This window comes from Crocodylus siamensis, chromosome 8 (assembly GCF_052110815.1).
Source record: "Crocodylus siamensis isolate JL-2025a chromosome 8, ASM5211081v1, whole genome shotgun sequence".
Taxonomy (NCBI): domain Eukaryota; kingdom Metazoa; phylum Chordata; order Crocodylia; family Crocodylidae; genus Crocodylus; species Crocodylus siamensis.
The window spans coordinates 68,071,545-68,130,029 of record NC_143402.1 but is presented as its reverse complement, the minus strand read 5'-3'; the positions used below and the strand labels follow the sequence as shown (position 1 = coordinate 68,130,029).

The 58,485-nt window shown below is 50.3% G+C and overlaps 1 protein-coding gene across 1 annotated transcript; it reads right to left on the bottom strand.

Moving 5' to 3' along the window:
* Nucleotides 1-7,038: 7,038 nt before the first annotated feature.
* On the bottom strand, nt 7,039-55,747 carry GRIN2C (glutamate ionotropic receptor NMDA type subunit 2C). Its single transcript, XM_090060654.1, has 13 exons — nt 55,668-55,747; nt 42,380-42,803; nt 36,859-37,451; nt 35,079-35,193; nt 31,690-31,901; nt 29,916-30,084; nt 27,712-27,865; nt 18,977-19,102; nt 15,982-16,211; nt 14,008-14,168; nt 12,897-13,084; nt 11,339-11,571; nt 7,039-9,374 (listed from the first exon to the last, which is right to left on the bottom strand). Exons 2-13 carry the CDS (start codon nt 42,785-42,787, stop codon nt 7,794-7,796), a joined length of 4,170 nt encoding a protein of 1,389 aa, XP_089916780.1. The 5' UTR covers nt 42,788-42,803; nt 55,668-55,747; the 3' UTR covers nt 7,039-7,793.
* Between the last annotated feature and the right edge of the window lie 2,738 nt (nt 55,748-58,485).

Genomic DNA, 58,485 nt, shown 5'->3' with positions numbered 1-58,485 from the left:
CCATCTTATAAAGAGAGTGGAAAAGGCTTTCAGGAGCTGAATATTGTAAGACAAAAGCCAAGAACGTGAAACAAAGTCAAGCAGTTTAAGATTTCAGAAACAGACTGTTGCATTTCTAGTGCTGCACTGAATATTTTTAGTCATGGGTGTTCATACAACCAACATGGCGCTGCTCCTTCTTCTGAAAACCAAGAAGGGGTTGTTTCTGTGCACAATGCTGATGAGTTCAAACAAGAAGAAAGTATTGTCCAGAGGGCAGCAGCTGCATCTGTGGATAAGTCTGTGCAATTGCATTCTGTTGCTATTGCTCAAAGTCGTTAAAGGCATATGGAGGAATCTACAGTGGAGCCGAGAAAACGCCAAAAGACCCTGCCAAATAGCCAGTAAGCCATGACAGTGTTCACTGTTTAGTTGTCAGTGCTGGGCCCATGGAAGCAAATAGTAAGGATTTTTCCTTTGGTTGGCAATGGAAGAACATTTTCAGCTTCTCATTTTTCACATCAGCTTTCAAACGGAGAATTCAAAAAGCCAGACTGGCTGCCTGACTGCCGTTCATAGGAAGGGGTACCGTATATGGAGAGACTTACAAATTAGATTGAAGCAAGAGCATACAAGTAATACACCCAGTGCCAAATGAATTCGCTGAGAGAACATTGGCACACTCTTTTTGGAAAGACTCGATTCAATTAGGCTACGTGCAATAGAAAACATCACTTTCTCAGGTTCATCGCACAATGGGAAGCTTGCTTTTTTCTTTTTCTTTTTAATCTATGAAGTTTCTGGGGAAATGTGACCTTGAGATGAAAAAACATCTCTGCTAAATTACCTCAATGGAAATTCATGATGATTAGCTAGGCAACCCCTATTCAAAACAAAAATTATTCCAATTCTTGGAAACATGATCAGGAAGGAAATTATTTCTGCTTCAAAAACTGCCAATTTTTACTCTATTGCAATTGATTGCACCCAAGACATTAACAAACAAGAGCAAGTGGCAAGGATTATTAGATTTGTTCCTGCAGAAGAAGCAGCGGAGGTGGGAGAAGGCAGTGCTTAAGAGCCAAGGAAATGGTGCTGGATGGTTGAAGATGGTGGGGGTGTCTACTGGTGCTGGAGTAGACAGATGCGCACCATTAGCTGGTAAAGGAAATGGGAATCTCACTAAATAAGCTGAAACGCCCAGGCTGTAACAAGAAGGCAACTACAAGAGGCAAACAGCAGCATTCAGAAGTGAATTTGGAGCCTTTGTGGCCCATGCCACACCCATATTTGAATCCCCTACTCAGTGATACTGTGAGTTGTTACACAGACGTTGCAGCATTAGTTGGTGTCTACTGGATGCTGCTTTTGCAGCCTTGCTGGGATGCAGCGTGCCGACACGTGCCTACCCCTCCCCATTTCCAACACCCTTACCTGTACGAATATGGGCATTGGCACCACCCGCACATACTAGTACCAAGCTTAAGAAGAGCCAGGCATAGGGCTTCTCTTCCTGACCAGACATGTCTTCCTTCTGGGCTGCATGGGTCCAGAGCTTCAAGAGCCAGCCAACAAGCTAGCCCTCACCTCGTGTTTAGGGCTGTCTTGTGGCCGACTTCCAGGAGCCTGTGCCCGGACAGAAGGAACCCTGGCTTCAGCCAGGGCCATGGCTCATGCTGGCCCCAACCTCTCTCTCAGCAAATTGTACTCTTGGCAACACCAGTGGCTGGATGATAGAGAGGTTTTCTATGCAACCCTGGGCCAACAGGAGAGGAGGGGGCAGTCCTCTTTTGTGCACTCACCTGCTTGTTAGATCACTTACCCATGCCATGGGGGGATACAGGCTCTGACGTGGCTAATTACAGGTTAAGGGCACCAGAGAGAGGCAAGAAGTCTTTTTTTTTTTTTAATCCAGATGATGAGACAGTTCTTCTTTGATCTGGGTGACCATTTCCTTTCTTTCCACTGCTGCAGAGAGTTAAAGCCCACGCCTCATTGCTCAGAATATGCCTTAACCAGCAGCCTTGCAGGAAATTCAGGACAAACCCTGCTGAGTTCTTCCCCTTGAAACTGTTGCCTGTGGCACTCACTAAAGAGACCCAACTTCCATCCAGTAACTGAGTGGTCAGAGCACCCACCACAGATGCTGGAGAGTCTGGCTGTACTCCCTCATCTGGCTGAGAGGCTTCAAATCCCTGCCTCCCAGGAGACTACCTAACGCAGGAGACTTCAGGCAAACTCCCACTATTTGCAAGGGCTGCCTTTTATAAAGCTACCTGGCCCTTACCTCCATCAGCTAGATGAGCCCCACCAAAAGAACTGCAAGCACAAACCCAGCCAGGCAGCCACTGTAAAACAGGCACTAGTGAAACACCGACACTAGTGAAATCAGGCACCCAGAAATTCAGGTCTTCAAACCACCAGCCCACAGCAAAGCCTCTTCATTTTCCTAGTTGCTCCTCTCTTTCTGTTTCCAACTAGACAAGCTCCCTCTGTTATTTTCTCTATCTGCTGATGGTGCCCTTGTCCCCCTGCTTTACCTGTAGCAAGATAAAGGCAGTTTTGATGGTTTGGGCATTTTGCCTGGCAGTTACGCATGAGACTTGTTTCCCATTTTCAAGAACAGGTTAGCCCAACACTTGTCTAGGATGGTTTAGAAAGGGAAAATCCTGTCGTGAACAGGGTGTCGGACTAGACGTGACCTTCTGAGGCCCCTTCTAGCCCTACTTTTCTATAAGTCTGTAATATACTTGGGTGTGGATGCAAGATGCACTTCTCCTGAAGCTGTTACACTGTGAAGAAAAGGTGATGGCCCAATGAATCCTAAATTATTTTCTCCACACAAGGACGTTGCCAGGAGGGGCAGACAGAGTCCACATGCTCTGTGTAAACCGGCAATTCTCAACCAGGATGGCACAGCACCATGGGGTGCCTTGACATCCTCTGTGGGGTACCATGCACTGTTAGCACTATTAGGTTTTCAAGCATGATTCACACGATAAACCCAGATATTTCAAATAGGAACCCACAGTGTTGAAAACAGTCTGTCCTGTCATGGTCTTTCTGAGCTCTTTGCAACAGAAAAATGGCTCTGTTATTTTTTTGTAGCCAAAAATAAGTGAAAGCTAAGAGCTGGCATTTTCCAAGGGGTGTCTTGAATCTACCCTGGGGTGCCTCACGTCTAAAAAGGTTGAAAACCACTGGCACAGACTTGTTAGGGATATCAGTCATGAGTTTGGATCCTCTTCAGACAAAGGATGGATCTGAATCTCACTCTGCTTCCCCTTGGACAGCCACTCCAATCAATAGGCTGGCAGAAATGCACTGTTTCTTCACAACAAACTTTAGGATCTTGGCAGGCAACTGGGAGCTGGAGCATGCCCAAAAAGCACATTGGAGTCTGTGAAAACATAAGCTCCTGCCCTTATTTCCAAATGTCTCCAAGTGCACTCAGGGTTGTGTTAACATTGCCTGTACCCATTGCAAGCAGCAAATGAGGTTTTCCAAAAGCTAAGGATATAAAGAGATATCTGGATCGTGCAACATCTGTCTCAGCTGGTGATTCTCGCTTTAATTGCGTTTGAATGCCAAGTTGCCAAGAGTATTGATTCAAAAAAGGAGTTTGCCTGTAGTAATTCAAGAAAAGTACATCTCATGGAAGAACTTGGCCCTTCACCCAAGTCTTTGAGGACAAAGCTTTAAACAGATTTGGGACCTGTGTTTGATTCGCAAGTTCTTCACTATATTTTATTTATGCATCAAGTAAACTCAAATGATTAATTTAATTTTCTTAGTATTCTCTTGGTGAGTTAGGAACTTGAAGTCCTCTTGCCTACCCTAAAGGGTAGGCTAAAGCTGGCACAGAGCTCTAGACTTGTTTCAAAGGAGATAGCGGCAACAATAAAATGAGTTAAGGTGGAAGCTGGGACTTAGACCTTCGGGTTCTATTCCCAGCCGGCCAGGGATTTGGGGGGAAGTTACACCGCACACTTGGACCATACTAAGGACATTTAAAATGCGAGCATCCACATGTTAAAGTTCGTTAACTTGTGCCCTCTTGAGCATGTCAAAGTTATACCACTTCAGGCGAGGGTTAACTCTAGGCCTTGCTACCCGGGTTGTATTAGGGTCATTTCAGTCTGCACCACGGAGACAAAACCAGTAGTTTGCAGTCCTCCAGCATCCCAGGATACATCACTCCCAGTCCCCCCGATGGCAACCTGCTGACCGAGCTGCTGTTTTTCAACCCGCTGCTGGCGGTCTCGGTGCCGGGTTCGCTCGAGGTCTCCTTGAGGATGGACTGGGTGGGCATCACCCGGATCGGAGACCTCCTGGACTACACTGAGCAAGGATGGCTGAGCCCGGTGGCGCTGGCCTGGCACACAGGCTCGGCCATAGAGCGTGCAACTTGCTCGCGCCTAGTATGGGAGGTGAAAGCTGCGCTGCCCGCAGACACCCTTGCCTACGTTGACCAGGTCCTGTGAGAGAGTGGTCCCTGACCTCCTGAGTCCCCCAGGCCAGTGGAGTTGCTTATTGGGTCCACCTCGTGGCAGGCCCTGGGGTGCTCCCTGGCACACCACACATCTAAACTGAGGGACACTAGCCCGGTCCGGTTTTCCACGGCCCATCGACGCCAGCTATACACGCTCGTCCACCATATGATCCACCACACCACCCTCGTGGCCCACCAGGACACCGCCTGGCGAGACTATTTTGGCGAGGGCAAGGCCAACGGGCCCCAGTGGCAGAGCCTGTATTCCGATCTGATCCCCAGAGCCACCGGGAACCTAGGCTGGGGGCTCCTTCACAGGGCCGTCACGACGGGCGTGTGGCTGGCCCATTTCGAACCAGTCTCCGACCAGCGCCCATTCTGTTTTGAGAGGGAGACTCTGGCGCACCTTACCATCAAGTGCGCCAGACTGCAGCCCCTGCACCTCCTCCTCCAGAACTTGCTCCTCAAGTCCTGGCTGCACTACTCCCCTCACCTTTTTGTTTATGCACACCCCATCCGTCGCCCCACTACTGGTCAACCTCCTCCTGGCTCTGGCCAAGCTTGTCATCTGGCTATCCAGGAAGAAGGCTCTGGCCAGGAAGGCTCCCGATGACCTCGTGGCTGTTTCCTCGGTGTCCTTTGCACGCATCTCCGGGCGGAGTACCACTGGGCAGTAGCCGCCGGCGAGCTCTCTCAGTTTGCGAGCCGGTGGGCACTGTCTGGGGTGCTCTGCTCCGTGTCCCCCGGAGGAACACTAGTTTTGAACCTATGACCTGCATGAACACACCCTGTTTTCTCTTTTGTTGCCCCCCATAATTTATTGGTGTTTTTAAGGTGCTGGTCGCCTTACCCAGTGGCGGCCCCCTTGCAGTTTTAGGCTTTTAACTTTTTTAAAGCTTTTAGCCTTTTTTAAACCGCCCACAGAACATCAAGTGCCGGACGCCAGTGCGACACCCCACTCCTGAACTTTTAGTTGATGTCATCATAGCGCTGGTTGCGTACTGCCAGAAAAGCATTGCGCAATGGCGATGATGGCCAGGCTGGACCTGCCCCCACTGGGGCGTAACATTGGGCCATCTCTGGTCTCCCACAAGGGATCCGGAGGACATAGAGAACTCGGCCGCCGACCACTGGCGACCCCCAGATCCAGCGGCACATCCGCGTTGACAGAGGACATCAAATAGTCCCCACGCCTCCCCATCTTCAACCAGAGCAGGGATAGACTCCAGGTATCCTGCCTTCTAGCCATGCCCCTACTCACCACACTTCTAACGACAAGAAGCAGTACTAACTCTTAACATGCAACTAATGTTCTAACTTCTACACCGCTTAACACGCCGCAGGTTTAGTAATGGTCTAAGTGCAACGTGTATCTTCACTTACTGTGTCATCTCAGGCTAGCTGACTCCCATCTCCATGCAGATGGGACGCAACCTAGCTACAATTGCTGCCCCTTTTGCAGGTGCTCCAAGCTCTAGTGTGGAAGACGGCTTCCTGTTTGCTGTACTGAATAGGTCCAGGAGCATGATTAGGTCCTTTGGTTGTGGCCGTGTTGGTCTAAGGACATAGGCAGGCAAGGTTCTTTGAGTAGACTAGGTGCTTTGCACTTACGCTTTGCTGAAAAGCCCTTGGCCACCCACTGACATGGATAAAATGTGGCGGCAGTAGAAGTACCATGAGGAAAGACAGGGGACAAGTGCATCTTCATCCAACAGGAGCGCTAAACACTCTTGCCTTTTGTCAGGTAATGAGCAGCATTCCTACCACATATGGTTTCTATTTGGAGAAGGCAAATGAAGACACACATTAGTCATTCAAGCCCCAAGGTATCCTGTGACACTAAATGAAAAATTAGTAGTTAGGTGATGTCTCCTCAGGAGGCCTTTGATCCTGCTGCGACTATAATGAGACCAAGCAAAGGAACACAAAGCGAGTCTTAGAGAAATGAGATACAGAATATCAAAAGGTCTTTTCCTAAACAGTCTGGAGTTAAATTAAATACACTTCCCCTGACTGCTGTTGAACAGCTCAACTTTCATCCCAGTGAGCTTTGTTTGGGTGTGAAAAATGCCAGGCAAACGGCGGCTGGATTGATTCATCATGTTTTCTAAATAGGGGCAAACAAAGCATAGCCAGGAGGATTGGCACAAAGCTAAAAACCTATATATTTGTATTGTGTCCAGAGAGAGTTCAGGCCAGTACATCTCTATTGAGAGCACCTGGCCTAGACAAGCAGAGCTCAGCTGTGCCACAGCTTCCTATCGTACAACTACCCAGAGGAAATCACAGATTTACTCTGCACTCCTACAACACAGTTGTAGGAAGGGACAAGGGTCTAACTGGGGAGAATCAGCTGTGGGATTTGAGGACAGTGTAAACCGGGGTCATCCAAAAACTACAGTAGGGCAAAGCTGAGTAACACCAGCTGAGAGTCTAGCTCTGGTTTATGAAGTTTTTAGCTGTTCTTCAGAATCAAAGAACTACAGTCAGTGCAAAAGATAGGAAACCTTGGATCCGCTAGCCCAAACATGCTACAGAGTGATGGAAAAAAGGGCTAAATACAATGTAAAATGTGTCTCTTTAATAGCCTGGGAACTGTATTTTCAGTTCTTACTTTAAAAGAAATCAGAATGTGAAGGGAAGGGGAGAGGAAGGGAAAAAAAAAATACTGAAAATGCCATAGTGCATTTGTTTTGCTAAATCCCATGTATGACCCCTGTTGGTTAGCAAACCATCCAAAGCAGCGCATCAGTAGAAGCAACAAAGTCCAGGATTGGGAAGCTGTTAGATGTCGCCCACCTTTTCATGGAGAGCAGAGCTGTGGGCACATCCTGCAAGTTAACTGGCACAAACACTAAAATGACTGACGTTGTATTTGATACTTTAGAGCTATCCACTGAGCATACAGACTGTGAGCGTTTCACTGGATGAGACAGAACCCATGCCGAGGAGCCCCAAACAATGGAAGACTTAGGAATTTGCACATTAAAATGCCTTTTACAGCTGGTTTTGCTGTCCTCCCCAGCGTCAAAGAGCTGTTGCTTTATCGGGGGTTTTTTGGTCCATCAGCCACTGAGGAAAGAGAAAAAGGTCACTTGTTCATCTTTTGATCCAGACCAGGGGAAAAGTTAGAACGATTTTCCTGCTGCAGCCAACGGGCCAGAGAATCTCACAGGGTGAGATTTCAAAGGCTCCCGCGTGGGCCTTTTCCCCAAGGGTTGAACCAGAATCTGTCATCTCAAAGATGTGCGTGTGAGCAGTACAGATATGAGCCAAGCATAGATAGTCCTAACCCTGCCCACCCCCGTCCCCCTCCCCACTCTCACACCTCCGACTCCAGGCTTGAGATTCGTCTCCAAGACCTGGCAGGGTAGGGGCTGTTCATTTGCTGGGCTCCCAGTAGGTCCCTCTTCTCCATATTGACCATCTGGAGAAAGGCTGGTTCCACTCTGCTTCGACCTCTGCAGTCTCTGTATACACTGTCAAAGTACATGGTCCTCCGGCTGTCCTCGTGGACCAAGTAGTCCCTGCTTCCAGGCGACCAGGGAGCCCGAGTGACGCACCCGGCACCGGAGTGTTCGCAGAGCAGGGGAGTCCCCTGGCAGAGCTGCCCCAAGCACACAGGCAGGTTGGTATAGGAGTTCATGTAGGCGTATTGTTTGTGCACCACCGTGGAAGAGGCCCGGTGCAGGCCTGCGGCATGTTGTAGGCACGCTTCCCTGTAGGAGGGCAGCCTGGCCGGCTGAGAATGGACGAGTCGCTGGCCCTCCCAGGAGAGCCTGGGGTTTGCCTCTGTGCATTTCCTATTGCACACGTAGCTGGGCTGAAGGGCTTCAGCAGGATAGTGCTGAACACTGGGCATCGGCATCTGCTTCAGAGTGGCTCTGGGAAAGAGGTCCGGTATGTCGCCTCGCATGGATGATTTGCCATCGTGCCTCTGCAGGCCCAGGGAATGGCGTTTCTCGTTCTGCTCCCAGGCAGAACGCAACAGGTTAGCTCTCCGGCCCAGCTTCTCCTTCCTCAGCAGAGGGAGATCTGCTGCTTCCGACTCTTTGCATGCTGTTGCTAAAGGTCTGCAAGTCCTATCTGCTTTTGGGAAGGAGTCATGGGTGCAAGAGGAAGGCAAGAAAGGGCTTTCCATGCCTTTCCTCTTCTCGGAAAGCAGCCTTGCAAAAGGGGTTGCTTCCCTGTGTCCGTCTTCCCTGTACCCCAGGAGAATGTTCTGGGGGAGGGTCTCCCTTCCGGCCCCCCTGACCCCTGAGCGCTTGTGCTCTTTGTAGATGTCTGGTGGAGGAAGCTCCCTGGGAGGCTTCCCTGGCGAGAGAGTTGTGCTCACGTGGTTCCCCAGCCGCACGTGGTTTCTACACTCGGCTGGAGGGGTGGTCTTCACCAGGAGGTGGGGGAAGCTGCTCACGGTGGAACCTGGAAGAGCTTTATCCCCAGAGCAGCTTCCTCGAAACTTCAGGGGTTGCAGAAACTGAGGCTGCTTGGTTATCCCCCTCCATTTCTCACTGGCTGACAGCCGGGAGTCCACAAAGGACTGCTGAGGGGCAGGGAAGGGTTGAGGAATGGCCCTCTGAGCATAGGCTTGCCCCAGCTTCTCTGCAGCTGCCACGTTGGAGGAGTTGGTGGGCCTGTTCAACCCACTGCTGTTCTGCACAACGAGCTGAGGGGTCCTGAGGGAGAACGTGGTCTGGAGGTTTTCGCTCCGGTTAGTCCAGTTCTCAATGGTGCGCGTGGCGTTCTCCAGGGAGCTCCCAACGCTGGCCGTCGATACCATGTCCTTGGCAGCCTGCAGCATCTTCAGCACATTGGCCTGAGCCGAGTTAGCAGTGACGTCTGGTGTGTGAACGCGGACGGGGCTCTCCAAATTCTGGACTCCACTGAAACAGCTATAAATGCCCTGAGAGAGAGAAAGAGCAACAGAATGACCAGATCACCCCTGGGACCATGCTTGGAGTGAAGCGGAGGGCAATGAAGGGGATAAGCCAAAGCAATCCATTGCGTACAACGTTCACATTCACAGGGGATAAAGCTGCTAAATGTGAATATCAGCTGGGAACCATCCCACGAATGGAGGCAAGCCTCACATCAGTGCTCTGGGCCTTGACCACCCAATATAAGGCTCTGTATTTCAAGCATTTCCTCTTTTTCCATTAGATTCATCCTTGAATGAGGACACCAGTCACCATATGGACTTGAGGGCAGAGAACTTCCCACCCCACCTTCCTAGCCCTCCTTCAAGTTCCACCTGCATGGCCAGAGCCAGGATTTCATCTTTTCTTCTCATACCCCACCATCCTAGCTTGGCATCATTCACTCACTCGCTCTTGTTCATCACATGCAGCAAGGGGCTTATGGGAGAAATAAAATATATACACTGAAGTTAATGCCAATCAAGTTTTAGATAAATGCTTGGCTGGGCTGGTTGAGTCAGGGACAGTCCTGCCTTGAGCATGAGGCTGGACTAGATGTGAACTCCTGCGATGCCTCCCAGGCCTGTGATTCCACTTATGATCAACTCACACAGCTTATGGAGGGCCTACCGGGGAGTTCCAGCACCCTCTTCCCTGACTCTGTTTAACTGGTGCAGGATGGTTTCCTTATTGACAAGGTTCCTGTGAATCCACTGTTGTGTTCACCCCAAGTATCGAGAGAAACAAGATGACTTGCGTCACCTGTATGGTGAAGTGAACCACCATGCTGGCGAGCGCACGCTACTTTAGGAACTGATGGCACCAGCTAGGTAGCTGAGCTTGCTCCTTGATCTTCTCCCTTCTAGATGTCTGCAGACTTGACTTTGGGTTTCTCCAGTAAGTGGCAGAATCTGCTCTTACCGTATTTCTTGTATATAACTCACACCCCAATTTCCAGGAGCTGGCAGGGAGGTGGGGTGTTAAAAAAAAGATGCGTGTTTTATGTGAGATATTCCAGTATGCTGTGGATAAAGTAAAACTAAAGAAAGTTCAAACTTAGATTCTCCAAATCACAATAGCACATGCAAATCTCTCACAAATTGTTAGAGATCAGGTTCAGGCTGGACATCGGGAGACATTACTTTGCAGTTGGGGCTGCCAGGCTCTGAAACGGGCTCCCAAGGGAGCTGGTGCTCTCCCCTACCTTGGGGGTCTTCAAGAGGAGGCTGGACAGATATTTGGCTGGGATGATATGACCGCAGCACCCATTCCTGCCCGGGGCAGGAGGTCAGACCTGATGATCTGTTTAGGTCCCTTCTGACCCTAAGTACTATGATGCTATGACACTATCCCCAATAACCACTCTCAATTGTTTCCAGTATGCTTGAGAGCAATGACAGGGAGTTCCCCTGAAGCAGCTTCATACACCTTTCTGGATTTGGAATGTGTGAGCAAGAGTGGGGCGTATTTAAGAGTGCCCAGGAGTGCTGGGGACATGTTATAGATGCATCCTATAGAGACAGCTGCAGCATAACCTCCCTCTGCCAGTTTCTGCCTCAAAAATGCCTGATCTGGAAGGACTTCTCTAGGGGCAAAAAGGAAATCATCATGGCCTGCCCAGTCCATGCCTTCTTGCCAAGATGGTCCACAAGCAGAATGACCACAGAAATAGCTTTCATGTTCTGAATGAAGCAATGGGAGTGCACCTCTCCCCCAGACACCAAACAGCCATCGGGCACTAATTCCTTTCTGTTGCTACTGACCAGGACCACATTCTGGTCTGCATCCTAGGGGCAAAAGACTCAGCACCATGGTAAGAGAGGAAACCACTCTGCTCTTATTGCTGGGGGCACACTAGATCTTCCTGAATACCTCAGCTCCAAGGGGGATGCAAGTGGGACGTGATCATGGAACAGCAGTGTATAAGGTGGGCAGGGGCTTAGGCACTTACCCTGCTGATGGCCAGGAGGAAGTCAAGTTTGTGCGACTTGGGGACAGAGTGTCGCAGTTTCCAGTACACGAGGTGTTCCCAAGCAAAGACCAGCAGGCTCAGACCCATGGCCACCAAGAGCATGTAGAAGACACCAGCCATGTTATCAATATCCAGCTTGCTGCTCATCACCTCATTCTTCTCATTCTGGCAGATGCCCGACAGCCACACCGTCTCCAGCTTCTGGGTTTCCCCTGGGAAACAGTTATGCACAGAGGGACAGAGTGAAATCCTGGCAAGGCGCTTCCTGTGTCCAAGCAGCCAGCATCACCCTCCCGCCCCTCCCTTCACAGCCTAATGTCTCTCTTGTTTCAGGACCGGGACAAAAATCAGTGTGCCCTGAAAGTGGTTATGAATGGGAGGAACACCCAGCTCTGGTGGCAGCGAGTACTGTACCAAGACACGTCATGTTTGCTCTGTGCATGTGATACCCCCCCGAACCAAGAGTAGTGTAGGCGTCTCAGCCCAGCACAAACAACCCCTGCTTCTCAGTGCTCCCAACAGAGCTGTGGCACATGCAGCATGTTGGGGAACAGACATACATGCTGATCCCCATCCATATAAGGGACATGCTTATGCCGCCATTTTCCCTTCTAAATACCATCCACTTTCCTTCCCTCCTTTCTTCTATCCATCTTGCTCTTTCTCCATCCTGACAAGCCTCTTTTCTCCCCTCTCATCCTACCACTCTCTCCCTTCCCCCTCTAACACATTACACTTGACATTTTCTCAGCTCTCACTCAGTTATATTTTACTCCCAAGCCCTACGTTGCCTTGCTTGCTCCCCCGCCCACCTTACATTTTGCACACAGATCACTTGAAGTCTCAAACCTACCAGAAGTGTTTTATTTCCTTTGAGAAGGAAGAGAGATTTCAGAAAGAATAACTTCCAGACACCAAACAGGAGAGACTGGGCCTGATTTAATGTTAACCACAAACAACCCGACAGAAAAGAACAGCTTTCTGAATCCTTCTTGGTACTTTCTCTAACATGCAGCTCACCCGACAGAGCCTCTGCTTGACTGCACAGAGTCCGGCACCAGGTTTCTCGAAGGTACTCAGAGAAAAGATACTCATCCTAAGTGATTTCTATGGAGCAGAGAGCCTGAAAACTTTGGGGGTCAAGATTCTCAGCAGATGCAATTTCTGCTAGCCGAAGAGGGGCCCGCTATCTGGATGACTCTGTAATGCAAGTATTGGCTTGAAGGGGCTGCAGGATCCTCTCCTGGTTCTTAAGGATTTCATTTTTAAATAAAACAGCAGCAGCTTTGTATCACAGAGAAGAAGGAGAGAGAGACAGAGAGAAAGAGAAGATGAAATAAGCAGGAGAAGATGAGAGATAGGCAACCCTCCTTTGTAATGGCTGATTCTTGTGATAACATTGTTGGCTCAGCTCTGCAGGGAAAGAAGTGTGATAACATTGTTCTGTGACCTCTGGGAGGGATGAGCTGTAAGACCTTCACCAGGTAAGGGGTGGACTATTCCTGCTGCCCAGCTCCCGGCAGGGAAAGATACCCACCGTCTCCCAGGAACTGCAGAAGAGCCAAGTCGATCGCCCTCTTCCACCGGGAATCCTTCTGGAGGGCAATGCCATAGCCAGTGGTTGCAAAGACTTTCCCACTGCCAATAGTCACCAGCTTGCAGCCCTCATCCTTCCCAGCCATGTAATTCAGCACCGCAGCATCGTAGATAAAGGCATCCAGCTTCCTGGAAGCAAGGAGAGAGATCAGCGCAAGGGCAGCACTCAGAGAGGCAGGAAAGAATTAGATACAATCGGGGTAAAACTAGTGAAGGAGGAAAACGAATATTACTATTTCCAGGGCATTGGATACCCCAAATCTCAGACCTCCATGTTCCTTTCTACCCAAGGCGGGGCTGCTGAAATTTCAGGCAGCTTACCAGCTCCGCAGTCAAGAAACCCAGGCTCAGGAGGAATTTGGGCTTCATATGCTCCCAAATTGGTGAAGGCTGCCTTAAGCAAATCCCATTGCTCCAAGTGAGATCTTCTAAAAGGCAATGACACAACTGTACAGATCCCTTTGCACACCACTGAAATGTGGCCACCACGGTAGTGAAATGCATCAGCTGCTTAACAACTCACAGCAATGCTATACAAATAGTTTAGGGACTAAAGTGAAGGGACAGAAAAAACCAACCTGTCTCCTTTGGAAATTACACTGTCAGAATGCAATTACCAGAGCTGAAGTGCAGCAGGCTGCTAGGGTTGATGGCCCTGTGTGCATACAAGGATTGCCATGGGTTCACCAAGGGCTGCCAGGCATCAGGATGTCAAATTTGTCACCTCTAAAAGATGGTGATGCCATGGGCGGGGGGGGAGGAAATGATCTGCACAGGAGACACCCAAGGAGCTTGGGGTTTCCTGCTATCTGCAGTGGGAGTGCAGCTGTCTCTCTCAAAGTTGCCACCCTTTGGAAAGGGCCATTGTGAAAGCCACAATCACTCAATGAGCTGGAGATTGTGCAACAAACTTCACCTTCACCCTCCCAGGTCCCCAACATAAATGTGAATGTGGCATAAAGCATCCCTCCTCCTTCAGGCAAAAGCTTGCCTGAGGTAGCAGAGAGCCAGGACGGAAGCATCTTGCCTGAGGAGCTGGAGGGGAGACGTACCCCATTTTGAGGCTGGTCAGTGCATCCTCCACTGAGCGCTGGTTGTATTTCACCATGTGCGTGTGCATGTCGGGGTAGTTGCTCCGAATATTCCTCTCTGTGCTGCCGTTGGGAACGGTGCCAAACCGGAAAGGCGGGTACTGCTCCTGGGGCCGCTGGAACTGGAAAGGGAAGCGCCACAAACCACAACCAGTTGCCTTGTCCACAGCAACCAGCACTGCAGTCAAGCATCCTCTTGGACTTTCCTTTCAGCCCAATGTTAGAACAAGCCTGCGCCTGTATCCGGCCTCTTTTCCTTTCCTCCCCTTCCTATCTATTCCCACCCTGTCACTGTCCATCTAGCTGGCTGAATACTGGGCTGACGTGTCCACAATGCAGTTCTCACTTTGTTAACATCTATATGACAGTGTCCAAACCCGCAGGTCCTGACAAGCCCGAGTCAGGGCCCACACTTGTATCCCCTCTTCTCAATTCTCACTCCCAGCCTCCTGTAACAGGGCTCTCATACACGCGCCCCTGCCCGCCCGCTCCAGTCACTTTCCATCTCTTTTTCTATCTTCCCCCACTTGCACTATTCCTCCACTTCAGACATTTTAAAGCCCTGTGGTAAACAGCCCTTTACTCCTCCTGAAGATGCAATGGTTGAGATAAGGTCTTCTCCATCTCACGCTGATAGTGGTAACAGAACTCCATTATTTATGTAGGGCCAGATTCTGCTTTACACTGCAGGTGCCCAAGTGGACTTAAGTGACTAGACGTGATCCTATTCCACCCTACTCAGATCCCAGGAAAACCGCCAGTGAAAAACTAGATGGGTCATTCCTCTGCTCGCTGCTTTTTGTGACTTAGTTGTGAGACTCAGATGAAGGCGAGTTACAAAAGTAGGCACGCTCATGCTTTTCAAGGACTCGAGCAGAGTAGGACAGGATCACATGTAGGCAGCCAAGTCTACTTTGGTTTCCAAAACGTGAAACAGGATCTGGCCCACAACATGTTTCACCCACAGATCTCAAACTGCTTTCCAAAGGTACATTTCACTGTTCCCATTTTGCAGATCAAGGAAACCAAGGCACAGAGCTGGAGCTGGGGCTCAAACCCACATCTCCTGACCACTAGTCATGTAAGCATTGTCTGTTGAGCCCTACGGCCTCTCATGGAGGGGCAGGACAGCACTGCCAGAGTTCAAGGTGGTGCCAGCTTCTCAAACTCTGCTTCCTATAGAAGGCGATTCTGTTCGGAAAGGTGCTCCTAGCTGATGGCCAGCCCATGCTGTGTACTCAAGAGGGGGCACATCAAGAGGATACACCACATCAGTGTCTCCCACCACAGCATGGGAATGACTCCTCTGGACTATCCATGGACGACAGTGGGAGGAAAGAGCCCAGCAATCCCCTGTTCTGCATGAGAGCCTGCTCCTTGGTTCCCTCCACTAGCTTTTCACTTTTTGCTCTCCACCTTGGCTACTTCTGTGGATTTCTCTTCTGCTCCTTCTTTTCAGCAATGAGATCTGTTCCCCATTAGGTCAAAAGACTTCAACGTCCTCCAATCTGTGTTCCCCTTCAATCCCTCGCCTTTACCCCGACTCCTCTTGGATGAGTGGCTAGGTCTACCCACAGTCCCTTCTCCTATCAATGCACCTTATGCCTCATACAGAGCAGGGTAAGTATGCTGCATGGGTTGTATACCACCACCATCTCCAGCTGCTAGCCTCACTGTACCAGAGATGTAATGACTGGAGTAAGAGTCAGGATGAGCAGTAACAGAGCTTTGATGGATTCAGCACGTGGTTCTTTGTAGCTGGTTTCATAGAGAGTCCCATGCTACACAAGCCTGACTTGATCAGGTTAGTTCAGAAGGTGAAGCAGGTTTAGTCAAGACTAACACAATCCCTTGACCCTAACCTCCATGTGGCCTACTCTGCCCAGCCATGCATGCACTCCCAGACTGCATTTGTTTGCCCGGAGCCCGCCTCACCTTCTTATCGCTCAGCCCAGAGACAGTGTCAATGTATTGCTCCTGGATCATAAATGCCGCCAGGTTAGCTGTGTAGCTGGCTAGGAATATCACAGCAAAGAAAGCCCAGATGAGCACCATAATCTTACTGGTGGTGCCTTTTGGATTCTCAATGGGCACCGAGTTATTGAAGACCAGTGCCCAGAGCAGCCAGATAGATTTGCCAATGGTGAAGGAGGGGCCACCGGACTCTGGAAGGAGAAAAGTGGCTGTGAGTGACTCAAAGCAGCTCAGATAAACTCAGTGCAGTTCTTCGACCTCAGGTATCCCTGTTTGTGTCTCGTGGAAAATGAACAGGGGCAACACCTCCTCTCGGGGCTGTTAGCCTGGAGCTTTTGATAAAAGAAGGATTTCCACTCCTACTACTGTTTCTTTTTCAATGTCTAATTTTCCTGCCAAATGGGGGCCCTCCCATCCCCCCTGAAAAAGATACAGGCAAGGAGCAGCTTTGGGGGAAAGTTATTGTCAATTCATTCTCTTTTTTTCCTTCTGGCATTTGTTGATATGAGAGAGAGAGAGAGAGGGATGGAGAGGTCTGAAACCCAGACCACACCAGTGCTGCAAAACTCTTGCAGTCACCTGCTTCGTGCTTCAGAGATCCTCAGATGAGTGTGTCAGAGGCTCTAGGTACTGAAGATACGTTGGCTTTACAGAATGCAGCCAGTAAAAGCCACCTGTTTCCCTAGGACTGAAATACCTTGGGGTCATATCCCATGGGTCTCTCTCAGCAGCATGACCTCCAAGCTGGTCCAGGCATGCCATCTCTTAAAACATCATCTTACCCTAACAGCTAATCTGTCATAGGCATTTCTATATCACCAGTTACTGCAGCTGCCAGGCACTGAGCTGTATGAAACACTAGGTAGAGATTGTTCAGCCATCGCTTGGTTCCAACATACTGGTGGGAAATCTGGAACAAAATCCTGCCAGAACAATGCAGGTGGCCCTGTTTCATTGGCCGGGGCATTTCTGGGCTGTGAAAGGAATAGATCTGGACCCTGCCAGACCTGTTTCAGGGTAGGATCCAAGACTGAATTTCAGCACAGAGAGACATGGAGACCTACTAACCAGCTGCTTTTTTGACCTCACTTCCTGAAACAGCTCAATACTTTGCTTGTAGTTAGGGCAAGTAGAATGGAAATGCATTTCCCTGTCCCACCACAACAGGGACATGTACCAGAAAAATTAAATAAGAGGGAAAGAAAGGCGGACAAAATCGAGACTACTCGAACCCAGAGCGAACAAATAGGTGGTAGCATGAGAAGTGGCGTGGCTGGTTCTGCCTGGCCGAGTTCGGCTGGAGTCTTTGTTCACTTGGAAGATGAAAGCTAAAAATAGGTTGCATAGTCTGCTGTGGGCTTTAAGTTGTCGTCTCCTGGAAGATAACAGCTTCCATTTCACTCCCCTTTCCTCCCCATGCCTGATCTCTGGCTGACTGGCAAAATACCTAGGGGAAATGCTGAGAAACCCCCCAGGTTCCCTGAACCTGGAGCGAGGCGGGGGTGCAGGGCAGTGATGCCCAGGTGGGGAGCAGAGAGGTCATTGCCAGTGTGTGAAAAGTAGAATAAGGGCACAGCAGGATAGATAAGCCTTAATGAATTTAATCAGAGACAGGCCTGTTGCTCTGCAAAGCAACAGAGAGAAACCTTCTCCCCCAGCTGGCAAGGATGCAGAACCAAACCAGAGGAACAGGCAGGACACAAATCCACCGGCAAGATGATCTGGCCTGATGGTGACAGCAGTGGATACAAATGGTTTGGAAGGAACTGGGTTCACCCGCTGCCATAATACCAGTCGACCCTGAACCAGCTTAAGGAATCTCTTCTAGCTTCATAGATTTCATAGACATTACGGCTGGAAGGGACCTCAGAAGATCATCGAGTCCAGCCCCCTGCCCCAGGGGCAGGAAGTCAGCTGGGGTCGAAGGATCCCAGCAAGATAAGCTGGGACAGTCTAAGGGTGCTCTTACAGGTTACCTGGAAAACATTTTACATCTGTTCTGACTTTACGATGGCACAACATTCCTGGCTTCAGAGCAGTTGCAGGTCAAATCTTAATGCCGTCTCCGACCTGCACAACTGTGATTCCCGCTAAAAGGTCTGGTGAGCAGGCGCATGGACAAGACCCAGGACTGTACCCCTCCTCTGGGGGGTTCGGGGGTGGGGAAGGTGGCATATAACTGCATGCTGTAGCTTTCCTTTGGGGCAGAGCCGTGGCTTCCCTCACCCGGCAGCCAGGAAAAGCCAGCCAGAGCTGCAGGTGGGAGGGAAAAAATCTTGAACAGGCAGGGGGAAAAAAGTAGAGAAAACAGAGCAGGGGGAAAAAAAAAAATAATAAAAAATAATAAGAAATTAAAATCTTGCATGTTTCACTGAACAGGGATTGAGTCGGGGGGCGGGGGGGAGTTGGGTCAGCACTCACACCAGGGTAGAGCCGAGACTCAGCATGCTCGCTGCATGCATAGTCTACTCCCCGGGACAGGAGAGGAGTGATTGCTTGCAGTCAGCACCATCCCCCTTCAGAGCAGTATTCAGGATCGTTGAACGCTTGTCCACAGGGAAAGGACTGGGAAGCCCTGGGAATGATGCATCCTGGGATGTTGGAGTTATGAAAATAGAGCTTTTTTTTTTTCCCCCTCCCTGGAACAGACTAGCAATGCCCTGGAACGACCTGGGTAAAACAGATCAAAAATAACAAGATGGGCATAAAACTTTAAAATGTTTAGAGGGTACCAAGCACAGGTTAACACCCTTTCATGGGTGAATGTTGCCATTTTAAGTGCCCTTAGGACAGTTTAAAGGTAACCTGTACACCACCCTAACAGAGCCATGGCACGAGACTGTGGTTTGGGAATGGCCCTGCGTGGAGTGGGGAGGGGGACACCTGTTACGCAGTCCACCCCTTTTCCAACCCCCTGCACAACAACATGTGCACACAGCCCCTTTGAGCGACTTACTTTTGCCACTAGTTAGGTTCTGGTTGTAGCCGACGGGGCTGAAATATTCAAACACGAAGACGGTGACAGCAACCACAGTGAGACACATCACAAACATCATCACCCACACTGCTGGACTGTAGGGCTCTGGAAGGCAAGGAAGAGTCAATCAGTGCTGCGTTGTGCTGCCTCGGTCCCATTGATTTGTGCGCACATGGCTGTAAGGCTTAAGCAAGTATAGACACCAGCCCCTTCACACTGACTAACATGGCAGGACCCAAACTTGAGCCTCAGAGAAACATCTCCCTTAAACCACATGCCCTATTACAGTGGTTTATCAGCCTTTTTTAGACTCAAGGCAACCCTTGTTAGACTTGAGGCCTCCTCAGAAAGTGCCACCTCTTTGTTTTTTACTTGGTTTTTCACTACGGAAAAATAATAGAGCAACTCTTCTCTTGCAAAGAACTCAATGACCGCAACAAGTCAGAACGCTATAGCGATTCCTATTTGAAACCTCTGGGTTTATCCTGTGAAACACGTTTGCACCCTTAACAGCGCTAACACTGCGTGACACCTCATGGCACCCTTGAAAGGATCTCAGTGCACTCCAGAGTGCCGCGGCACCCTGGTCGGGAATCACTGCTCTGTAAAGACAGACTTACCATTCCCAGCACAAGATGCACCCTATGGATCCCCTAGCCTTTGCTTTAGGCTGAAAGATGCCCTATACCTATGGTGTGGCATTGCCTATACACAGAGTACACTCTTCCTAAATACATTTCTCTCTTGCCCCATGTCAGTGAAATCAGAGCTGGAGATGGAAAGAAGCAGAGACACCCCATTCACAAGAGTTGAAGTCAGACCTGATGAAAGCAGCTAGAAGTTAGCAAGCAGGGGTCAGTGAGGAGAGAAGAAAGAGTTGTGGAAAGTGGTCTTGCAAAAATTTACCAACCCAAACATTGCATCTACTTGCCTGATCAAATCCTAACGGTGATGGCAGGAAACCTGAGGCATTATTCACATATCAAAAAATGTTACAAGTAATACAGACGCTAAGTGAACAGATTACTACAGCACCTAGGAGCCACCATCAAGGACCAGGCATTCATTGTACCAAGCACTGTAAAGACAAAGCAAAAAGGTGGTCCCGGCCCCTGACGGAGGAAGAACAGAATTGTAAGGCTAAGGTTACAAGTGGGTGCTCATTGGAATATATCCTGAATCGTGAACAAATGCTTATTTGAATACATCTGTTACAGAAGTGACTGCCTTCACACTGTTTGGGGTCATTTTCTAAGAGCGAGTGAGCTTCCCGATGAGAAAGCCTGGTAAGAAATCACAAACATTCACACTAGGAACCGCATCCTAAAAGCTACTTTTTCTCAGCCAGGAAACAGAAACCTATCCTGTGCCCGAGACATCCAGTCGAAACAGCCTGGGGAGCAACTGCTTGCAGTAAATCACTTGAACGCCAACTACAAACTGAGAATTATTAGTGGCAGAAATTATTCAGCAAATAAATTCCAGAAAAATGGGATGTAGCGATGGAAAAAAAAAATCACCAGCAGTAAAAAAGAGGCACAATAAAGCAGATATATTAATCATCGACTAAGCCAAGGGAGGGATTTACCAAGAGTAAACCTGCACTGTGATAGCCTGTAGCTTTAGTCTACCTAATTTAGGTAAGAATCACAGTGAAGGTGTGGCAGTGGGGGGCTGTGATGCTGGTCAGCTGTCCAGGTGAGCATTAGGGTACCCAGGGGTTTGCAGAGCCTGTATTGAAACTAACGGTGCTACAGCCTTGCTGTTACCTAACTAGATTAAAGCACTCCAAGCAGTGATCACACCTTCCCACTGCACTCAGGGCTCACCCAGTGAGAGACAGCAATAGAGAGGAGCAGAGAGGGAGAGAATAGGGTATGAAGAACCAAGACAGGCACAAAAGGAGGGAAGGAGATGCCAAGAGAGGGACAGAGATGAAAAGGGAGATGGGACAGCCGTGGAAAAGGGAGGCAGGAAGAGACGCCAACAGCAAGAGGCGTTGAGGGCAGAGAGGGACCAAGCAGAAGAGACAGTGGCAGTTGTTGGGTGACAGCAGCAGACACATGGAGTGATAGAGCTCCATCGTTAAAGGGCAGGCTGAAGGATGGGATTAATTCAGGCCCTCAAAATACATCAACCAAGGCCCATTTGTCAGCGTGTCCTTCCCTGTCAGGCAGGAGAGAAACTTTATCTGATGGCATCAGATGCCTTTCATTAGCATGTTGAGGGAGATGGGAGACCAAGGGAGGACACACAGCGTAGGTGAGACAAAATGAGTGGGGAACCTTGACCCTGGCTCCTCTTGGGCAGAACTTCCCTGCTCATATTTCCTGTGCCAGGAGGAAGAGATCATCATACCCAAGATGGCAAGGCCCAAATCTGGAGAAAGCAGAGAAACTGTAAAACCCCAGAGGCCTGGCCAGATACAAGTAACCGCACTCAGTGAGGGTTGCTCCTATGGCACGAGGCAAGTTTCCAAAGTAAGGTGGTGGGACACACCTTTCTGAAGAGGACTAAAGCCAGGGTGGTCCTGTCTCCTCTGACCCTGGTCTCACAGCCCCGGTGCCAGGGGACTGGCACATTTAGATTCCAGTTATCTGCCCTCCTCTCCACTGGCTCGGGGAGTCTGGCTGCACATTTAACCTGCAGTTCCAGAACACAGAAGGCAGAAAACTCTGAAGACGAAGAAACGATAACAGCTTTTGGCAGCAACATCTTGGGTTTGCACACAGGTTACAGAAACCTTCAAGGACCATATGTGCTTATACCAATGTGTAAGCAAGCATATCTAGCCTGGACAAGCTCACAAATATACACAGACCAACAGATGTGCTTACATAACACAGGCAGTCCTCGACTTAGGGCGATCCGCACTTGCGGCGCTCCGCCATTTGCACCCATATTATTACTTACAGCGCTGGATCCTCACACTTATGGCACTACAGGGACATTTACATTGAGAAAGAGTCCCTGGACCAGTTTCTCAAAAAGCCATCAAGTATCCCTAAGTCTCCTCAAAATCAACCCAAAGAAGCTCTTCCAAATCCCATGACCCTGATGAAGGTGCTCCTTCACCTTCTGATTCAATAAAATGTTACGTGACTAGTTACTGTATTGCCCTGTTTAACTAATGTATATACAGTACACTTTAGAAAGCTTTATGCTGTACAGTGTATATCATTTATAGTTGATTAAACAGTTGATTTAAATATGATGTTTATGGTTATTTCTATAAAGAGTTGGGCATCAGGCCCTTGGTGAGGAACATAATGCCCTATTATAACATTGTTTCTACAGGAAAAATCAGATTCAACTTGCATCATTTTGACTTACAACACCTTTTCCAGGAGGCAACCCACTGTAAGTACGAGAACTGCCTGTACTGCACATGCCGTTTCTCTCCCACACATGTGTACACTTACACATGCACACATAGATATACATGTACACCTACATAGAGCAATTTACACAGGAAAATACTTTCACCTATATACTCACACACAAAGGAGACCCTCATGTATGAACCATGCAACATACACTGCAAATGTAAGCTCATGCACATAGAGACAGGCCATCAAGCTTGCACACACACCTATGAAAGTACAGGGGCAATATATACTCCCAGAAATGCTCATTCGCAAGGACTACAGGACTTTCCAACACAACACATGCAACACGCAATGCATATTCATCCACAAGAAAAGGATCTTGGAGTCATCATTGATGCCAAGATGAACATGGGCCGGCAGTCAGGAAGGCCAGCCGCACCTTGTCATGCATCCACAGATGCATCTCAAGCAGGGCCAGGGAGGTGATCCTCCCCCTCTATGCGGCACTGGTCAGGCCGCAGCTGGAGTACTGCGTCCAGGTCTGGGTGTCGCGCTTCAGGAGGGATGTGGACAACATAGAGAGGGTGCAGAGGAGGCCACTCGCATGATCAGGGGACAACAGGGCAGGCCCTACGAGGAGAGGCTGCGGGACCTGAACCTGTTCAGCCTCCACAAGAGAAGGCTGAGGGGGATCTAGTGGCCTGTTACAAACTAGTCAGGGGGACCAGCAGGCACTGGGGGAGTCCCTGTTCCCCCGAGCACCGCCAGGAGTGACCAGGAATAACAGTCACAAGCTGGCAGAGGGGAGATTCAGACTAGATATCAGGAAGCGCTACTTCACGGTCAGGGCGGCTAGGATCTGGGACCAACTTCCAAGCGAAGTAGTGCTGGCTCCTACCCTGGGGGGCTTTAAGAGGAGGCTAGATGTACACCTTGCTGGGGTCGTTTGACCCCAGTACCTTTTCCTGCCATGGCAGGGGGGTCGGACTTGATGATCTGCTCAGGTCCCTTCCGACCCTAGAAACTGTGAAACTATGAAACATATGCGCTTAGGTGTGTATATATGCAGAAGCTTTGCATCCACATATATGGACCTGTTCACATGACAGGCACTGCAAACATGCTTGTCCTCAAACAAGTGCAGATAGGCAGCATGCATTACTAAGGAAACTCAAAGCGATGGGTACTCACACAAGGCAGTCATGTACAATCATAAGCCTTCAGACTAGCATGCGTGCCCAGGCATGTGCACAGTCACGCACACTTCCTGCATAGTTAAACATTCAGGTTTTCCCCCCACCCTGCAAGGAAATACTTAAAACCATTTATTCAAATGCTGTTATTAAAATGTGCAAGAGGCAAAGAGTGGGTTTGTGGAACGAACGTCCCGAGGAATAATCTCAGCCTGGCCAGTCCCAAATTCAATTCATTGAAAAGAACCGTTGCATAACCGGTTTCTTTTTGTGTCTTAGACTTTCTGCAGATCTGGCAGCGAGTGAAAGAAAATGACAGTCTTTGTTTCACTGCAGGAAAGAGGGGAGGGGGCCACAGGAGCCCTGCCTGCCCTCCAGTGTTGTCAGAGACGCTGATGTGGTGTCCATATCCTTACCTGACAATGGGCACATTGCTTCCACTCAGCTGAATTCATGCATCCCATCCCTCATGCCATGCTGCCTCAGGTTGGCCTTGTCCTTAAAGCAGTGGCCAGGGATTCAAGAGACCTGCGTTAAGCTCTCAGCTCTGCACAGAGCCCCCATGTGACCTTCCTCTCTCTGTGCCCATCTGTAACGTGAGGATAACAGCGGTTCCTTGCTCCCATCCTTTGTCTGCCTTGTTGCTTTAGATCTGTAAGCTCTTTGGGATGGGGGCTATATCCAACCCACTGGGTCTTTAATCTCATCTGGAGCATGTAGGTGCTGTGATAGCAGCAGTAACTCCCACCAGAGAAGTTTTGCTTCCATGGGGCTAAATTTAAGGCCAAGACTAAGTGGGTGAAAATGCCTTGAGTCACTTCAGTTAACCCCAGAGGGCAACTGGGCAGTAATGGCACCTCCAGCAGGAGGGATCAGCTCTCACTGGGACCCTGCAGGGTGCTGGGTGGTTTCATTAAGATAGATGGAGTTAAATTAGATACAGGCCCAAATGAGAAGTGCAAGTCAGGATGCTGGGAAGGATCTCTAAATTTAAATCTGGCTCTGATCTGGAAGGAAAACCAACCTGCAGAATGTCTAATAGTTCATCTTATTGTTACAGAAAGGAAATGCTGTCGGCTGGGCTGAAGGCAAAAATCAAGCCTGTAAAGATTTCAACACATCTGCATTCTCCAACAGAAAACCATCCCCGAGAACTCCCAACCCGCTCCACCTTACATCTGAAATTCCCCTTCTCAGACACACTGCAAATTCAGCAAAGTGCAGTCTGGCAAGAACAGATTTCAGCACCATCAAACCCCAACCTTGGCCTCCATGTAATCTGGCTTTAGTCCCTACCTTCTTCAACCTCCTCCAAACAGCAAGGGCCAGAAGTGTAGAGCACCCCAACTCCAACTTCATACCAAGTGTAAGAAGTTCCTGGAATGGTTTTCTCTTGGAGTATGCAGGGGTATAATAATAGATTTTGAAGGAGAAAAGGTAGAAAAGCAGTGAAGTTGGAGGCTCAGTTGCTTTCCCCCAGAAACTCCAGAAGACAAGCCTGGGAACAGAAACTCATAACTTTCCTGGACCCTAAAACCCATGGACATAACTGAAACATTGATTTTATGATTCATTAAAACTTACCTTTCACATCTTCCTCTGCTAACTTTTTTTTGCCCCACAGGTAATAAATGCCCACTGCCCTTTTCAAGTGATTACATCTATTAACATCATGACATTACATTAAACCATTAGTTCTACCTTGTGTGTAGCTTGGACGGTGACAACTTGTTTCTCAGACAGACCTGATGAAGGGCAGATGAAGCCCAAAATGATGTCTCCTACCACTCACAACTATACAAGTTCCTCCAATGAAAAACATTTCTTCACCCCACGAATCTTGTTTCTCTGATACGGCACTAAGGGAGTTTGCCAACATGACCCTTTTAATAATGACATTTCAAAAATATTTTTATTGCAATTGTGGCCGTTGTCTTGGCCTGTGGGTGCTTTAGTATAATGAAATCATAATTACAATCCATAACAGCTACCTACAGCAGGCATAGCAGCCGCATATAAAACTATGGCATCATCAACATATGCTGTCACAAATACAATCAACATCTTCAACCTGTTCCTTTAACCCATTCCTGTAAACTGCTCTGAATTACAGCCCTTCCCAAGCAAAAGCTGGAGGAGAGAGGCCTTTACACTAAATCTTGACCACCCATGCAAGGTCACAGCTAAGGATGCTCTACCAAGAACACCCACCCTGTGAGCCTGAGCTCAAATGCTCTTCTCAGACACAGCGGGTTTGATGTCAGCTAAATGAGAGGCTGTTTCCAAGACATCTGAGCCCCAGAAAACATAGGTTTTCGGACCCAATTTCTGAAACTCCGGAGGACCCACAATGGCAAATGGATTATGAGAATGATGGGTACTCAACCCCAGGAAGAGAGATTAAAATTTGTATGTGGACACCCAGGCAGCAAAGGTGAACTGCCCAGGGCATGGATCATCTTATTCTAAGGTGTTCTGCACTCACTGAAGTTTCTGGTTGCTCTTCAAAGTTCTCTCAGAGAAGGTGCGGCAGCTCTTGCCCGGATGTGACAATGGTAAGGTCTCCATCCAGGAGGGGCACTACTCCATAAGCCAAACCTGGTGAAGAAAGAGCCACCACTCTTGGAAGAGACTTCAAGAACACGCCCAATATTTGGCAGCCTGAGGGTTATTCAAGAAGTGAAAATACCCCCAGAATATATGCAAGCCATAGAAAATCCTCCTGAGATTTGTCCTTCCAGACTAGCACCCCTGCCATGTGGCCTACAATTATACCTTGGCCTGTTATGTCACCAACAGCAGGGAGGCCAGTCAATAGAAACTTCTGCAATATGGTCTCTTCTCCTCCGGGAACTTGTCCGAGATGCATTAGCTCATTTCATAAATTCCACCAAAAAGTTGCCACGGGCACATTGGTTCTGACCTGCTCAGCTCTGACCCTGTATTGACACTGAGGACCTACAGCCTCCAGCAATGCAGCCTTTAATGAAACCCTTCATTTTAAGACGACTGGTTCAGTGGACTTCAAGTTTCCCATTTTTGTCATCAGTGACCAATCTACAGATCATAACCATGCAGAGCATAACACCAACATTAAACCCCAGAGAGTCCCCTTCTAGACCATATGGCAGAAGGACCCTATGGCCCTGGAAATGAGCAGAATCCATCAAGAACCTGCACAAGACAATCTAATTCTGTGTTACGACACTGCTGAAAATTGCACTCCACATTACAGCATGGTCAAGTAGCAAGGCTTTTCCCACAGAAAGAGTTCAGATTTTGCAAGGGAAGAGGCCCCAACATTTGCAGGTTCCCAGGATAAGCTCAAACCCAGCGGATAGGTTAATCGTTTCATTGCTGATCCCACTCAGAGACTGCAGCCAGTCACCACCCCTTCAAAAATCGCAGGGACATGAAGTTCCTTTGGCAATTGCCAAGGCGTTCAGTCGTAGGAAAAAGATTGGGAAACTATTACTTATGCATGGATAACGATGCTACTTCTTTGCACTTTTATAGCACCTCATCAGTGAAACACCGAGTGCTCTATTAAATAATCAGTTCAGCTCTCAAGTACCCTGTAAGAGAGATGCTATTAGAGTCATTTTATAGATAGGGAAGCTGAGGCAGAGAGGCCAAGTGACTTGTCCAAGGTCACAAGTAGCAGAATCAGAAATAAAATCCAGGAGTCCTCTCTCTTCTTAACTAACAAGAGCCAGGTTAGGATGCAGTTTGGCTGGACTCATGTACCCTTCTCTGTCTAACCTTGCTTCTTCCTTGATGACAAATGGCAGAAAGCCTAGCACCAAGGTGGGGATCCTGCATGGACCTCTGCCTACCCAGCCTTCAAGGCCAGATAATGATATCAGCCCATCAATCAGGTCAGCAGCAATTTTCATCCCCCAAAAGGCAGGCACCTCTCTGGTTCAGCCTTCCTTCCAAGTAATGCTGAGGGCGTGAATTAACCTGGACGTGCCAACACACCCCATGACCCTCAGTGCCACAGAACTGGACTCTCCACACCAGACTGGGGCCTTAGCCAACCTGACCTTCTGAAAACTCACCCCAGAAGGTAAACTGCAGGGCCACACCTTCATCCTCATTTCTCACCCTACTCATTTCCCCCTCTCTAAACATCATCACCCGTGGCTTCACACACAATCACCATGCCAGCACCAAACAGGCACTTGCTCACCTAAGAAGGCAGATGGGGAGACAGTCCCGTTGCTTCTGGCCACCATGACGCTGATGCCAGTCTCCACGAAGGGCACAGAGAAATCCACAATCTCAGAGCGCTCCTCATTGATGGTGAGGGACCCAATAGCCATGTCTGCTCGCTTGTAGTATACCTGGGGACAGGGAAGGTGATCAAGAACACGGCCAGGCAAATCCAGAGCAAAGGGGGCAATTGCTAACCAGGTCCCACAAAGCCAACCATCCTCTCCATCTAGCCTTCACAGCAAATGGCAAAAAAAAAACAACTAGTACTAAAGCATTCGCACTCTCCTTGTCCCAGCCTCCAAAATGTGTTCACGATAAACTCCTCCCTTTATTACTGGTTTTCCTCTAACAGGCTCAGAGACTGATGCTTAGTGACTTCAAGGATCTTCTTCTCCATTCCGCCAGCATACAACAGGTGCCCCCCAGGGTTTGTGTACGCCATGGGTGCCACCCCAGCAACTACAGAAATAGGATAAAAGCTCTGCATCCACCCCAGCCAAAATGTAAGCGGCAGATTGGGGGCATGTCTGAGGCACAGCTGCAGCACACTGTCTGGCAGCTATTCTCTGCTGCCCCAGGCACATAAGGAAACAGGGTATAAAAGAGCAGCCAGCCGCACCAGGGGCCAGGCAGGCTACTGCACAACCTGCAGCCTAAAGCCATCCCTGCCCTGAGGACAGGAAAGGAATAACCGACTTAGACACATGGCTGCTAGGCCAGAATCCAACACTCAAACCTCCTTTCTTGCTACCCACTGGAGAGCAGCTGGTTTATACCAGGGAATTGGACCCAGTGTGTATCAGCATCTCACACAAGCGCAAAACAACTACAGAAGAACATTCAGGTTGCCGAGTCAAGCCCGCCAGAGTTAGGCACAGGTGGAAGTGACCTCCCAAGGACATTCAGTCCAGCCTCCTGCTCAAGGCAGGATCATCCATTCTTTCCATGAACCTCATTTATTGCAGAAGTTGGGAGATATACCGACATTAGGACCAGGGATGGCAGGCTGCAGAGGAGGGTCCCACAATTAAGGCAGATGAATTCTATCCGGGAGACCTGGACTCTCTCCCTGCCTCACGGCAAGTCGCTTCAACCTAAATGCTGACAGCTGGCCCCTAGGCACATCTATTTCTGGGTATCCAATGTGACACCCGGAGTGAGATGAGCAGAAATGCTAAGGAGCCACAACTGCAACCGAGGTTGATCAGGGCTGTGTTTTGAACAAGTAGAGCACTACAAAACTGCTCCACGTTTGGGAACATCCTGCTGTCAGCGTCTTACGCTGGGCACCCAAAACGGGCAGATACTTCTCACGATTTTGACTTTCACCTTTTTATGCCTTAGCTGCCCAGAGGAAGAAGGGGGATAATATCACAGGGGTCTGCAAAGATTAATGTATAAAGATTGGCAAAACACTTGCCTAGAGAGAGGTAGGCAGCAGTCTTAGTCAGGCAGAAGGCAGGGTAGCTTTGCACCTTATGAGCTAACTAAATCTCATATGTATAAGCATTCACCGTCAGAGCTGGCTCAAGCTGCTGCTTAGGAAAGCTTATACATCTGATTTAGTTAGTCTATGAGGTGCAAAAGCACTTGCCTGCCATAGTGAAAGCACCTTTGCAATGCCCAAAAGGTAATAAAAACGGTTGCATTCAATGCAGGGGGTATCGCATGATGCTTAAAAGGGGAGGATAAAAAGATGGTTTAAATAATGACCCTTCCACTGAGTAATGCCAGGATCTCTGGGAAAAAAAATGGGATGCGATCGTGCCATTAAAGACTGTAATGTAATGGACACACAAGGTGCTGAAATAAGGTTGCTAACTTAGCACTGACACCTCCCAAGCTCTGAGTGCTTCACTTTGTGGCTAAAATAGTCCTTCTCTTTATCTTTAATTTAACTTCCAACTTAAAATAGAACCAAACTGCGAGGAATTCCAGTACATGGAACGACACTGCGATACACAGCACAGACCTCCACCACATGACCTAAGGGAGGAACTGCAAGCCACCGGAGGAGAATGAGGCATACATTTTGCCCATGGGTTTCAGAGCTATTCGCTGACAGCGGGGAACTGGCACAACTTGCGATTCAAGGGCTCAGGTCCACTGCTGGCAACAGGCTGCTAGTGCAGCCCTTCCCGAGGAGAGGTGCATTGCAAAAAACCATGTCCTCCCTACCTCGCCAATCATCCCGTTCCAGACGCCACGCACTATCTTCCCATGCTTTCCATTGGTTACCAGGTAGAGGTCGTAGGAGAACTTCACTGCCTTGGCCAGCTTCTTCAGGATATCGATGCAGAAGCCCTTGCAACAGAGCTTGGTGTAGGGGTCTGCAGGCCCATCTCCCCTGGAAGCAAGGCATTAAGCAGACTTGTGTATATGCACAGGTATTTCCCAGAGACAGGTGATGCTGCAGCAAACAGGTCAGGTCCCACTTTTGCCTGTAGAGAGGGCACATGGAGCAGCCCCAGGGCTATGAAGCCTCATCCCACGGACCTGTATCTCAGGTGACTGTTTATATATCCATGTAAAGTGGGCACCCAGCACAGCCATGCCACAACCCTGCTCTTACCTGTACCAGCTGTGACATTTCACATGCCTTTTGCACAGCTTCAAAACAATGACCGCAAGGACTGGATTCTTGAATCCAGAGCACTGACAATGAGTACAACACACAGTCAGCAGGATTTTACATCAGTTGCGACAGGGGTGGCCAACCTGTGGCACGGGTACCATGAGTGGCACAGGGGCCGTGTGGCATGCAACAGATTGGGAAGGGAGCAGAAAGCAGAGCAGCAGATTAGGCAGGAAGCACAGTGACCAACAGGGCAGAGGGCACAGCAACAAATCAGAGAGGGAGCAGAAAACAGAGCAACAGACTAAGCATGAGAAGAAGATTGGAGTGGTACCTGGGGAGGGTGAGGAACTAATGTGTGGCACACCTGCCAAAAAAGGTTGGCCCTTGCTGAGTTAAAGTAAAATGATTGCACAGAAGCCATAGAGGTTTATGCAGCAGGAATCAGGGCCATTGAGGAAAACCAAATGACACGGTAAGGGGTGGCATTGTTAACACGCTGGGAAAGCTAGAAGAGCATGGGGTGGCAGCTATTATTGGGAGAGGAACATATGTTTCTCTCCCCAGGGGGCAGGGGATGACTGTTGAGCAATGCCTGGTCCCTTGTGGGAAGGAAAGAGTGGCAGAAAGTCTGAAATAGGTGTAGGATGACTGCCCAGAAGATCTGCCAAGGAAAGCTCACTCTCCTGCAGCCCAGCTGACACCTCTGATCAACAGGTTGCAGGGGTCAGCTGTGGACAGGCGATTAATACCCATGCACAGGACTGTCTAGCTGCATCCCTGCAGGGACACCTTCCAGGAGCATCTTCATGGCCACCTTTCCAGAAGGTAGTCTCTGAGGAACCTCAGCCACAGCCCTAAATCTACAGACTCTCACTGTCTGGAACTATAATTGATGGGCTAGGGCAGCAGCCAACCTGTTGGGAAAACACTGCGTTTACAGGCACTGAGCCGAAGCCCCAGAGCCTGCTCCCAGAGGGCTCCAGCTGTGTCATAACTCAAGTCTAGCAAGAGCCAGAAGCTCCCACCTGTAAGACTCAGGCCTGGACGAAAGCCCAGTTCAAAGCTCTCTCTCCAGCTGGGCGTGACAGAGCTCTTACAGCTGTGATAAGAAACCCTGCTGCAACAGGCCCCTATCACCCCATCCAACCCAAACCACAACATTCCTGTTTGAAAATACTCAGGAAGCCTGTTTTTAGCACAAGTAGCATCTCCCTGCTACCAATGTAGCTTCCAAAGCTCCGATCCCAGCTGGGCAGGAGCTGGACCACCTGGTTCTGCAAACAGTGTTTCTCAGACCTGGAGATGTTTAAATTAACTCTGCTCTGACATAGATTGATATGACACCTCAAGCCACCCCCCTGCCTGCCCGCTTACCCCTCGGTGTAGTTGGTTTGCTTCCGGCAGGGCACGGTGTTGCGCACGCAGACTCCAGTGGTGGGATCCGTGTTCTCCACAATCACAAAGGGTCTCTCTTCCAGGGTGGCTACGGTAAGGTGACGATTGTCCGACATGGGCTGCAGGAAGGAGCCATAACGGGGCCACACAGGGTACTTCATGTGGATGATCCCCTTCTCCCATTTCCCCACCTGCCAAGAGGGGAGGGAGCAGCATTAGGGTGAAGTTACACATTACACTTAGACTGTGCTAAATCTGTGGACTGTGAAGCACTGTTAAATGTGCTATGAGCACCCGCATGTTAAGGATTAATACCGTTTCTTGCCTTCACAGCTCTGACTTGCCACTAGAGGGTGTGCAGGGGCATAGCCAGGAACCAGGGATGTGACTAGGAGCCAGGACACCTGGGCACTATTAGTGAAGAGGGGGCTGGGAGACGTGCACCTGGGGTGCTGGAGAACTAAAAAGTGCTTGTTTCATCTCCATGGAGCAGACTGAAGTTACCCTAACACAAGCTAGGTCACACGGCCCAGAGTTAATCCTCACCTAAAGTGAAGTAACTCCGAGATGCTCGGGGGGACTTGGCACAAATGAAAGAGCTTTATCATGTTTTAAGTGCCCTTAGTATGGTCTAAGTGTAACGTGTAACTTCAGCCTTACAGTCAACACCTGGGGAAATGCTGCCAAGCAATGGGGGAGGTGAGACTATTGCTAGGGTTCAAAGCAGACCCATTGCCTTCTGCAATCCCCACCCTCGCTGCGCTGCTATAAAGGAGGAAGAGGCAGGAGAAGGAAGGCCCAGGTGGCTGCAGGTATCAGAGAGCTCTGCTGGACCCGCAACAAGGAGCAAATCACCTATTCAACACTTTTCCCCTCTCCTCTATCTGGGATCCATTCACTATGCAGAGCAATTTGCCAACTCATTTCTCCAAATAATTATTAGCCTGTAGCTCATTTGTTTCATTTGATAATCAGACCGCGCTGACTGTAAACAAAGGTTAGGTGGTTTACTTCTGTCCACCTTCCCCGTCCCTTGTGGAAGCTAGCTCCTGCCACAATAATCCAGACAAATTTTGCTTTCTAGGAGAGTCCAGCTGTATTAGCCTTAGACAACCTCTGCCAGCAAATGGCTCTGCTAGCAAGCTCATTTTCCTAGACCAGAAGCTAAAGTGATGCCACCCCAGGGAAAAAAGCATTGGCCTAAAATTGGAAAGAAACAGTGGCAGGCTGCTTCTTGTTGTAGCTGCTAATGCTATTGCCCTGTGTGCCCAACTCTGATAAACAGGTGGCGTTTGCACTGGCCTCCGAGGAAACCTGAGGTCATGGCTGCTCATCTGCTAGCTGATTTGCCTCCAGGCTGATTTGATGCCACAGTCAACAGCTGACTGCACATCCCAAGCCGACTAACACCCTCCTCAGGAGCCTGGAGGGTCCCTCTTGGGGTCCTGTGTGGATATCAGCTCTCAGCACAGGCTATCCAGTAAACACATTGGTGCTTTCCATCCAAACAGAGACAAGGAGACTCTTTTTAAACCAAATAGTTTGATTTACTGAAAAATGCAGCTCTGTCTGGGAAACCAAAATTTTTTTGGGGTGGAACGAGTTTCATTCAACATGTTTGTTTGTTTTTTAAATGAAACATTTGGATTTTTCCATTTCAGAACAACGTTTGGAGGCCAAATATAGTTGGATTTGATTTGTTTTCAAATACTTTTACAAAGCAAATAGCGCAAAACTGAAATCAATGTTTTCTTTCATGCCAAAAGGATTTCCTCAGTTTTTCATTAAAACAAACAAGCAAATGACAACAGAAAAAAAAAAAGGTTTGGTTTTAAGTCGAGAAAGAAAAAAAAATATATATTTGGGATTTTTTTTTCAGTCCCCATATCAAAACACATACATCTAACTTGCACCAAGTGTCCACCAAAGATGTCTTCTAGACCTACAAAACTTCATTGACTACTTCTGGGATAAGATGCAGCCACTTACTCGCACACAGCAAGACCGGCCATGGGAAGGAAGAACAAGAGCATGCACAAAGGCATCCACAAAGCAATTCAGGCTGGCTGAACGTCACCTACATTTGACCGGCATTTCATTATTCATTCTCCGACCTTAGTAAAACCACTTTGAGATCATTAATGATCTAGCAGTCTTCTGTTCTATCACTCTCACAAACCCAGCATATCCCACTCCTCCGAAGCCATGCAAGGGCAGTAGTTCAGACAGAAGTGTGGGGAACTGCACCTTTCAATGGCTCCAGCATGAGCCAGATGGAAGCAGTAGCTACATTGTACAAGGTTCAGATTGCACAAGGGTGAACTACTAAAACTCAGAGCCACTGAAAGAGGCTAACCCAGGCCTGCTGCATTCCCCTGACTGGTTACTGAACAGCATACAAACGGAGCTGTTACTAACTCCCTACAGCACATGAGCTCTCCCCTTTCCCCTCCGGCTCTCATCATGCCCTGAGTCCTCACCATTTGACACCTCCATGGGCTGTGGCTTCCCGGAGGGCTGCTTCATACATATGGTGTTCCTCACCCTCTCAGAAGAAAGCCTCCAGCTTAAAAGAGTGACCCAAGCCAAAGTCCTTTCCAATATGCCTGACTTCCAAGGACTGGAAACAGGCCTTTCAATTCTACTCATAGCATATGCCAGCCTTGGGTTTAAAACCGCAGTTCAGAGTGAGGAACCGCGTGTCATGCCTGGAACAAAACAGAAGTTCATCCAGAAGAAGCAGGACTCTGATGGGGGGCTGAGGAGGTCCTATTAAGGAGGGACAGTGTTGAAGATCTTCAGGCTGCGGGAGGGCACCTGGAGGGTACGAGGCAATCTGACTTGGGGAAACAGCAGGGGACAGGGGACTGTAGTGCGAGCAAGCAGGGAGATCTAAAAGGGGCCCGGGAGTCTAGGACAGGGATGGACAGTGTCTCTACGACTGGAACGGAAGCCTGTTAAGAGCTGCTGGGAGAAGTGAAAACATAGGGAAACCTATGCTTGAAGAGCAAGTTTGGAGAGGAAGGAGAAACAGAGCACATAGCTGCTACATCACATTTAGGATGCTTAGGCGGTTAGTCAGAAAGTAGTCACCATGTAGACTCTTGTTCAGAGACAGGTGCTTTTGTAGATGACAACCTACTTCATACAATGCTATTTTAGTATATTTATCCTGGTATCCTGTTAGCCAAGTACAGCAACCTCTTCTCCTCTCTACCAATCTTAGAGCCCAGAGAACCTTTTGGGAATAACCTCTCCCTCCAGCCCTAATGCCCATCTGAGGGCTACCATAGCAGACTGCGTTTAGAAGGCAAAGGTTTCCCTAAGTGGTAACGCTTGGGTGAGAGCAGGTGGAAAGGAGCCCTTACCATCTCCCAGAGCCGGTGCCGGTTCAGCGAGATCACCACCATGGTGGGCCTCACCAAATAGCCACCTTCGTTGAAGGAGAAGTCCCGGTGCTCCCACGTCACATTCAGCATGTGGCTGGTTGGGATTGAATGAAAGAGACCATGGTCAGGACAGGGAGGAGCTTCCCAGACCTGGCTAGAGATCTCCCATCCTCTCTCCAGCCCACAAACGGCACATCTGGCTCATCCAGACTTCAAACAGGCCTCTCCCCATCACATCTCCGCAGTCTATTGGACAGGTTCACCTAGCGCAGGAAGCGCTATGCTGAAGAGTGAGGGCTGGGCTCTGCCACAGACTGGGTGTAAAATCTTGGTATAGTTACCTCCCTGCCGTGTGCCTCAGTTTCCCCAGCTGTCAAACAGGGACAAGGCTGCCCTGTCTCCAGCCAGCACTTTAAGAGCTAGGGTGGGCAGTGCTATACAATGGTATGTATGTGTATGTATATATACTCAGGATGGGGTAACTCATCTGGGGTACAGCAAGGACCTGCAGACAAGCACATCCTGATAGCAAATGTAAAGTGAAAAGAGACTGGTGTGGGGGGAAGATGAGGAGACGCGTCTAACTTCAGCTGTCATCGTAGCATCAAGAGGCTGGATGTTAAGTCATCAATCCACTAATCAGCCTTGCCAGGCTTTTGCCCTCCTCTCTGGTTTCCTTACAGTCCATGAGTTACAGAGGGAGGCAGAGAGGCACAGGCATCCCCTCAGGCAAACGTAGATGCACAAGAGGAAATCTGAGACCCAAGGACCTTAAACCTCACCCCTGTCCTTTCCCCCAATGGTGTGAACCACAAACCACTCAGAGGCAAGTGGGAGAAAGGACAGAAGACTCCAAACCAGCAAATCGGGGGTGCGCGGTGGGGGCAGGGTGGGACAGGGAGCGGCAGCAAGGTCACTGGATTGGCACAGTGCCTGTGGATGAGAGCCGAGTGCCAGCATGCACAGCTGCAGCGCACGAGACCAGCCTGGTGACTGGAATCGCTCCCAATCAGCATCACTCCTTCAGGCAGGCTCCCACCCCAGCTGCCTCTCTCCTTCTCCCTCCAGCTCCTTCCCTCCTTTATCCAGCCCCCCGCACCCACCCCCACTTAACGATAAGCTGGAGACTCCCAGGGGCTGAGACATCCCCACAGCCCAGATCAACCTAACCCAAAGCCCGTGTTTAATTACTGAGGGTCACGACCCAGGTATGCTCGTTAGAAACTGGAAATTAAAACCGCCGTGCTCAGTGAGCTCCTTCCTGCTTCTTAGTCTGGTCCCATCCTCTCCCTACCTCACCCCGCTCACCTGCTCCCTCCCGTTCTTTCCCCTCCCTCGGCTCCTTTTCTCCTCGCTCCAGGTCTGTGGTGACCACCCAGTCCCACTTGATGCTTTTGCACTGAGAACACGGTGGGAAGAGGAGAGCAGGTTTTAATCTCTGGCAGCCAGCTGGCAGTGCAGACCCATGCACAAGCCCCCAGGCTTGGGGTATGGGGACTGAAGTGGTCTCTCCAGCTCAAAGCTAACTACAAAGCATCCTTGCTCCCCAAGATGTGGAGCCCAGGACTTATTTATTCTCTCTCTCTCAGGCCCCAGGCCCTCTACCTTCCTGAGGCCTCCCTTGCATCTGGTGGAGTCCACCCTCATGCAATAGATACCATGACCCACACCCAAAAGGGGTTTCCCTGACCCCCACCACGCAAGCTGCCAATGCCAGACACGGATGGAGGCCACCTGGAAGTAGCTCTCCTGTGCTGACCTGTAGAAGGTGCTGTTTGTGACAGTGCTGGGAGGTGTCTTACAGTCCTTGCCCACATCTGGGAGGTGCCCGCGGGTCCTGTAGTAGCTCAGCGCCCCCATGGCAATGATGGCCACGCCATCCCGGACCTTCTGCCGCAGGCTCATCTTCCAGCTCTCGGTCACCACGCTGATGAGACCGATGGGGAAAGAGACCGGCGGGACCTCCATGTTCCCCACCGTCAGGCTGGGCACAATCCAGACATAGCCAGGACCAATCAAGCCGGCCTCCTCTGCCACCTGGAAAAGGTACTCAGCCTCCTCCCGTGAGCAGTACACAATCATCACCTGAGCATCAATCTGCCGCAGCAGGCGCTGGGTTTTGGAGTTACTCCCATCCTGGGTCATCTCAAAGGTCAAGACATCCTGGAGTTCCCAGCCAAAGTAGCTGGCATCTGTGAAGGAACGGATCACATCCAGGAAGATGTTGTACCCAGGGTACAGACTGGTGATGACCGCAAAGGAGCCCCAGTCATATTCCTCCAAAACCTTGAAGATGACCTGGATCTGCTGCTCGATGGAGACCCCCAGTTGAAGAAAAGCAGAGCCAGGTTCCTGGAGGGGAGAACCATGCCTCAGAGGCAGGACAATGGGTTAGCAGGCAGTGCAGCACAAATAGCCCCCCAGGTGTCAGTCTCATTGCTCTGCAAACCTTCACATGCTCCAGACATCACTAGGGAGACACCACCCCCATCCCCAACCCTAACTCGGGCCCTGACAGACAGCCCAGGCCAGCAGATGCAGCTTGGGCTAAGGGAAAGGGACTCTGTCGCCAACTCAGTCACCAGACCCATGACTGACCCTAGGCATGTCACTCACTTTCCTGCGTTTCAGTCTCACGTACAACCACAAAAACACAGGTCACAGCCAGCAGCATAACTTCCTGGGCTCCAGAGAGCAGGGAAGCTTAACGGCAGAGGATTTTTACTATAGCTGCTACTCTAATCCTGCAGCCCCCACCCCTTTCCTTTATCTGCCGTCAGGTATTGTCCACTCCCAGTCCCACTGTCCTCCCTTAATTTCTTAGCCCATCCCTCCAATGTACTTCATTCTTCAGAGCAAAGGACAAGTCCACAAAGTGATGGGATGTGAACTGCTCCTTCAGCCTCATTCTTGCTCTGCTGCTCTGTCTTGATATGGATTTTCCTGCTATCCAATTTTCCCATACCTTATCATTTATCCCTCCCCTCTGACTGTGCCCCCTTCTTCTTCCTAATCCAACACTTCCCATCCCTAATCCTGTACCTTCTGCCCAGATTCTCACAATCACCAGGTCCCAAATCTCTTCCATTTCCCATGTTGTATATTCAGGACCTTCCCTTTCCTACCCTACGTCTCCTGTGATACCCGCTCCAAGACCCACATTTCACTTTTGATCCTACATAAGCTGGATTTTGCCAATCAAAGCAAATCACCTGCAAGGAGCTAGGAAATGGAGAAAGCCCTAGCACTTTAGGACACTTGTTCCATCAGAAATGGGCGAGTGAGCGAAAGGATTATTTCTAGGATTAACATTTCCTTTGACATAATTTATCCTTAATTTAATGTTTCTGCAACTTCAAAAGGTGCCCAATATTTTTTCATTCAAATCATTAAAAAAAATTAAACATTTGTGTGAAAAGAATAAACCTTCCTGATGAGTTACATTCTGTTCAGCTCATTTTACAAATCTATACCTGCCCCACACCCACCTTTCCTTTCCAAAGGTCCCACTGGCCATCTCCTTCCCCCCTACCCTCCAAGCCATCTGTCACTCTTGTTAGCAAATTTTAATTGATCTGATTCCATGCTAAACGAGTTACAAAATAGAATTTGCAAAAGGTCATGGAGGAGGCAGTAGGATTTTTTTGGTGCAAAGAAGCTGCTTCTTTAAATTATTTTTGCCAATGAGACATGGCTGCACAGAAGGTGAATTCCCAGATAATTCATCATTAGTGGGTGGATAAATCGGTGGGGAAGAGGAGATTCCCCTGGGTTTGAGAAGTCTATTGTATAGGAGTTTACAAACAAATAAGAAACAGCTCCAAAGAAGGAGAAGCAGGGCATGCCTGCAAGCAACCAAAAACATTGCACTCCCCAGAAATAAACCCTCTAAAAAATATCAGTCGAGTCTACTGGGAGAGAATGAGAAGGAGCAGAGAAAGCTGCAGCTGCCTGGTCCAGAGCACAGCAAATTCAGGGATTATTTGTAATCAACTGGGTCTAGCTCAAGGTACTTCGCAAGATTAAGGGCATCAGATTCTCTCCAGGAGTCCCACTGGCCTTAACATTAGTCAATTTTTTAGCAAAAAGTTTGTGGCCACAATTGAACTGCAAGTTCAACTCATGCACATGTAGCTGCTTTGTGGGATCAGCAAAGCAGGAAAGCAGACATGTCATTAGCATCTATTGTGCCTAGGTGCAACATTTCAGGCATAATTGTTTGCAGGTGTGAATCTGGACCTAAAGAACTGGAAGCTCAGATAGGGACCTTTCTAAACATTAGGCTTAAAAGCTCTTGGAGACTCCAAGCTGCCGACCAAAACACACACGAAGGCTTTAAATACACAGGAGACTGGGTTCCAGGCATCTCTTCTCTGTTTAATGCAGTGAAATTCTAGGGACAAATCCTGCAAAGTCTGTGCAGAGAACTCTTGCTGAAATCAAGAAGTCTGCATACATAACAATGGCAGGGTCAGGCCCAGACTCTGTATAGGGGCATTGGTACAAGCAGCATCCCAAGAGGTTTTATAGTTAAGAGGCACACAATAAGGTTAGCAGAGAGGAAAGAGAAGTTAAGAGGTGCATCCTACAGAGAGAGGAGAGACTGTCACTGCAGAGCTTTGAAAACCAGATGATAGATAAAATGCAAAAAAGCTGTTTGATACGGAAGGATCCATGAAGGACAATATTTTTGCAACACAAGTGCCCAGATGCTAATGTAAGGGGCAGAAGGGCCAGTAGTAGGAAGGGCAGAGAGAAGGCAATAGAGACAGATAAGGTACAGGAGGTTTGGAGCTGGCCATGGCAGACATGCGAGCCAGCTCCTTTATACACTGTCAATGCTACTCCTTAAACTCAAGTGCCAGCAGGAAGAGGAGAGGAGCCCCAAATCCCCTGTCACAAAGAAACCGAGTTATCCTAGTGCTGTAGAGCCCTGTCCCCCAGCTGCAGGATGATCAGAGCTAGGTCTGGAACCAGACCTGGATGTTCCTTGTGCTGAAGAAAAACAACCTAGCTACATCACTGAAATGTGCCATCAAATATAAGGAAGGTCCTTCCTCCTTGTCCTAAAATCACTGCTAGTGCCACAACCTGGGCCTCTTCCTCAGCTCAGGGTCCTAAGCCCAACTCACAAGCTGCCCCTTTTAGACTGGGTCTTTCCCAGATCGAGCTGGGCCGGTTAATGCCAAGATTCAAGCTGCTTCTGGCTGGGGAAAGGGCTCCAGGCCCCACTTTGGGTCACAGCACTGGGCAGCCCAGGCCACCTCCCCACAAATCCCTCTGTAAGAGCCGACACTGCCTGCAATGGAGCACTTGGACAAGGTCTCATCCCAGACCCTCACCAGTGCAAAGAGGTAGACTGGCCTGTTTTTTTCTGCTGAGTTTTCCAGGCCAGCTGAATACACCAACTGCCCATGAGAACCTGGTACTGAACCACCACGAATGCCTGCCACAAATAAGGCTCAGGGAGATCTTTATACATCCCCCTACAAGCACATGATGGTAACAGTGGATGACACCCAGTGATGGGCAAACAAATAATCGCCAAGTGTGTGGCCCAAAGCACCCTGCAGCAGCCTGGGCACTGGGCTCACCTCCGCTGGGCTGGGCTTGGATGCTACCTTGCTCGCCTGAGCTGAATTTCAGTGGGTCTTATTGAGGCAGAGGCAGTCCTGGGAGCTCTGAATGGTCTGCTGTGACTCTGGATGCCTTTAACTCCTGCTAAATTCAGTCAGAGGAGGGTGCTTAGGGCCTTACTGAATAAGGCCCCAGGCAGGAAAGCTCCAGGAGCCAACAGTTGGGGTTATCTGGTTCTGGCAAGTTGGGGCGGGGGAAGATATACCAGCAGAGGAAAGGGATTGGCCTTGTTTTCACGCAGCTCTGCCCTGTCCCTTCCTTTTAGTATCTCCTTTCAGCTTCATTTAGTCAGCTTCAGCACTGCTCCAAACTGCTGGCCCTTGCACCCCCACCCCATCCAATTCCTATTTCCTTCCAGTGCTCACCCCAGTCACGTCACACACACACATGCCAGGTATCTCAGTCTCAGACCTTCTCCCAACAGATAACAGCAACTGCTGCCAGTGGATGGAGTGATTTCTTTGGTTCAAGCTGAAGTCCCTAAAGGTTCCCCCCCCGCACCAACTTAAACCCAACAACAGGGCAAACAGGGATTAAATCAGAGGGTTCACTGCTAAACTGAAAGGAATCTAAGGTCTAATCCTAAGAGATGGTAAGCACCAAGCACTCCCCTAGACCTAACACTTCTGGACACAGGTGGCTGAAACATGGCATTGTGCACATGACCCTGTTTCACAGCACCAAGTGGGCCCAGACCTGCAGCCTGTTAGACGAAAGGCATGCTAGTTCCCTGAAGCCCCCTCAGCAATGATAGAGCTGGTGTCACCTTCCCTCTTTTGAGTCAGAAGAGTTTGATCCAGGACCATAACAGCTCCCTGAATTTGCCTTCACGTCTCTGTCTTGCCCATGCTATTACTGGTGACAGCCGCATACACAGCCACTGAAGAGGCATATATTTTCAAAAATGAGCTCTCAGAGGTGCTTAACAAACCCTGTTACTGCCTCAGTCTCTGCAGTGGTGAGTGATGCCAGGGTCTTAGTGGCAGCTGTCACTCTGCTGTCACTTCCCAGCAGGAGTGCCAGTGTGCAGACATAGATCAGGACTCAGGAAATGCAGCGTCCATGTAAATGCATGAGAAAGAGAGGGACTTTCAGTGGAGTCAGGGGACAAGCGTTACTTTCAGAGGCTTGGGAGGGAAAGCAGCAAGAGCTATCTACCACCCGGCACATAAACTAACTGCTTATTTTCTTCAGTTAAGCTAATCAGAGCATCCTTGAATGCTTGAAAAGTGCCTGGCACATAGTGGGCACTACCTGAAATAGGTCATAACAGTCATAGATCTTCTGTTAGAGTCACTTTGATGCCCTCCAGCTTTCCTATAAATTCAAATGCAGGTCTGCATTGCCTAGCTCTTAAACATATATCACTGGATTGCTAGCACAACTTCCTGCCAGGCTGCTGTGTATCACAGGCACTGTGGGCAATATGGGAGCAATTTGCTCTTCCCTGCAAATAGCAATCAGAACATACACACAAATTAGGAGCCAGACCTTTCACTGATGTCAGCTTGACTTCTCTGGAGCCAATCTGATTTACACTCATTGAGGATGGGGTCCCATTGCTTTAAGCAAATAAAACAAACTCACTAATTTCCCCTCCTCCTCCCTGTCACCAGATAGACCCGACAAGGAAAAGATGTCACCTTTGGGGTCAGGACTACAGCCGAGCCTCCGCTGATGCTGATGATGGGGACGTGGGTCTGGGAGGATATGAAGTCCAGGATCTGTGCCACGGCTTCTGTGCCAATGTTGTCCTCAAAGACAATGCCATGGATCTTGTGGCTGGAGAGAATGTCGCAGATCTGGGTCAGAAGGGTGCTGGGGTTGGTGTTGTTCACGATCACCGTGATGGGGTGGATCTCCAGAGGCATGTCCAGGAAGCTCTGGGGAGTCAGGCGGCTGCGGACGTGAAGAGGGTACGAAGAGCCCCCGAACACCACCGCAATGTTGACCACTGGCTCCTCAGGGCCCGGCAGCAGGATGTCCATTATGACCGCGGAACAGCCCAGCACCATGGACAGCACCAGAGTGTGCGTCAAAACTCTGCCCATGTCCACTGCCGAGTATCTGCAAACCCAAAGCCAACAGAAAGCATGGGCGACAGAGAAAGCCGCAGAGCATGCCTACCCCGCATAACTCAACCCGGGAAAGGCTGCTGAGGATGCCCTGAGGGGAGCCCTGGCACAGCTCTCAAGACCTAGCTTTCTTGTGCTCAAGAGTGGTGGCTTGAAGCACCCAACAGGTGTCCCTCATTTCCTCTTTACTGCAGTTGACGTGTGTGGAGCAGGAGGAGCCAGTGGGTGGACCTTCTTCCTCAGCAGCATCTTGCCACCTTGGTGGAGAAATTACCCGTCTAAACCAGAGCCTTCATCAGGATGGGCAGCAAGCTGACCCCCCCACAGGTACTGCCATCTCCCACAGGCCACTTCTCCTCCATGAAGTCACAGATCTGCCTCCACACAACAGTGGTGCAACCCCACTCCATTTTATCAGCAGCTGCTCCATGGGGATGACATGCTGGATACAGATATCCAGGTCTCTAGGCCTTTCTGCCTCTATAGCAAGACCACCCTTGGCTTCCCACCTCCCACCTCTGTTTCACAGGCTGCTGATCTCGCACTTTTCCCCCTTTGGATGCTTAGTCCCTCATTTCTCTACCACACTGCTTTCCAGTTAGCTGGCTGATAGCCATGAGCCCCAGCCTTAGAGGGACAACCCCTCCACAGAGCAAAATCCTGGAAAGGCTTAGTTAGGTCTTCTTGTTCAAAACAATTCCTGGGCTTTGGCTTTGAAATGTATGAAGTGACCCCAGCCCTGGGGAAAATTGTCAGAGTGAGACGCAGGGCTTCAGACAATGGGTGCTGATGAGCACTCATAGGAGATGAAACGTTGAAGCCCCACACATCAGGATGAAGTGATTCCTCCCCTCAGCAGCAGTTTTTTTCTAGGTGAGGCCTTCTGTGCTCCCAGTACTCTGCACACAGCGTGTGCCAAAGTGGAGCATAGACTGAGGAACAGTCACAAGATCCTTCTCCAGGCTGACCCACCCTCCTGGCCCTGGACAGGTCGAAGGAGCTGAAGCCCATGCGGTGGCCTCTAGGGAGCAATCAGAGGCGTCACTGAGGCTAGTGGGATCTACCTTTCCATCACACCCCGAGTCAGAGCCCCTTCCTGTGTGAAGCCAGTGGGAACTGTGCACACAGAATTAACACAGATCAGGACTGCAACATCCAGTACCTAGTCATCACTGACAACAGTCCACTCACTCGCCCACCCCCGTGCCCTGTTCTCACTGCTTGCTCAGTCTACCCTCTTCTCCCAGTGCTCACCCATCTGCCCATCCAACAACTACTCCTCCTCGGGACTTCACCCGCCCACCCGAGTGCCATATTCCCCTTGCTCTCCCCATCTCCAATGTCTGTTGGCTCCTTTTACTCCACACACAGGTTCCCTTGCTGCTTCCTAAGCTGTCATTGTTGTGAAAATCCCTTTTATTTCCTTTTTCCCTTCTGTTTTAAATAGCTGTGTTTTATCACATGTGAGGGAGGGGGTAGAAAGAGGCAGAAGACACAGAGAGTTGGAGGTGCCGCTGCCTGGCTCCTTGTACAGCTGACAATCACTAAAATATTTAAAAGCACAATTCTCCCATCCAATCCATCCCTTAGCTCTTTCATCTGCACTGCAGATCTCTATTGCATATTGTGCACTCAGTGCCACTGCCGGCAAGAGGACATTGCCCTTAGCCTTGTAAGTAATGCTTGGGCTTCTTCCTCCTCCTCCGATGGGACAGAGTGGAAGATCAGTGCTAGCTCTCTCCCCCTCTAGTGGCCAGAAGCCCACAATGAGGATAAAAGCCTACTCAGAGCTGACGAGGACCCACTTTAGTTGATGGGACAGAGAATTGGGAGTTTAAGATCCCCGTTTCTAATCCCGAGGGCACACACGTGTGGTGAGACTGATGATCATAATGCCACTCCAAACCCCCAGGCCCTGTTCCCTGGAACACAGATGCTGGAAGCTCACGCCGGTGCATAAGATACACCAGAGACATAAGATGCTTTCACACTGGTGGGAACAAGGCACAGACATAGCATAAACTTGTACACCAGGCAAATTTACCGGAATCCAGTGTTACCGCAGGAAAAAGAGCAGGAAAAATCTATTCTTGCAATGGTCGTGTGTCCGCAGTTAACCTGGCTTTAGCTGTCCGTTCAATGCAAGCAAGCCATTACATGCATGCCCACCACCAACCTGAAGCCTATGAAGGCAGCTACCCCAAAGGTCATCTGTCCACTCCAGATCCCCCAGTCACTTACACTAATGTGCAAAGCCAGTTGCGCTTTCCATGTTTCTGCCGAACAGAAACCACAAACTCCTGTGTCACTCGCTTACAAGGGGCATCAATGGGCACGTGGGAGCTGTCAGAGGCAAAGGGGTCAACTAAAAACACGGTTTTTCTTGCCGCCGTCCTTCCCCTCTCCCCATACCCTTTGTTCCTAAGCAGCTCCGTCGGTCTCTGGGCGCCCTTGAACATTTTTATATTTATTTTAAATGATCTTCGGCAGCAATACTGTCTGCTCCCCTCAGCCCTTCCCCCAAAGCTCCTGCCGTCCCCACGCTGTCAGCTACCAGAGAGCTGCTCGCCTTCCGTTTCAAATAAAAATATGTATTTCACAGGCTGATAGGCACCTTCAGTTCCAGCCGCTCAGAGATTAAGCACCAAGGGTAATAATAAAATATTTAAACATTTGAGGGGAAAAAAATTAGCTCCAACTACTCCAGGAAAAGCAGAGGTTTTAGGCAGCTAATCCTGGAAAGCCACCACATGTGACAAAGCCCTGAGAAGTTACAGAAAGTTCTAGTTCCTATCAACTTCAGCTCCACTGGAAGCTAGAAAGGCTCTTTAAACCCGAGAGACTCCTGGTTATTTTACCTGCGGGTCTAGGGAGCCGAGGAGCCCTCCTGTGACGATGGCCATCCCTAGCTGTGAGCATCTACGAGGTATGCATTTCCCCTCCCTGCACCGAGGGTCTCTCTGAAGGTTTCGTTGCGTCTTGATTACCACCGGATGAGGTCAATGGTTAACCTACTTCGGCCTCCTGTGTCTGACATCAGGCAGCATTAGATGCTTCAGAGGACAAGGAACCCCAGAGCAGGTAATTATAAAACAACCTCAGCAGAGGGGTACTTTCTACTCACCCCTGTCAGAAGTTGATTTATGTTTCTAAACCCTCCTGGTTCAGTGCAGCTTACAAGTATGAGGTGGAAGGGACCTGCTGGGTCATGGAGTCCAATCCCAAGCAACCACATCAACTAATCCTCTTCAAAAACTGATCAAGCTCCATCTTTAAGAGAAGTTTGGGGGGGGGGGTTTGCCCCGCCCCCAGTTAGATACTAATTCCTAAATCAATTCTGGCCAGTTTATGCCCATTTGTCTTTGCGCCAACATTGTCTTCAGCTGAAATAGCTCTTCTCCCTCCCTAGCATTTACCCTCGTGTATTTATAGAGAGCAATCATATCTACTCACAGCCTTCCTCTTGCTAAGCTGAACAAGCCACGCTTTTTTTAGTCTCCTCTCATCAGACAGACCCTCCATTCCTTTGATCATGCTGGTAGCCCTTCTCCGCACCTGCTCCAATTTGAATTCATCTTCTTTCTTTTTTTTAATCTGGGTGACCTGAGCTGTACACGACCTTTCACCCATCCCAAGGCTTGATCCCTGATTTGAAAGCTAGTGGCTCATCCAGTCAGCTACTGAGCCTGCAAGACCAACATCTGAAGTCGCCATCGTGAAGGTGGTCCGGTGAGGCATGGATTGTGCCAGCTCATCTCCCATTCTGATGTTTATCCCAGGCCCCAATTCTGACCCACTATTGACTTCACAACCCTGGTGCACTGTTCTGAGATGTATCCCTAGCTTGTTCCCCCATGGGAAGCCCATGGATAAACCAGCAGATCTTTACCGCTGGGTGACTCATTTCCAAGGCAGACCTTTGTCAAACACTGCTCCTGCTGCCAGGTGCTTCCCAGGCAGAGCTGCTCTCAGTTCCATCTTAAACTGCACAAAAGAATCTGTTCTTGTTTTACCCTGCTGCTTCCCTCCTCTGGGCCTCATCCTGTTCCCAGAGTCAATGGGAAAAGTCTTTCTGTTTGCAAAAAGAACAGGGTTGAGCTCCAAATCACTAAGGCCCCAATTAGGGCCCTGGGATCCAAGCCTAGGTCTCTTTCTCCTGCCTAGAAAGGAGTTGCTGATGGAGCTTCATCCCCCATCCCAATTTCTCCTCCTGAAGAAGGTGCTCAGAGGTCCAGAAATCACAGAAGGAAAGAGAAAGCTGGCAGAGGAGCTGAGATACACCAGTCCCCATAGGGGTCACAGTGAAAATGACCCAGCTCCAAGGACAGCCCCTCTATTATAGAGCATAACCCCTTAAAGTGGGTACCAGAGATGGTTGCGGGCTGCAGAACTGTAGCAACAAGAGGACACCTGTTAGGTGTCACAGAAGAGCCAGCCTCCCACTGATCCGCTGCCAAGCTCCACCATCTCCTTGTAGAGCTCAGAGAAGCCCTAAGATTAGAGACTGGACCAACAGCTTGCTTTAAACCATGGGCCCAAGCTACATCTCTACCCTCCTGGCTGAGATTTTGGAAAGCACATCAGAGCATCCAGTCTTGAGCCACAGAGTTCAGCACTGGCTTCCTGCTTCCCAGGTCACTGTGGCACTTCCGGACACAGCTGGCTGAACCGCGGCACCATGCGCATGACCCTGAGTGGCTTGCGTACAAACCATCTGTTCCTCACGCAGGCAAATTGAGTCTGTTCCAACAGGGCCTTGATCCTGGCTGGGAGCTCCAAGCACCACCGTACGAGAAAGAAACAGTGGGCAGTGAAAGAGCCACGGGGCCAAGGAACTACAAGATTTGCATTCAGATCAGATGCCTCAAACCCTGCCCCTGCCCCCACTCCTACCCCCAAGGTGTTGGGGATCGGGAGCCCTAGGGAGGCCCATATGCATGGTTTTGATTTGTATTTGGATCCAGATTCTGAGTCCTTATGTGCACACTCATGCCTGCCATCTGGGGACACTGGGACCTAATTGTCTCATTCTATTAGTTGCACTGAAGTAGCACCTAGGACCCTGGTTCTTAACCTCATGGGACTTGAAGCTCCCCCTCCCCAATTTTGTGAATGGAGTGGCATCCAGTTTCAAAGACTAATGTACAAATTACAATGCTTAAATCCTTACACAGGGGTTGGGCAACTGGGATGAGGGATCATCCAGGCAGGGCTGAACCAAAGCCTGGCTTATCTGCTCATCTCCTCACACCTTGGCTATCTCCACACACCTTGCAGCACCCTTCAAAGGATCTGGCAGCACCCCATCCCCCTGTTGAGAGTCACTGACCTAGGAGTTCCAGCAATGGGACAGGGTCCCCCGGCACTCAGCATCGCACAAGCACAGGACAAAATGGCAGTGCCTGCCCAAAACACTTAGGAGTCTGCCCATGGTGCCCTCCTACCACACCTTTCCACTTCCAAGGTTTCCAAGTGCTTTGCAAACGTTAGCCTTGGCCCACGAGCCCCACGGCCAAGTACCATTCACATTGTGCAGGTGGGGGAAACTGAGGCACAGAGCAGTGGATTGGTCTTTATCAGCTCATACAGTGAATTGGTCTTACAGTGCAAGGCCACTTGGGTGCAGTGGTTTCCCTCCCAAACACAGTGCTTCTAAGCACCCAAAGCATGACATTCGCATTCAGCAATGAAAGGAAAGGTTTGATGTTCATGCCACCAAGTTTGTCCTCTGATGTTGAAAGCTGTGACAGAACAGGAGGGCGGCTGATTTACATGGTGTCGGTGGCCTCCCACACTGCCACTGTCACAATCACTGGTGTCACTTCTGCAACAAGATGCTGACTGCCAGCAGGAGGCTCAGAAATGCCAGTTGTAATTAAAGGCTGGATTTCCAAAGCCTTCTTTGCAGCAGGAGCACCTTCCTCCAGGGAGACCCACCGCCTGCTGGGCTAAGGCCAGCCAGATGTAGAGAAGTTAGCTTACGAAGCACCGGGAAACAGGCTAGTCCAAGTCCCAGGCCCTTCATCTCCTCAAGCTTTTACTGCTCTCCTTGCACACTCTTTCCCTGCTGAGGAAGGTGAAGGCCAGGGGTGCGAGCACAGCACTAGAAGCAGAGAGCTTCTGAGGTTTCTCCCTACCTCTGACATGGACTCCATCTGCAGCCGTGGCCAAGTTACTTAAACCTCAGCTCCTCATTCCCCTCATCTCTACACTGGAGACAAGTACACTGAAGTCTCCTTCTTCCCTTTAGCCAAGGTAGCTGGAAGAGCAGGAGTGCAGGGGGTGTAGTGATAGCCTGGTGTTAAGTATCAGAGGTTGGCTGGGAGGCTCGTAGCAGTGTTCAATATTTGCAAGAGCTATTTTCATTCAGTCTGACTTGACTTTTTTCAGCAGGGGAGGCTCCTTCTCTGGAGAGGGGGCTTATGGGTCACTTGGGAATGTCCTCCAGAATGCAGGCAGTAGATCAAAAGCAGATGGTCTTCATTGTCTCTTCCCAAACCTATGACAGGTCTCGTCTTGAGCTCCTGCAAAATAATGCTCATTTCTTGAGGCACAAGGCCTCCTGCCCCATGGGGCACTCCTGCATCTCTGGTCAGAAGGAGAAGCACAGCTGACCTTCAGAAGCATCTGGCTGTACCTCCATCCTCCCCCCTAGCAAGGGGGCCCAGCCGGTCCCTGTTCAAGCACAGGGGTCTTATGCTCTGCTGCTGAGACAGGTAAGTTATTCACTCAAGACAGAATACGTGTAGGGCCTGATCTCACATGCCAGCAGCGACAGCACAGCAAGGGGCCAACGATTCTCTTCTCCGCAGGTTCTTGCTTTGCAGTGACGAGGAGCAGTGTCCGAATACTGAGGGATCACAGACTCCTCCTTTCCATCCAGTCCCCCATGGTCCTCTCCTTGCTAGAGAGCCAAAGCAGCAGAAGGCCAGACCAGAGGAGGAGAAGAGCGAGTGCAACAAACCCCCTTTCCATTGCCAGAGGAATGGAACAGAATGACTTGGCCGCTCAGCTCCTTCCCACTACCTAACACCCCGGCACCTCCTCCTAGGCTGGGTAAGATGGAGCCCCAAGCCCCCTCTGGAGTCAGGAAGCAGCTGAGTCTGAAGAGTTAAATGTACCTGTTATCACAGCGGGAATGGAAAGGGGGAAGAAATGGCCCTTTCACACCACTGCATGGAAACCTGGGAGGCTTCTACAGCTCTGGGGTTCACGGCTACCCTCGTTACCATGGAAAACATCAGATACGTGATGCCAGGCTAACACACCACACACACACGCCAGCTTCCCTGCCCGCCCATCTGCCCGCCCGGGCTGGAGGGAGGAAGAATCTCTTACACTCTTGCTGTGAATTTCCAAGTATTTTTAGTCCTGTGATAAATAATTCATAGGGAATATGGCATCAACTACCTGAGAAGAGCAGGGGGGGAAAAAAACCCTCTCTTAAAACAGTGATCTGCCCATTTAATTTCTCCTCAAGGACATTTAAATATACTTTAGGCAGCACTTTGTCCTCACAGCTGCTGATCAGATTTGTTTGCACCAGCCCTGACATATCACTAACACATAATCAACTTCTCATCATGGCTCCACCATTAGCAGCTCCACAGTTGGTGGAGGTCCTCTCCATGCAGTGCACTGGCTGGGCCACGACAAGCCCCTCAGTCTCCACAGCAGAAGCCCTGGCTGAGCCAGTTGTCACCAGCAGCTTCCCCTCCACCAACATCCTTATGTGACTTGTGAAGATCTCCTCTGGCAACCCAGCTAGGTACCTAGATGTCAGATTCCCGGGAAGCAGAACACTGAGACACATGTTTAAATGAAGTGTTAACTTCTTAGGAGCTCACCGTGTCCTTAGTGATAAGCACGTGAAGGATCAGATCAGACCTGGACAACTTGCAGAATCAAGCCCCCGGTGCTGGATGTCCCTGCCCCTTCACGGCTAGAACCAAGACTGAGATAATAAGGGTAAATGTATTCATACGAGAGCAAGAAATTCATTCAGCGACTGTTGAGATTAACAAACGGAGCCATTTAATGAGGGCTGTGGTGAATTGTCCATCATTAGAACATTTTAAATCAAGATCCAACGATTTTCTTTATAAAAAGAGTGCTACAGCTCAAGCAGGAATCAACTCCACCAAGTCCAAAAAGCCTGCATTATATAGCTGGTAAGACTGAGATAATCCAGCCAGTGAAATGCCTCCGTGTCTAGAGAAACTCACAGCTACTCAACAGCCAATGCCCTCTCCTTTGCGAACTGCAGGGAAAGTTTAGATTAAAACAATGCAATGACTTAAGCAGGACCCCTATTCTTATAAAGCAAGCATTATGGAAACTTCAGTGACACCTGGTAGTGAGGACCGAGACACAGATGGGATGTCACACTAGGGTTTGGTACAGACTCAGGAGAGCTTCATGTTCCTTCGCTAGCTGGGAGACCAACGCTGCCCTGACCTTTGGCTGAAACACTTGGACCCCACATCAGCCTCTATTCCATCCCAAGCGCATTAGAACAACTAGTTACACCAGTTGTCTTCCAAGCCCAGGGTAATCCCCTTACCCTCTCCATCTAGCTGAACCAATGCAATTTCTGTTGGCCTTGGTGCAGCATGCCACAAGCCTTTGCAGCTGCCACGGTATGGCCAATCCTTCCAAAACACAGTCCCTTGTGTTTAGAAGCTACCCTGAAGCTCTCTTCATCAGCCACCCAACTAAGGAGTAGGGGGCAGGTGCTTCAGGAGGCTCTGACCATGCACAGGTACAGCTGTGGCTATAAGGTGCCCCACATGAGGATGTGCCAGGATGGAGTTGTCCCATCAGGGGGACAAGCCACTGAGAAAGCCATTTCCCAGCAGTCAGCCTGCCTGTGACAGCTACACCCAGCACAGCCTCTGCAGGGAGAGGAGACACCTCCAGGGCATTGCCAGCACCAGCTGGGTTTTGTGGGGAGGGCTCCCTTCCAACTCCTGACCCTGCTGAGAAAGCCAGAACACCTTAAGATTTCACTGGGGAAGGTCTGACAGTACAAAGAGACTGAAGGCCCTGGTCACCACCCTGACACCTCAACCTCAGTGCAGCGAGTGTCTTTAGCTTCCTGGGCAGTTTCTCAGGGCAATGGCTCTTCATGTTCCCTGGTGCCCATCCGTGCTCTCCAAGCAAAGGAAGCAGCAATACAGACACTTTGGAAAAGAGTCTGGTTGCCAGGTGCAAACAGGAGGCATGGAGGGTGCCTGCCAAAGCAGAACAGGACTCACCCAGGGAATAGATCCCCTTATGCAGAGGTTTCACTGGGGCTGCTACCTGTGCAGTACTGCAGCAGATCTCCGGGAGCCTCCCCTGCAGCCAAACCTGTGGGAGCCAAGGAGCTCAGCCTGCTTGGTCTGGCAGCCTCTCCTTGCAGACCCGACACATACTCCCAGCAACAATCCATCCCACTTTGTTCTGATCTGGCAGGAAAATGGATTCATTTAAAAAACAAAAAAATAAAAACCCAAGAGCACTTCCCCACTCTGCGGGAGAGCAGGACTGGCAGCTCTTCGTGCAGGAGATGGGGGTAGGGACACAGTTCGTGTGACCCAAGGGCCACCGCTGCTCAAGGGCTGCACTGCCTGCAATGGGAACAAGGACTGAGCTCCCCAGGGACAAGGGGGCTGCAGTGATCTTGCAGGGCTGTAGATTGGGAAATGCTCCATTTCTGAGTGCGGCACCTAAATAACTCCCTCTCCCACCCTCCCCCCAAAGCAAACCCTGCATACGTTTAACAGCTCCTCTGACTTGGTGCATCGCAAGACGCTTTTAAAATTGAAGGAGTAAACATGATCACAGTGATCAAAGCAGTGGCAGGTAAAGGAGGGCATCAGGATTCTCCGATTCAACTCCAACCCCTGCCACCGACTCACTATATGGCCCTGGCCAAGTCCCTTAATGTCTCCCCTGGTTTCCCCAACAGGTAAAATAGGCTCAATACTATTTAACTCCATTATTCTTGATTTGTACTAAAAACACTGCCTAGAGATCCCAATCAGGGACTAAGGCTACTAATTTCCTTAATCTTAATTCCTTTCCAGAGCTACACTGTGCCAAGCACTGTACACAGCACAGTCTGCTCTGAAAAACTAGCTATCTCCATCCATGCCTCACCCATCAATGCAGCATGTATGTACTCAATTCAACTCCCAGGAGCAGGGTGTGCCCTACCAAGCATAAAATGTGTTGCCCCCTGCCATATAAAGAGTTAAATACATGCCAGTTGTATTTTTTGAAACCCGAATGAGTTAGAAGCCAATTTATTGTTACAATCAAACCAAATTTTTACGCCAGAAGGGGAAGATGTGATGGGAGAAGGCTGTCAGAGGCAGAGAATAAATTAAATAGAAAAAGCAAAACCATAATAAGAGCAATAGTGGCAAAGCAGAGGAATGAAAGGGGCGGGGAACCCAGACAAGACAAAACTGAACTACCAGAAAACTGCATTCAAGCAACCTCTAGGGCTGCAGCAAAGCTAAGAAAAGCCCTGGAAATGTAAGGCTCACGTTCAGGCTCTGCTCTTTGGCAAGCCCCCATGCCTAGATATTTACTTCCCAGGGAGATCTGATGTCACCCCCAAGTACAAAAGGGTGAATAAAGAATGGAGTTTCGCATCTCGAGTCAGCTTCTCCCTCATCCTTGTGGCTGGAGACAGGGCTCGGGGGGAGTGGGGAAGAGGGCCATCTCTGCTCGGTTGGCTGGCTCTTGGGCTTTGAGCGCGTGGTGGAATTTGTTGGTAACAAAAAGAGCAAAACAAAAAAGACAACCCATAAAAACCCTCAAACCCACAGTTGTTTTAATCCACTCCCCCCCCCGCCCCCAAAGCCCTCTAAATAAGCAGCTCATAATTGCTTATTTAGGAAAATTATTTGAAAGGCAGATTATCAGCCTGACGGACACTGGCTGCTGCTGTGGGAAAGAGTGGCCAGTCAAAGTGTTTTCCAAGCATACGGCCAGGCCACAGAGAAGCTAGAGACTGACAGGGCCAGGAAATAAGTGTCCTCATATGTGAGACTGAGACAGAAATACCTACTTCCCTCCTTGTTTCACCAGGGGGGAAGAGGAACTAGACCCCACGCTGAATCCCAGCCCCCTGGAAGCCAGCAAGAGGTTCTCCAGGGGAGAAGGATTGAGCTGAACATTTGCGAAGCACTTGGCAGATGAAAAGCATTATAGAAACGCTAAGAATGATCATTTATCTGCAAGTCCTAGGTCCTTTAAGGGTGTTGATGGTACCTTTGGGAACCCAGAAGCTCAGACAGGGTATTCTGCATTATTTGCTGGTCCAATAAAAGGTGTCGCATTATCTCCCTTGTCAGCTTTGCCTTGAGGAACGACTCTGCTCCAAATATTTTTCCAGCCCACACATACAAACAGTTTGGGGGGGAGAGGGGAGATGTTTTATGATTGCATTACTGGGCTGAAACTCTGCAGTGGTTATTTCCTTGGGGCTACCACCGAAACCTGTATTTACCATCCCATCAGAGCACAGTACCCACTGCAATGAAGCCCAGGGAAGCAGAAGGATGCGGAAGGGGAGCAAATAGGATGGGGGATATGAAACTTGCTGCTAAAAAAAGAAAGCTGATGCCCAAATAACAACACCTTCAATGCCATGGGGTTGGTTGCAGAACGGATCATCCCACAACAATTTAGTTTCATGGCATAGATCAAAACACCTGCAACACGTCACCTGCAAAGCAACAACCTGCCGAAATTCCCTTTTGCTTCCACACAGAGGTAGAGAAGGGTTTCTTTTCAATGGGATTGGCAAAGTTTACTCTTAAATTTTAAACCTGCCTGCTGCTTCCCTCGAACTCTGAACCTTGGCTTGCCATTGTGGGGGGGAGGAGAGGGGGAAGAAAAGATCTTGCAGGCATTTTGACTTTCCGGACAGAATAAAAAAAACACCCCGCTACATATAAATATACATAGAGAGAGAGGGAGAGAGAAATATATATCATCTAGAAGAACCTCCAAACCTGCGAATCAGAGTGAAAAATGTGTGGTGTCAGGGAGGGAAATAGAGTTGTTGATATATTTAAAGGATGGGAATTAACACACTACCCATGTGAGAAATACAGAGGAGCAGGACTGGGGGAGGAAAGAGAAGGGGAAAGGCAGGAGGAAGAGGGTGCTGTTACCCTAAGCCTGTCGCTGCAGGGGAGGAGTGGCAGGGATCAACGAGGCAGGACAACTGGGAGGCATCTAGCCCAAGCCAAGAAGGGACAGGAGCTGCATCAGGATTGCAAAGCCCCCTCCGAAGTACGATATGCCAGCTTCCCTCCCGACCCCCACGGCTTCCCCCTCGCCTTACTTCCTCAACCCATTTTTCCCTCTATCCCCCTTTCCTTGCACATCCGCTCCCCCCGGCCCCCTGCCTCCGGAGAGTCCAGACGGAAAATGAATTTGCAAAGCCCAGGCTCCCTTCACTCAAGCTGCTTTCTCCTTTCAACCTTGACGGGATCCTTCCCTCCCCTTTCCCCCTCCTCCGCTCCTCTCGCAGCAACAGTTGGAGGGGAAGCGCGCCCAGGCCCCCGGCTGCCTGCCCCACGCCGCTCGCCGGGCTCCGACGCGCCCCCCGCCCCGTGCACCGCAATAGGGCAGCTTTAAAAGGCCGGCGACGGATTAACGGGAACCAGGAGCAGCGCCTGCCACATGCCGCGTTACGCAAGGCGCCGGCGGGGGCGCGAGGGGCCACGGGGGGGAGACGAAGAACAAACGACAACAACGACAAAAGATATTCAAAGAAAAAAAAAAAAAAGTCCCAAACCCCAGCCTGTCGGAGGCGGCCGGGGGGCAGGGGAGCGGCGCCCCCAGGACTCACCAGAGGGCGGCTCCTCCCGCCGGCTGCATCCCCCGCGGCGGCGGCTCGGGCCGGGCAGCGCTGGCGACGCGCTCCCTCAGCTCCGCGCGCGGACTGACCCGCCCCCGCCCCCGCCCAGCGCCCCGCCCCGCCCCGCCCGGCGCGTCCTTGCCGCCGGCCGCTGCAGCAGGTGTCCCCGGCCCGGCGCCCCCGCCCCCGGCGACATCACTGCCTCAGAAAGCCAGCCAGCCCCAGAGGACCTCCCAGCTCCTAAGGACAAGTAAGGCCCTGAAGGGGCCGGCCCAAAGACCTCCCAGCTCCTCAGGGCCGTCCAGCCCCAGAGAAACCTCCTGGACCCCAGAGGGGTCCGCCCAAAGACCTCCCAGCCCCAGGAGACTTCCCTGTCTCAAAAGGACATCCAGCCCCAAAAGACCTCCCAGCACCCAAAAAAGCTCCCAGCCCCAGAGGCGTCCAGCTCAAAAGATCTCCCATCCCCAGAAAACCTCCCAGCTCCTAAGGATGCATAAACCCCTAAAGGGGCCAGTCCGGAGGACATCCTTGCCCCAAAGAACCATCCGGCCCCTAAAGACCTCCCAGCCGCTAAGCGGGTCCCAGCCAAAGACTGCCCAGCCGCTAAGGACATCCCAGTCCCTACGGGGGTCCCAGCCAAAGACCGCCCAGCCGCTAAGGACATCCCAGTCCCTACGGGGGTCCCAGCCAAAGACCGCCCAGCCGCTAAGGACATCCCAGTCCCTAAGGGGGGTCCCAGCCAAAGACCGCCCAGCCGCTAAGGACATCCCAGTCCCTAAGGGGGTCCCAGCCAAAGACCGCCCAGCCGCTAAGGACATCCCAGTCCCTAAGGGGGGTCCCAGCCAAAGACCGCCCAGCCGCTAAGGACATCCCAGTCCCTACGGGGGTCCCAGCCAAAGACCGCCCAGCTACTAAGGACATCCCAGTCCCTACGGGGGTCCCAGCCAAAGACCGCCCAGCCGCTAAGGACATCCCAGTCCCTAAGGGGGGTCCCAGCCAAAGACCGCCCAGCCGCTAAGGACATCCCAGTCCCTACGGGGGTCCCAGCCAAAGACCGCCCAGCCGCTAAGGACATCCCAGTCCCTAAGGGGGGTCCCAGCCAAAGACCGCCCAGCCGCTAAGGACATCCCAGTCCCTACGGGGGTCCCAGCCAAAGACCGCCCAGCTGCTAAGGACATCCCAGTCCCTACGGGGGTCCCAGCCAAAGACCGCCCAGCCGCTAAGGACATCCCAGTCCCTAAGGGGGGTCCCAGCCAAAGACCGCCCAGCCGCTAAGGACATCCCAGTCCCTACGGGTGTCCCAGCCAAAGACCGCCCAGCCGCTAAGGACATCCCAGTCCCTACGGGGGTCCCAGCCAAAGACCGCCCAGCCGCTAAGGACATCCCAGTCCCTACGGGGGGTCCCAGCCAAAGACCGCCCAGCCGCTAAGGACATCCCAGTCCCTAAGGGGGTCCCAGCCAAAGACCGCCCAGCCGCTAAGGACATCCCAGTCCCGAAGGGGGTCCCAGCCAAAGACCGCCCAGTTCCAAAGAACGTACCAGTCCCAAAGTGGGCCGGCCCCAAGAAAGCCCTCCCAGCCCCTAAGGGATCCAACCCACAGACCTCCCAGCTCCTGCCAGGGCTGGAAAACCCAGGAGAGTTCATACTTTGCAACCCCCTTCCCAGAGGGGTGGGCACACAGAGCCAACAGACAGGGGCAGGACAGGAAGAGGATGGAAGGAAATGGGAGAGGGAAGAGGCACCGAGCTGGACCCAAGCCTAGAGAAGCCTGTCAAAGGCCCTTGCTGGGATGTGGGAGCCCCAGCAAGGGGTGCACACAAGTCCCAGAGTCCAAAGCCCCTGCCTGGAAATAGTCAAGATGTTGACCCCATCCACCTTCCCCAGCTAGGGAAAGCCAGGCCCGGGGAGGCTGCAGCCTGAGGGGGTGTAGGCACAGAGACCCTTCATGGGTTACTTGCATCCTCACCTTAAGGATAAATGTAAGAGTCCTGCTCATGTAGGCCCAGGGAGGACTGGGAGCCCTGGCAGCACAGTGCTGAGAAATAGCCAAGTTCCCCGCCAGCACTCAGTGCAAAAAGGAAGCAAAGTGGGGCACCCAGGGCACCGAACTAGGACTGCGCAGATCAAGGCTCGTTCCCTGATTTTGCGACCCTGGGCCTGTCCCACAGGGCCACATTTCCTAAAGAGTTCCCTCCGCGCCGGGCCCTGAAGATGTGAATGCAATCTGCCGGGTGAGCCCAGGTGTGCCTGTGAGCCCCTGTGAAAACTTCACCTCGAATCCCCTACTGCCCCGCCGTTCTGCACCTGTAAAATGAAGGGGGTAGTTCTCCCTCGGCATGGCCTCACCTACCTGGGTTGGAAACTTGTTGCGAGTAAGCTTTACCTTTTATTTGTACAGCACCTTGCACTACAGGGCCTGTAGACAGTACCCTAGAAAATGCACCCAGCACCTTTCTGAGAGAGAAGATGAACAACAGGTTAAGAACTCAAGGCCACGAAAGAACACTGTTTTAATGTCAAACGTACAAGCATATCCAACACTCTTTATTTCAGGGTTGGGGTTTTTTTGTTGTTTTTTTTAAATAAAACCACTCAGCCAACTCTCTCTCGGATGCAAAGTCTATTACAAAAAAATTAAAAAATATGTATCAAAATGCACAGTGTAACATGATCAGGTTCAGGAGCTCAGCTGCTCTGGCACACATGCCTGCTCCCCATTTACATTTCTCACAGGCATGCACCAGTTCATAAAGACGGTACTCTATTCTCATTAAAACCCATAAGGAAAACACAGAGATCATCACTGAG

Coding starts and splice junctions, on each gene's coding strand:
- GRIN2C (XM_090060654.1), bottom strand. CDS start 42,787: ATGGGCAGAGTTTTGACGCACACTCTGGTGCTGTCCATGGTGCTGGGC. Junction 14,169..15,981: donor CTGGGCTGAGCGATAAGAAG/GTGAGGCGGGCT, acceptor TTCCCTTTCCAG/TTCCAGCGGCCCCAGGAGCA. Junction 13,085..14,007: donor CTGACCAGCCTCAAAATGGG/GTACGTCTCCCC, acceptor CCTTGCTTCCAG/GAAGCTGGATGCCTTTATCT.